Source organism: Urtica dioica, chromosome 4 (assembly GCF_054948205.1).
Source record: "Urtica dioica subsp. dioica isolate 48M chromosome 4, U.dioica_male_clone48M_v1_H2, whole genome shotgun sequence".
Classification (NCBI taxonomy): Eukaryota; Viridiplantae; Streptophyta; class Magnoliopsida; order Rosales; family Urticaceae; genus Urtica; species Urtica dioica.
In genome coordinates, this window is record NC_142759.1 from 44,311,064 (window position 1) to 44,383,152 (window position 72,089).

A 72,089-nucleotide genomic window follows, 5' to 3' on the forward strand; every position below is an offset into this window, starting at 1 on the left:
TGATCATGGACTTCTAGGTTATATTACTGGGTTCTTTGACTCATTCGTTAATGGCTACTATCATGCCAAAATACTTATGTCTTGGGAATTTAGGATATGATATGAGCGGAAAGTGGTTCACAGATATGGAATCTAGCCTTCCTGAAAGAAGGTCAATGTTCACTCACTTAATGGTTGATTCCAGAACCGATTGATTGTGCACACTTTCGTATTATACGTACGAAAGAATCTTTCTCTGGGGAAGCAACGGTGCTTATGGCTCATATGTGTCAACAAGGGTATAACTAAATAATTGGCCTTTCTCGATACCAATTGAACCTAGAGGATTGAGATCATGTAGTGACTATATCAGTGGACGCTCTTAATATGAGTAACATATAATTCTAATAATAAGAAGAGTGCAGACTTGGATTATTTCGTGGAGTATCCCCAAGATTGATGAAACGATTAAATTAGAGGAAAGACTTTCGTTTATTTAATCAGATTTGTATGAGCTTCTGTTACTAGGTCCATAATCCCCGATTCGGTTCTGAAAAAGATGGATAAGAACTCTCTAGAAATAATGAATATTTATTATTACTACGATATCACAACTGTAAAAGGTATTAGCAGCATTCATTCATAAATTAGTCTTTTTGCTGAATTAAACTATTTATTGTGGAGTTAATTATTTATTGTTGGATCAAGAAAATAATTGAATTTTAAGTTGGGCCTTGTGCACACTGTAAAATTCGAAATTTCTATGCCCAGTACCAGTACATGTGGGTGCCTACTATGGATAGAAATTACCCAATATTTTCTCTTTAATTAATTAAATAAGAGAGAGAATATTATTTAAAAGGAAATAAGATATTGTCTTTTATTCTATCTCATATTTAAATTTCTATTATATAAGAGAGAATATTTAGAGATATTCTCTCCATTAAATAATGAAATAAGATATTGTCCTCATTATTCTCAAGTATATAGATTCCTTTAAATATAGGAGTAAAATAAGGAAATATAATATCCTAGATTTTGATATGATGGATGAGAGAAAAATTAGGATTTGTAGTCAAGATCCAATGGTTCATGCTTAACTACAAAATAGAAAAGAATATAGGAGAATAAGGAACCCTAATGACTGTCTAGAACATCTCCATTCTACCACTATAAATAGGGGTCAAGGAGAACACAAAAAATACATAAAAGGAGTCCGAAAATTCGCCCAACATCACTAGGCGTGGCCGAATTTTTCTTCTCTCTACATCTCCCTCAGAATTCATGATTCCATTCTCACAAACGCGACACGACATGAATCTCTAAATCAGAGTTGTTGTGAGATAGCGAGTGTGCCCATACTTTCTTCTTATTCCATCCAGAGATTATGTTTCGGAAGATAACGTATCTTCGTAGTGATCCAAAACGACAAAGAGTCCTATCGTCATTGTTGAAGTTTCAGAATCATTCCTGGAGTAAAGATCGGAGATAAAGCTAGAAGATCGAGTAACGGGAACTAATAAATCGGATCTAGAAGACTCGATTGGAGCTTTATGTAGCTGAGCCAAAAACCGTAATTTTTTTTTTTGAAAAACTCGTCTTTTAATCGGTTGTTTGAATTGCTCTCTCAAATCTTTTTCTATTCAATACACAAATCTAGATCTAGTTTATGTAATAGTATAAATAATTATATTATTAGCGTAATTATTTATTTTCGCACGGTTATAGACATGTGTTGTCGGCCCGTTCCGGGTCGACAGCGCCCGCGGGCGCCCGCGGCGTCCCGTGGCCGAGAGGCCAAAGACCGGTCCACCAGGGCTCGACCTCCACTCGACCTCGCGAGCTCGACCTCCACTCGGCCTCATGAGCTCGACCCCCATGAGCTCGGCCTCGCAAGCTCGACCTCCACTCGGCCTCGCGAGCTCGACCTCCACTCGGCCTCGCGAGCTCGACCTCCACTCGGCCTCGCGAGCTCGACCTCCACTCGACCTCTACTCGGCCTCATGAGCTCGACCTCCACTCGGCCTCATGAGCTCGACCTCCACTCGGCCTCGCGAGCTCGACCTCCACTCGGCCTCATGAGCTCGACCTCCACTCGGCCTCATGAGCTCGACCTCCACTCGGCCTCATGAGCTCGATCTCCACTCGACCTCCACTCGGCCTCGCGAGCTCATTATCCACTCGGCCTCATCAGCTCGGCCTCCAGCTCCATGGACGACCCAGAGCCGGCCTCCGGCTCCATGGACGACCCAGAGCCGGTCTCCGGCTCCATGGCCGACCCAGGGCCGGCCTCCGGCTCCACGGCCGACCTAGGGCCGGCCTCCGGCTCCACGGCCGACCCAGGGCCGGCCTCCGGCTCCACGGCCAACCCAGGGCCGGCCTCCGGCTCCATGGACGACCCAGAGCCGGCCTCCGGCTCCACGGCCGACCCAAGGCCGGCCTCCGGCTCCATGGACGACCCAGAGCCGGCCTCCAGGCTCCAGGGCCGACCCAGGGCCGGCCTCCGGCTCCACGGTCGACCCAGGGCCGGCCTCCGGCTCCATGGACGACCCAGAGCCGGCCTCCGGCTCCACGGCCGACCCAGGGCCGGCCTCCGGTTCCATGGACGACCCAGAGCCGGCCTCCAGCTCCACGGCCGACCCAGGGCTGGCCTTCGACCAAGGGGATGCCCTAAATGCCCCTCGGTCGCCTATAAGTGCCGGGGTCCCTCCCCCGGTCCAGGTAATCCGAAATTTGAGTACTGAAATGCTGCCGAACTCATACCTCGCTCGTTTCTCTCAAGTATCAACCTCTAAACACTTAAACCCTCTACAATCTACCTCAACCCTACTAATGTTGAGCGTCAGAGAGGTAAACAGGGGCAACCCCCCTGTTTTCCCTTTGTAGTTCACACCTTCCTGCTTGCTTTTCAGGTACCTAGACGAAATAGACATCACCAACAGCTAAGGGACGACTTGAGATATCAAGTCTGACACGCTCGAGTCAAGACGAGACCACTTGGTCCAGCCTTGTGTCTAACCGCCTTTGACTCCTAAATCGTTGTCCGAAAAACTGCGTCAACATTTTGGCGCTAGAAGGAGGGGATCTCTCGACCTTGGCGACACATTCCCTCTACCACTTTCACTCCCACTACTCTCACGACTCTCGAACGATGAGTCGCGTTCCCACTACCTCCGCGGGTACTCGAGCGACGAGCTCGAGGTACGGTCTCCGACGCCTCGCACACCGTCTTGAAGGGCAACCTCGCGATAGCGAGAGCCAGCCCCAAGACCCAGTGAGTGACCCAGAGGCCGAGCTCCTAGAGGACACGGCCCGGCGGCTTGCGGAGCTCCTTGACCGTCCCGGCGTCGACGGCTCGCTCATCGCCAATCTCCTCGGCTATTACGTCGAGGATCGATCCGCCCGAGACGACTCCGACCCCGACTACGTGGGGGAGTCAAGGACCGATGAGGCGACTCATAGCCTCGCCCAAACACGGCCCAAGAGGTCCAATGGTGCATTGGCCGATTCTCCGCACCCGGTGCGACGACAAGCACGGTCACATTCCCGGGGGCTCGCCCCCTCGGTTTCAAGAGGCGGCCGGACACGGCCCCTCGCCGAGGAGAGAGCGACTCTGGTGGATGATGGGGCCGATAGCCGAAGCGCTCGCCGGACGATCCGACCAAGGGCGACCTCGCCTCGCCACGCACCGAGCGTGGACCTTAGAGAGCGCTTAACGGCGCAGAGAAACTCCCGAGGGGAGGATCTCCGCCAAAGGCTCAACTCTCGAAGGGACGCGCTTCCCGCCGCAACTCTTGGCCGGCCTCAGGCCAATGTCGTGGACCAAGCGTCCAATGATAGCCAACCGGCGACTCCCGTGGCCCCGGCGGTCAGCCCTACTAACGGGCTCGACATGGTCATGATGATTCAAAGCCTCCATAATCAAATCATCGAGATGAGGGAGTCAGGGAGGCAACGACCGTATGGAGGGATTGAGGAGTTATACTCTCCCTTCGCCGCTCAAATCCTCGCGCAACCTTGCGTGGGGAACTTCAAATTTCCATCCATCCCTCCCTATGACGGACGGACGGACCCAAACTTCCACATCCAACACTACGAGACGTGGATGACAATGCAAGGGCAGCCGGGCGCGACCCTGTGCCAAGCCTTCAGCCTGACCCTCACGGGGTCGGGCTTTGAGTGGTTTCGGAGTTTGAGACCTGGGAGCATCCCGTCCTTCCGGGCCTTGCGAGAGGCTTTCCTTGCCCGCTTCGCCACGCTCGTGGCACAAAAGAAGTCGAAGACCCACCTCATCTCCATTCGGCAAGGGAGAGACGAGACGTTGAGACAGTACCTCGCTCGCTTCACCGAGGAGTCTCACAAAGTCGAGGGTTTCGACGACATGGACGCCATCACGGCGATCACCGAGGGAGTTCGCACGAGCGACTTCCTCAAGTCCATTGTTGGGAAAGTCCCGCGGGACATGGCGGAACTGATGACGAGAGCCCGCACGTATATGGGAATCGAGGATTATCTCGATGGCCGAGATGGCCGAAAGTCAGGGGGACAAAGTGGTCGACGCCGCGACGACCAAGATGGAGATCGTCTCGACTCTCGGAAGAGGAGGAACAAGGGAGGCCAGGCCCCTAACGGTCGCTCCCTCCCCGGGCCGAGACCATCACACGTCAATAGCTTCCGAAAGTTCTCGACGTTCACCCCCCTGAACACTCCGCCGGAGCGGATCCTGGCTTTGCACCGTGACAAACTGGGAAGTCCAACTCCTCTCACGAAGGATCCCGCCAAGAGGGATCGAAACAAGTTCTGTGAATACCACCAAGATCACGGGCATCTGACGTCCGAGTGTTACCAGCTCAAGCGCCAGATCGAGGCCCTCATTCAGGATGGGAAGTTGAAGGAGTACGTCCTTCGAACAATCGGGACGGCCGCGACGCACGAAGGCCGCCCACGGCAAGAAAAGAAAGGTCTGGCGACGGTGACCGTTGCGGACCTAGCAACGATTGAAGAACCGGGGAACTCACAACTGCACATCGTGGGCTCGATCATGGGCGGCCCGGAGTTCGGAGACTCGAGCACACAAAGGAAGAAATACGTGCGCGAAGTTTCCCAAGGGAAAATAGCGCACTACATCAACCACACGTACGAGGCTCCTCATCCGGCCCCGTTCGAGTCCATGTTCTTCACCGGCCAAGAGGCGGCGCGTGTGCTCCACCCGCACAATGATGCGATAGTCGTCTCAACCCCACTCTTCGGCTTCTCCGGGGAGAGGGTCATGACGGAGGGAACCATCGACCTCCCGGTCACCTTCGGAACGCCGGGGGGGCTCGAGGTCACTAGCATCGTGTCCTTCCTAGTTGTGGACCAGCCCTAGGCGTACAACATCATCATCGGCCGCCCGACTCTCAACCGGTTGAAGGCCATAACGTCCACCTATCACCTGATGATGAAGTTCCCGACTGAGAAGCGGATTGCCATCATGTTGGGAGACCAGTCGATGGCGAGGATGTGCTACATCCAAGGCGTGGACGGGAAAGGGAAGGAAAAGATGGTGAGCACCATCCTCTAGCTCGGTCAAGCTGCGGAAGCTGGTACTACAGTAGAAGCCCGCTCCCGTTCTCATTATGTCATTTTATTTCCGATTTTAAGACAATTTCAAATTTCAATAAGGCCAATGGCCTGGGAATGTAATTTTTGACTATTTGGACATGGTAATTAGATTACATTTCGCCTCGAAGCCTTTATCTTGTTGCATTATAATTTCTAGTCTCTTCTACGAGTACACAAGAAACTCGGGGGCTAATGGGAAACAATGCTCAACGAAACTAAAACTCATTCACTCAACAAAAAAAAACAACAAACAAAAACAAAAGTGTAGCGAAGTCTCAAGGGGCCGATGGTCAGGCCGGAGGTCCCAAAGAGAAACACACCCTATACATATCTCCTCGAGTTGAGTTCACTCCTTGAGTCGAGTTTCGAGTCCGCGAGTCGATTGATATTCCTCGCGCCGACTCTACGTATCTCCTCGAGTTGAGTCCACTCCTCGAGTCGAGTTCCGAGTCCGCGAGTCGACTGATACTCCTCGCACCGACTCTACGTATCTCCTCGAGTTGAGTCCATTCCTCGAGTCGAGTTCCAAGTCCGCGAGTCGACTGATACTCCTCGCGCCGACTCTACGTATCTCCTCGAGTTGAGTCCACTCCTCGAGTCGAGTTCCGAGTCCGCGAGTCGACTGATACTCCTCGTGCCGACTCTACACACGGCCCCGCGAGTCGGGTTCACTCCTAGAGTCACGTCATGAACCCACGAGTCGACTTACGAATCCTCGTGTCAAACATACACGACTTCTTGACTCATCGATCGACGGTAGACTCACAAGTCTCGATGACAAATCTACATGCTCTCCTACAAGCAACAGGAAAAAATCGTCCCTAACAACGTGCTTAAGTCGCCCCTAACGGCGCACCAAAATTCTCTCTACGACGCTCTCATGAGAGAAAGAATGGGCCAATTGAGTCCCCAAATGTGACACGCGCGCCATAGCGCCACGCTCACGAGGGCACAAGACTCGACCCGAGAGACTCAACCCGAAAACGCGACCAGTGCACTAAGGTGCCACACTCGCCGGGGGATCAAGTCTACACCTAACCCCGCCTATCACACGACACGCGCACCCAAGGGTGCCACGCTCGTGAGGTGGAACGGCCACACAAAAGTGGCATCGCGCTCGCCGCCCAGCTCGTGAGCCGAAAGGCAGCGAGTCACAAATGGGTTTCAAAGGCTTGCGTCCGCCGGACGTACCTGGTCTAGCCAGCGTCCACGGGAAACCTGGCCACACAAATGTGGCACCGCGCTCGCCGCCCAGCTCGTGAGCCGAAAGGCAGCGAGTCACAAATGGTTTTCAAAGGCTTGCATCCGCCGGACGTACCTGGTCTAGCCAGCGTCCACAGGAAACTTGGCCATACAAATGTGGCACCGCGCTCGCCGCCCAGCTCGTGAGCCGAAAGGCAGCGAGTCACAAATGGGTTTCAAAGGCTTGCGTCCGCCGGACATATCTGGTCTAGCCAGCGTCCGCGGGAAACCCGGTCACACGAACGTGACACCGAGGTCCGAGTCGCGCAAATCGATTACGCCTTCACTGGTAAGTCGAGGAAAAAGACGCGCACCGACAAAACCGTGCGAATCGACTACGATAGTATGTCGAGAACATAAGACACGCATAAAGCCGTCCCTCGCGACGCAATAAAGCCATCTCTCGCGACGCACAAAGGCCGTCCCTCGTGACGCACAAAAGCCGTCCCTCGCGACGCACAAAGGCCGTCCCTCGTGACGCACAAAAGCTGTCCCTCGTGACACGCAAAAGCCGTCCCTCGCGACGCACAAAGGCCGTCCCTCGGGACGCACAGAGGCTTTCCCTCGCGATGCGTTGAAAGCCCTTTTGCGGCACGCTCGCAAACCCGAGAGCGTTCGTCCCGCGTCCGCACGCCGGCGTAAGCATTGAGTTTCCACTCGACCTACGCTCGACCGCAAACTCGGGGGGCTAATGTTGTCGGCCCGTTCCGGGTCGACAGTGCCCGCGGGCGCCCGCGGGGTCCCATCGCCGAAAGGCCAAAGACCGGTCCACCAGGGCTCACCCTCCACTCGGCCTCGCGAGCTCAACCTCCACTCGGCCTCATGAGCTCGACCTGCACTCGGCCCCATGAGCTCGACCTCCACTCGGCCTCATGAGCTCGACCTCCACTCGGCCTCGCGGGCACGACCTCCACTCGGCCTCATGAGCTCGACCTCCACTCGGCCTCATGAGCTCGACCTCCACTCGGCCTCGTGAGCTCGACCTCCACTCGGCCTCATGAGCTCGACCTCCACTCGGCCTCATGAGCTCGACCTCCACTCGGCCTCATGAGCTCGACCTCCACTCGGCCTCATGAGCTCGACCTCCACTCGACCTCCACTCGGCCTCGCGAGCTCAACATCCACTCGGCCTCATGAGCTCGGCCTCCAGCTCCATGGACGACCCAGAGCCAGCCTCCGGCTCCATGGACGACCCAGAGCCGGCCTCCAGCTCCATGGCCGACCCAGGGCCGGCCTTAGGCTCCATGGCCGACCCAGGGCCGGTCTCCGGCTCCACGGCCGACCCAGGGCCGGCCTCCGGCTCCACGGCCGACCCAGGGCCGGCCTCCGGCTCCATGGACGACCCAGAGCCGGCCTCCGGCTCCATGGCCGACCCTGAGCCGGCCTCCGGCTCCATGGCCGACCCGGGGCCGGCCTCCGGCTCCATGGCCGACCCAGGGCCAGCCTCCGGCTCCATGGCCGACCCAGAGCCGGCCTCCGGCTCCACGGCTGACCCAGGGCCGACCTCCGGCTCCATCGACGACCCACAGCCGGCCTCTAGCTCCACGGCCGACCCAGGGCCGGCCTCCGGCTCCAAGGATGACCCAAAGCTGGCCTCCAGCTCCATGGCCGACCCAGGGCCGGCCTTCAGCTCCATGGCCGACCCAAGGCCGGCCTCCGGCTCCACGGCCGACCCAGGGCCGGCTTCCGGCTCCATGGACGACCCAGAGCCGGCCTCCAGCTCCATGGCCGACCCAGGGCCGGCCTTCTGCTCCATGGCCTACCCAAGGCCGGCCTCCAGCTCCACGGCCGACCCAGGGCCGGCCTCCGGCTCCATGGACGACCCAGAGCCGGCCTCCAGCTCCACGGCTGACCCAGGGCCGGCCTCCGGCTCCATGGACGACCCAGAGCCGGCCTCCAGCTCCATGGATGACCCAGAGCTGGCCTCCAGCTCCACGGCCAACCCAGGGCCGGCCTTCGACCAATGGGATGCCCAAAATGCCCCTCGGTCGCCTATAAGTGCCGGGGTCCCTCCCCCGGTCCAGGTAATCCAAAATTTGAGTACTGAAACGCTGCCGAACTCATACCTCGCTCGTTTCTCTCAAGTATCAACCTCTAAACACTCAAACCCTCTACAATCTACCTCAACCCTACTAATGTTGAGCGTCGGAGAGGTAAACAGGGGAAACCCCCCTGTTTTCCCTTTGTAGTTCACACATTCCTGCTTGCTTTTCAGGTGCCTGGACGAAATAGACATCACCAACAGCTAAGGGACGACTTGAGATATCAAGTCCGACACGCTCGAGTCAAGACGAGACCACTTGGTCCGGCCTTGGGTCTAACCGCCTTTGACTCCTAAATCGTTGTCCGAAAAACTGCGACAACAAGATGCGAAATTCCCAACAGTTAGTAACATTAGGAGTTGGCCGCAAGGGAAGACATTAGGAGTCTTTGGCAAGTTGGCATGACACAAATATGGTGCGAGGCATGACCAAGATGCCACAAGAATTGGCGCGATGTTTCACATGTCGTGACGTTGGCGCGAGGCTGAGACGTTTACGAGGATAGGGTGCGATCGAGGAGCAAGGAATTGCCATGAGGCTGGCATGGGCCAGGCATGGAGGCGTGTCACGAGGTTACATCATCGTGCGTGTTTGAGGCGTGCATGCATGGCCGAAATTTAGCATGCGGAGTGTGTGAGGCGTGGAGTATGCATCCGGCAAGGCGCGAGGACTGGGACATGGCACAACGGTTGGCGTGGGAGTGGGAGACATGGTGCGACACAGACAGGCTAAGAACGTAAGCGATGATGCGACCCAAGACAGTGAAGTTAGATCCTAGTCGATGACTCAGCATGGCGCGCCAGCATGGGCGTGAGGCAGGTCGGGGACTTGGCATGGTACGTGGCATTGGCTAGGAACTCTCAACCAGTGACTCGGCGCTATGAGCTTGGCGTGGCATGAGGCATTGGCCGGGGACTCTCGGCCGGTGACTCAGCGCCATGAGTTCCATGTAGCGCGGACATTGTTTGAGGGCTCTCGGCCGAGCTCGGTGTGGCGCGAGGCATTGGTCGAGGACTCTCAGCTAGTGACTCAGTGCCAGGAGCTCGGTGTGGTGTGGGGCATTTGTTGAAGACTCTATGCCGCTAACTTGGCGCCAATAGCTCGTCTCATTTCTTTTGCTGTTTTTAACTTGATTTAAGGATTCTTTTTTCTTTGATGTGGCTTGAAGACTCATTTTGAAGGTTTGACTATAAGGCTTGACTTGAAAACTTGGTTCGATGACCGCGGTTTTATTGGATGATTCGATTTGAGGACTCGATTTAGGATTCGTCTTGAGGATTTTGTTCGAACGTTTGTTTTGAGGATCCAACTCAAGGACTTTACATGGAGACTTGTCCCGACTTTAGACTTTTGTTCGTTCCTCATAGTTTGGATCTACGGTCTACACGTTGTCTAATCTTTTTCCTTATGAATCGGACTTGCATTGTTTGTTTGTGGGACCGAGTCTTCTAATAATGAGATTAGATATTGTACTTAGGTATGTATTTGTCATTTTTTTCAATTAGGAGTGTTGTTTTGTTGAAAAAATGATGTTATAACACAAATTATTTTGAATAATTTAAAAGAGAATAAATAACTGTGAGCAGTTGAAAAATAACAATAAATATGAAAGTTTGAACTTAAAAAGTATACAAAAATATTTAATTTGACGTTAAAAAATAATTCGATTATAAATTATTTATATTTATTCTAAAATAGTAAATAGTATAAAAATTATATTTTCGTTGCATAGAGCTACTCCAAAATAGATTTTGGAGTTCGAAGTCTCCAAAGTTGGTTTATTACAGTATATAATTTTGTATAAATATAGTGGACCCCAAATTCCTCATTCTCAGAACCTTCTCTAATAAGCAAACTGAGAGAGAGAGAGAGAGAGAGAGAGAAAATGAAGCCCGCCATGGAAACAGTTACAAGTCACACCTCAAGAGCTTGATTGTCTTGTCACCGGTGTGTCGTATGTTCATATATTTTTATGATTACTCTTGGTTATTGTTTAGTCTTTAATTTTGCAACACGAAAGCACTTTACCTTTTAAGACTCGCAAGTCGCGACCTGATCGCTTCTCTTAATTTACATAATTACCAAGGATTAAAAAAAAAAAAATCGTAATTTTGGTTCAGAGAAAATCTAGGAAGAGTGTGTAGAGCGAGACCAGCACCGAGTCAGAGTTTGTTTGAGGTTTTCGTTGTATATAAGGTCAACACAGTATTAATTTTTCCTGTCAGTCTGTTTGTTAGTTGGGCAGTTTGTTTGTTCGAATTTTACGAGATAAAATCTTAATCTAATTCTCCATTTCTTTCTTATTTTCATACAATAGAGAGCGGAGAATGAAGATATTGCTAATTTGGGTCATACGCGCAGGACTTTGATTTTCTGTTTGTTTATCCGAATTGAACAGGGCGAGAGAGTCAAGATCAGGCCTTGTGTATCTGAATCTTGAAAATCAAAGCAGAAGACAGACTCTTAGAAGTAGAACTAAGAAACCCAGTGTTCTGAAGAGCCGAGTTTCATGGTGGTGAGAGTTTTGAGGTGAAAAGGTAATTTCCGGCTCTGAGGTCGTTTCCTAGACATTCATGGCCGTGGTGAGTCCGGTGGTAGCGCAACACGCCGGTCGGATTAGGTATCCCAACATCTCGAGTCACATGGCTAGCGCTGAGATCGCGGAGGAGCCCGCAGTCGAAGACACTATATTTGTCGCTGTCGGAAAAGATGTGAAGGAGAGCAAGTCGGCTCTTATATGGGCTATTCAGAATTCAGGAGGGAAGAAGATTTGCTTGCTTCATGTTCACGTGCCTGCCCAAATGATACCCATGAGTGAGTTCGCAAACTTTTTGATCTGCGTGGTTTGTCTTTGTTTGTTGATATGTTTGTGTCTAAAAATCTGTGTATGTTCTCTCTCTCTCTCTCTCTCTCTCTCTCTCTCTGTGTTAGTTAGACTGAAACAGAACTTATCAATGAATCTGCTTGTGGTAACGTGGACAGTCATTATTGAGACAGGTCTACAAAGTCATGATGACGAATTGATTCAGGAGTATATTTTGGTTAGCTTAGTTTTGAACTCAGGGCACAGTGATTTTGTTGAGATAATCGATTTCTGATAATCCTTTTATATATTGCTGGTGACTGTAGTCATCGTATTTTCATTCAATTAATAAAAAGGATTCCCCGACTCGTCTTTGTTCACAGTGGGAACAAAGTTTCATGCGAGCTCCATGAAAGATCAGGAGGTCAGAGCATACCGGGAAATTGAACGGCAAAGCATGCACAAGATTCTAAACGAGTACCTCTTTCTTTGTCGCCAGACGGGGGTAACGTTCTATTTCTTTTCTTTTTTTCCGATAAAGAAATAATTCTAAGTTGAATTATAATTTTTTATGGCATTAGATACAAGTGGAGAAAGTACATATTGAGACGGACCCTATTGAAAAGGGAATTGTTGAACTCATATCCAAGCTCAAGATCAGGAGGCTTGTCATGGGTGCTGGCGCAGACAAGAATTACTCAAGGTACAAATCTGGAAGAGATCTTCACTATTAATGTTATATATATATATATATATATATATATATATATATATATATATATATATATGTATAGGGAATGGGCCATAGTTGATAGAGCATGCTTATCTGTTCCGGCCTTGAGTTTTTCCTTTACTATCTCAAAGTCCATAAAGTAATTGATTAAATGGCATATAATTTTCCTACAAAAGTGAAGTGGTCTATCTTTCCTATTCTTGAAAGAAGACTATGTGAAGTCTCTTGCTATTTGTGTTCTCTAAGATTTTTCTTTTTATAGAGGAGGTACTACTCCACCATTTATTTTCTTCATAAGATTTAAATCGATATCTAGTACAGTGTCTATCAGTCTATGTCCTTGAGTTAATAGTGAGGTTGCTTACTAATACCTCAACGTTGTAGGAAAATGCTGGATCTTAGGTCGAAGAAAGCCATTTATGTACGCCAGCAAGCACCTGGTTTTTGTCATATACATTTTACTTGCAAGGGACACCTTATCCATACCAGGTTTGATTATAACTCATTTGTTGAATATTTAACATAGTCAATTAAGCCCATAAATATTTAGCTAGTTATCGGTCCGTATCAGGGAATGTTATGAAACATGACAATTGTGTATACAATAATCAATCAGGGTGCGTGATTCAAACGGAGCAGATGTTGAGGCCAGACCTTTATTGGTGCATCAAAACCCAAGAACCGAGACAGGACAAACTAACCAACTGAGATCACTATCTGTAAATCTGGGGACGAACAGCCAGACAACAGATACTAGGCCAGCTCAAGATTTACTCCGACGGGCTAGGTCTGCGAATATTGATAAGTTTGGTTGTGGTGTAACAGATGAAGGGCTTTTACCTTCTCCACGGAACATGTTGGATGACGGAGCTGATTATGATGTATGGGTAGCGTTACGAAGAGGGACCCGGAGCTCATCCATTGGTTCGGGTTTTTCAACATGCTCTTCCACTCCTACGGCTGATGTAGCTTTGGTTCCGTATATGAGTAATATAAGACGTGAAACTAGCTCGGAGATAATTTCTCTTCCACATTCCAAAGATGACTTTACGCATTCATCTCCTCCTAGTGTTTTGGTATGTTCCCATAAATATGGATTTGGATACAAGGGTTTGAAAGATTAATGCTACATGTCCTTTTAAACCCACCACAGTATATAAGCCATTTTCTATATTTTTATTTTTCTTAACTAAGTACACGATTGCTTTAACATTTTATCAGGATGGCAGCGTAGATGACTCTCTCTATGATCATGTTGAACATGCATTTGCTGAGGCTGAAAGTGCTAAGAGAGAAGCGTTTGACGAGGCCGTCAGACGAGGGAAAGCTGAAAAAGACGCTATCGATGCTATACGTTGGGTAAGCCTCTTCTATACTTGAAAGACCTCTTAATCATATTGATTGTTCAGTTATATATGAAGTAGGCCCATTCGTGAGTGTCACTCGACATTTTCAGGCTAAGGCATCAGAATTCCTATACAGAGAAGAGTTGAAACACAGAAAAGAGATCGAGGAAGCTCTGGCCGTGGAAACAGACGAGCTCAATAGGATGAAGAGGCAGCAAGATGAAGTGATGGAGGAGCTCCGCGCGGCCCAAACTCAGGCATCGATGTTGGAGAGGCAAATTACAGAGGCCGACGAGAATCTGAAGGATTTGGAGCAGAAGTTCTTCTCTGCCGTCGAGCTCCTGCAGAACTACAAGAAGGAACGAGAGGAGTTGCAGGTCGAGCGCGATAACGCACTGAGAGAAGCCGAGGAGCTGCGGAAAGAGCACGGAGAGGGTTCAAGCTCGAACGTGCCTCGATTCTTCTCTGAGTTCTCATTCTCGGAGATCGAAGAAGCAACGAGTCGCTTCGACCCTTCGTTGAAGGTTGGAGAAGGAGGGTACGGAAGCATCTATAAAGGTCTCTTGCGTCACACACAGGTCGCTATAAAGATGCTAAATGCTCATAGCATGCAGGGTCCCGCAGAATTTCAGCAGGAGGTATTTTCGTTAATATTTCTTCTCTGGTAGGACCTGGGATGATAAACAATCTTGTTACTGTAACTGAATTGATGTTTTGCACCATATCGGCCTTCAAGTCTCAATCTCCAAAATAAGTCTACAGACACTAAAATATAAAGCCAACCGTAATAATAAATAATAATTACCAAAAGGACCAAAAAAATATCATAATAATCATTAGTCCATATTTATATCTCCTGCCTAATTAGGAGATAACTAACTGGGTGCTTTTAGAAATGCTGAGCCCAAGACCTCATGTTCATAAACCAAGAACGTGAAATACTACTAATCCCGGTCTAGCATGTACCTAATACAGTAAAGATTGTGCATAGAAAAATTTGTAAAACCTAATAAAGTTTTAGAAGTAATTATGACATGATAGCTGATAAGTGCAAGAACTGTTTTTTATTTTCTTTCCTTTTCAGGTGGATGTTCTGAGTAAGTTGAGACACCCAAATCTGGTGACACTCATCGGAGCTTGTCCAGAAGCGTGGGCTCTCGTGTACGAGTACCTACCAAACGGGAGTCTGGAGGACCGACTGAGTTGCAGGGACAATACTTCCCCGTTATCGTGGCAGACTCGCATCCGCATCGCTTCGGAGCTCTGTTCCGTCCTCATCTTCCTTCACTCAAGCAAGCCGCACAGCATCGTGCACGGAGACCTGAAGCCGGGCAACGTCCTCCTCGACGGCAACTTCGTAAGCAAGCTGAGCGATTTCGGGATCTGCCGGCTGTTATCGAGCGAGGACGGCAGGACGCTGTGTTGCAGGACGAACCCGAAAGGCACATTCGCGTACATGGACCCGGAGTTCCTGTCGACGGGGGAGCTGACGTCGAAATCGGACGTGTATTCCTTCGGGATCATAGTGCTTCGGCTGCTGACGGGGAAGCCGGCTGTCGGGATAACCAAGGAGGTGCAATGCGCGTTGGAGCAGGGAAGGCTGATGAAGATATTGGACCCGGTGGCCGGAGACTGGCCGTTTGTTCAGGCAGAGCAGTTGGCCCGCCTGGCTCTCAGGTGCTGCGAGATGAGCCGAAGGGACCGCGCTGATCTCGGCTCCGACGTCTGGCGGGTGCTCGAGCCCATGAGGGCTTCCTCCGGCGGCTCCTCCTCCTTCCGCCTTGCTTCCGGACCCCACTTTCAACCCCCTCCCTATTTCATCTGCCCCATCTTCCAGGTTTCCCATTTCTCACTACCCATTTCTGTATCATTCCCATCCTCTCTTCTATTCCACTTTGACTTTCAATTGGTGTTTCTGCAGGAGGTGATGCAGGACCCGCACGTGGCGGCGGACGGTTTCACGTACGAAGCGGAGGCAGTCAGAGGGTGGCTCGACAGCGGCCACGAGACATCTCCGATGACGAGTCTGAAGCTCGACCACCGAGATCTCGTCCCCAACCACGCTCTCCGCTCCGCCATTCAAGAGTGGCTTCAACAGCGCTGATCCATTCCTCTACTCTTTCTTGCCTTTCTTTGTATTTTTCTATATCTCAAATGCATTTTTGTACATACTACAGTGGACTTTATGGTATTAAACAAAGAAGTGGACTATATGTAATGGACTCTTTACCTTGAACAAAGAAGTGAGGATTTCGTTTGTGCCATCAATATGGTTATTTTCTTTAGTTTGAAAGGAGACTTTCGTAAAATAATCCTTCTAAATAGTGTTAGTTCATGAATACATCTTCTAGTTGAATTTTATCATATTTAGAGCGCTCAAAGACGCCTTGTGAAACTTTTGTCCAAAGAATAAATAAAAGCCTATTTTGCATAATGGGTATTCATGAATTACAGATCAAAATATTTCTCCTTTGAAAAGAAGGAAAAAAGCGTGGTAACGACTTCAAATTTTGTTAATTACGTGGGCAAATAACGATTCAGCTAAATACAGATTGGATGTATAACAAAAAGATTCGTTACTAAAAAAACCACATATTTTTTTTAGTATTTGCTTAATCGAAGACAGGTTTTCAATTAAAAAATGGCGGTGAACACAAAAAAGTGATCTCCTTTAACAAAACGCGCTTATAAATTCGTTGTAGATTTTATATCTTCTTCTTGACTGATAGTCTGTTCTCTTTATACTACTAAAACTAAACCCTGTAATTTTTATTTATATATTCTGAGATCGATCTTTATAATAATAGGATATTGGTCATAAAATAAACCTTAATTGATGTTGTTATGTCCTCACATTGCCGAAGAGTAAACAACATCCTTTCAACAAAAAAAATCATAAATCATGCCTCAAAGAAACAAACATGGCTCAGACCCCACAAAGAAATTTTCGGCCTCATCAAGAGATTCTCGGTCCACTCAAAAGATTCTTGATCCTCCAAAAAAATTCTTAACCCTCAAAGAGATTCTCGATCCCTCAAACAAGCATCTCGACTTCACCAAGAGATTTTTTTCGACCAACTCCAACAAACAACCTCAATGAGTCTTGAGGCCCAAGAAACAATGTACAAAACTCCTATAAATTATTCACTTAGTGAAGGAGAACTCAATCTAGAGATACAAAAGGCTACCAAATTAATTCTTTATTTCCTTTTCCCTCAAAGCAGCACAAAACACATACTCCCGTACTCAAAATAGAGCTAATGTTGAGCGTCGGAGAGCGCGACGGAAAAAAAACTATACGCGCCCCTTTAGCTCATCTTCACTACTTTGTTTAGGTGAAAGACGAAGACATAGTGGAGACAAGTCCGACGAGGACGGCTAAGAAGACAAAGAGAAGACAAGGAGGAGACAAGCTCGTCGAGGACGACAAAAAGGCAAAGAGAAGAGTACGACGAGACCAACACAACAAAGAAGACGTAAAGAAAATATCACCAATCGAACGGACTCTCAAGAGAAAGCAAGCATTCGCAACTCCCTCGAGACCAGCGGAAGCGTGACCCCGACAATCCAAGAACGAAACACATCGCAAGCTCGCCCCCCGATACTTATTCAATAAATCGCTTTTTATAATAGATATTATATTTTTCTTTCTTTTTTCTTTTATAAAATTGATTAAATGGTATACTGATGGATTAATATTTTAAATTGTATCGTACCCATTGGCAATATTACAAAATCTTCTTTTATGCACGCACGCACGCTAGCTAGCTAGCTAGCTAGCTAGCTAGTTGTCATATAATTATTGTTGTCAACTCAATTCTAAGATGATCATATTATTTTGTGTAATAGAACTATAAACATAAAAGAAAGTCAAAGTCAAACAAGTTCAAAATATAAATATATATTACAAAGAATTCATACAGAATTAATTATATCACAATTTCTGACAAAAAGCAAATAGATGCATGGTTTTGTTTTCGGTTTTGGAGGACAAATATTTCACAAGGGCGGTTGTAGAATCCCATGAAATCAAAACAAGAAACTGAAAAATAAATAAGAACACGAGAGCTTAAAAATGTTCGAGCCAAAAATACATAAACCATCCTTAATCCTCATCAAGCATAGAAAATAATTGCATCTGTCACAGACAAAAAGAACTTCAAACAAATAACTGGAAAATACCCCTTACAAAAAGACCAGAAGACAAGTATAGACAACATTACCATACATATACACTTCTATAATGCATGGGTTATAATTAATTATGCAATACATGGGTTAGAGAAAAACAGCATTCTTACTAAGTCTTTGAAGCATCAACAATCGTCACACTATCAGTGCATTCTAGACCATCAAGACGTTTTACTTTCGTGGCGCATTCATAAAATGAAGCTTAAAATGAGAAAACAGTTCTAATATGAAATGGAAATAATATTATTAGACGTTCCAAAATGTCACACACTGTTCTGCACATCTAGATATTTAATCAATATTCGGCATTAGTGATTTTTTAGCATTATATAGTCAGTGGTAGATTTTTTTTATTAGCGTGACAACTTATTATTTTCAGAAAAAGAAAGGCATCAGTTCTTAAATGCATGTGTGTATGTATGCAAATCAAAACAATCTCCCAACGAAAGCAATCAATTCTTCACCTAGAATTTATGAAAGAGCACCAAGAAACAGAATAGGAAACAATTCTCCAAATCGCAAACCTGGAAATTGAATCGTGTGTAAAACAATCGAATTCTAACAAGAGAATAGACGAAATCCCTAATGAGCAACATGAAAATAAAATATCGAGCCGATTGTTCTGCTGAGAATATCTAGCTATGCTTCAAGAGCGCTATGACATTAATCAATCAACAACAATAAAGATTCAGAGTTGGAGAATGTCATCATTAATTAGAGACTATAAACGACAATGATAAAAAAAATCAAGAGTTCTGAGCACCAATGATTCAAACATGTAGATGGACTCACAGAGCATCGTGAACTTGGTGAACTATGGCTCCTCTCAGCGACCCAAATTCCTCAACGGCAATGCGAACCAAACAATGTAATCATCCCCTGCACCAATTAATATTAAGCATTAAATTAATTACTAAAGAAATTGCAGAGCATATACTCACAGAGATGATTGAAATGAAAAAAGGAGTTCCAAGTTCTCAGAAATTGCTAATTTAAAACTAAGATTTGTTGCGTATCTCAACAATTCAACGCTTCTCATATCTTTCAAAATTTATAATGATACAACATCATATTATCATTCTAAAATCTCCAGAACTCGGCAATCAACACCACAAAATTTGTTTAAAATCCTCCACAATTAAGCAACAAACAACATTAAAACAATTTAAACAAGTCTCATCATCGGTTTGAAATGCATGAACTCACTGTGTCTCAACTCAAGCACACACGCTGAGAGACATGGATTAAGTGCCCATTACATAAGAGTAGAGAATCTGGCTGTACAGCTTCTTCAGTGCCTTATTGGAGTGACTTAGTCACTTCTCATCAAAACGACACTCACTCTTCTTTTAATACACAATGTCGTTTTCATTATGCGTCTTCTGTATTTCTTGTTTTCCCTCTTTCGCTCAGCTGAGTATATAAATTCAGTTGCACATATTTTCAATTCATTCAATGAAACAGTAATTCATTCAGTTGAGCCAAACACTATTTTGTTAATATGGTATCAGAGCTCTCTTCCTTCTAGCTCCGATCGGAGATCTTCGTCTTCTCCGATCCACTTCTCTTTTTCTCCAAATCGCTGATCTTCGTCTTCTTCGATCACCATGGACAATCAAGCTGCTCAACAATTCATTTCATTTTCTCATCCGATTTCGTCTAAGCTTGACGCGAACAATTACATCATCTGGAGAAAGCAAGTTCAAGCAACCTTGCATGATCACAACTTGCAGAAATTTCTCTCATCGGAGGTTGTTCCTCCATCGGAATTCACGACGGAAAGGAATCGCAAAGCCAGAATTGTCAATCCAGCGTTTGTAAGCTGGGATCGGCAAGATCAACTCATCATTTCGTGGCTAATGGCCTCAATTAGCGACGGCGTGCTCTCACGACTGGTTGCGTGTGATACATTTGCTCATATCTGGAGCACCTTGCAAATCTACTTCGCGTCTCAGATCCGAGCGAAGATATCTCAATTCAAGACTAAATTGAGTGGAATCAAGAAATGATCTATGTCAATCAATGACTATCTCCTCAAGATACGTAACTTGATCGATCTACTCTCCATGGTAGGTGAAACTATGAAAGCCAAAGAACACATCGAATGCATCTACAGTGGCTTGCCTAATATGAGAACTTCATCATGAACATGGATACACGATCTGAGCCTCTCTCGGTAGCTGAGATTGAATCTCTTCTGCTAACTCAAGAATGCAGAATTGAGAAAAAGCATCAATCTCAATCTGAAACACCAACGGCTAACCTCTCTCAGTACTCAAACTTCGGCTGGAACAGAGGTCGAGGATCTAGTTATGGTCGCGGCTCAAGCTACTCTCAACCTTCTCGTCGAAATTTTTCATCGTGAAGCTTTAATCCACAATTCGCTGGTCGAGGTAACTTCAACACTACGCCACACACGTATCAGAACTCTCACTATAATTCTGGCCGAGGTTATGCATTACAACTGAGCCGTGGACGTGGCTCCACTGGGCGTGGTCGAGTTCAATGTCAGCTGTGTGGTAAGACTGGCCATGTCGTGATGCAATGTTACTATCTCTATGATGAGTCATTCTACCTCCACAGCTACCTCATCAGCCTCAAGAAATTCAAGGTCACTTGGCTGAATTTGGAGATGATCAGATGAGTGATGTCCCATACAATTGTGGCTCCGATTCAGCCTATGACTTTCCTCTACAATAATGGTCACCAGCTGCAATGTTGGCAACACCGGAGACTGTTGTAGACTCCAATTGGTATCCAGACTCCGGTGCCACACATCACATCGGGTCTTCAGAAGAAAACTTGGCTCATGGAACTGAATTCACTGGCTCAGAGAAAGTACTCCTCGGAAACGGTATGGGCCTTAAAATCTCTAGAATTGGTCATTCTCAAGTTCTGTCACAAACACACCATAAGCCTCTATTCTTAGATAAACTCTTACATGTGCCACAAATTTCCAAAAATCTTCTTAGTGTGTCTAAGTTTACAGCAGATAATAATGTTTATTTTGAATTTTTCCCAACTGTCTGTTTTGTCAAGGATCAGGTCTCTAGGGCTATTCTGCTGCAAGGAAAACTTCATAATGGTCTCTATGTCTTCGAGAACTCTCAACTCAAGCTAAATACCAAGTCCTTGTCGTCTTCAAATCTCCCCTACTCCTCTCAGTCGATGTCTTCATTTACTGCACATTTGTCTAGTGTCAATTCGCTTACTATGAACTCCACTACTTCGAGTACTCATCAAAATCATGTAGTTCCATTTTTCACTTTGTGGCACAATAGGCTAGCTCATGCATCTGAACCAGTTGTAAAGGCTGTACTTCAATCGTGTAACCTCCAAAACTGCAATAAAAAGTCTTTTTCTGTGTGTCACGCTTGCTGTCTTGGCAAGATCCACAAATTGTCGTTTCAATCGTCCCAGACTGTCTATACCAAACCTCTTGAGCTCGTGCATACTGACCTATGGGGTCCATCAACCTGCCCCTCTGCTAGTGGCTACAGATATTATATTCACTTCATTGATGCTTACTCTCGCTACACGTGATTTATCTCTTAAGAAAAAAGTCAGAATCTCTTGACACGTTCAAGCTGTTCCAAAGACATGCTGAGCTGCAATTAGGGGCCAAAATCCTGGCTGTCCGATCGGACTGGGGTGGTGAGTATCGACCATTCACAGGATTTCTTACGACTGAAGGCATTGTCCACAGGAATTCCTATCCACACAGCCATCAACAGAATGGTGTGGCTGAACGCAAACACAAGCATATTTTTGGAACTGGACCGTTCAACGCTCACAAACTAGATTTCTGTTCCAAACCTTGCCTATTTCTAGGCTACAGTTTGAACCACAAGGGATACAAATGCCTGGACTCAACTGGAAGGGTGTTCATCTCCCGTGATGTGATATTCAATGAACATGTGTTTCCCTATACGCACATGTTTCCTGATCCTTCTCCATCCTCTTCAACACCTGCTCCACAGAATCTCATTCCCACACCTATCTTCCACGGCCCTGGTCTAATTCCTCCACCATCTCCTCCTATATCTCACTCATTACCATCCCAGTCTCTCTCAGAAACCACTTCCAGCTCGACTTCCCCACAGCCAATTCCCTCATCTCTTCCTATTCAGAATGATCATCCAATGCTCACTCGTGGGAAAGCAGGTGTGGTCAAGCCGCGTGTCTACATGGCCAGCAAAGAACCTGCAAGTGTCTCTGATGCTCTACTTTCTGAACCATGGAAACAGGCCATGCAAGCCGAAATCCTTGCACTTATGAGAAACAAGACCTGGAGTCTCGTGCCTCTACCACCTGATCGGAAGGCTATTGGGTCAAAATGGGTCTTCAAACTCAAAGAAAACTCAGATGACACCTTGAACAAACAGAAGGCTAGGTTTGTTGCTAAAGGCTTCAAGCAAGTGGCCGGCTTTGACTTCCGAAACTTTTAGCCCGGTTGTTAAGCAGACAACTATCCGAGTCGTTCTCAGCTTAGCCATGTCCAAGGGGTGGTTGGTTCGTCAATTGGATGTTAGCAATGCTTTCCTGAATGGGGACCTCAAGGAAGACATTTACCTCCAGCAGCCAGAGGGATTTACCGATGTGTCTAAGCCAAACCTGGTGTGTAAACTTCACAAATCCTTATATGGACTCAAACAGGCTCCGAGGCTTGGTTTGAAAAGCTACAACGTGTTCTTGTGTTGTCTGGTTTCACATGTACCAAGTCGGACCGGTCTCTCTTTGTCAAGATTTCCCCATGTCTGACTTAGTATGTTCTGGTGTATGTGGATGACATCCTAATCATCAGCAGCTGCTCTACTAGCCTTGATTCCCTGGTCCGTCATCTTCATGCTCAATTCGCTTTGAAGGACCTGGGTCAGTTTGACTACTTTCTGGGCATACATGTGCATCATGTGGAGACTGCCCTTTTCCTCTCTCAAAAGAAATATGCTGTTGATCTCCTGGCTCGTGTCAACATGCAATATGCAAAGGCCATTGCTTCTCCGATGACATCTGGCGAGAAAGTTACTGCGCACAGCAATGATCTTATGACTGATCCTCACCTCCACAGAAGTGTTGTTGGTGCCTTGCAATACCTGACGATCACTCGTCCTGAGCTCTCTTTTGCAGTGAACAAATTCTGTCAGTTTATGCAGACTCCATGGGAGGCTCATTGGAAGGCTGTGAAGCGTATCCTACGCTACATTGCTGGGACAATTGAGTTTGGTCTCCACATTCACTGCCAACAACCGTCGTCCATCTCTCTCGCTGGGTTTAGTGATGCGGATTGGGCGTCTGATCATGACGATCGAAAGTCTACGACGGGGTTTTGTGTGTACTTGGGGTCTAATCTGGTTGCTTGTGTTGTCAATGGTGCCCACAAGAAGAGTTGTAGTCTTTATTTTGTACATTTGATGTAATAAAGTCTCATGAAGACTCTTGCTTATTCATTAATAAAAAGTTGAAATGTTCATTCATTCCTCCTTGTCTGTTTGAAGCTTTATGATAAAACATTAGTCTTTAGTCCATAAACAAACTAAACAAGTTACGAAGATACAAATGTAGATTTGCATGAACAAACTCTTCGTAGTTTGCTTAAAACGATTCATTCGCAATCTAAGGGTCAAAGGACTATTGACCTCAGTATGATTGTTAGGAGAATCTATGATGTCTGGTTATGGGGCATTGAGAGTTGGAGACTCTATAGTTCTTTTAGGTATCTTCCGAAGGTACTGAATTGACCAGTGCACTTCTAGAGACAAGATAAGAACAAACCATTTAACCTCTTATGTCTCGAAGTCACTACGTATGAATTGCGTCGTGCTTACCTTAATCCTGAAATGAGACATGCCATTTCACACCTTACGTATTCTCATTTGAGAAAGTCAGAGTTCGGACTCACTATGTGATTCCAAACAAGGCCTATTGGTGAAGTACTAAGTTGTGAGAATGTCATGAGTAACTTTGTGAAGTTCTCATAGATATGGAATTCATGTACAAGATTGCTGAAATGCAATGTATATCACCTCATGCTTTGTTCCTTGGAATGTGAATAAATGAACTAGCCAGTGTCCAAATTGAGTCTTGACTCTTTTGGATGAAACAATGTGACTTGTTAGCTCCTCGTCAATACATTGTTTCTAAGTTATTCACAAGCGACAAAGGAGTTGAGGAAATAACAGCTAGAAGGGTAAAATGGTAATTTCATAAATCCCGACTAGCTGATGATATTCATGAAGGGTAAACATAGATAATATTCAGTGGATCCGCTCATCATAATTTGGTTGAATTCTTGAGTAGAAAATAAATTCATTTGAACCGAGAGATTTTCAGTGTCAGCTCTTTAGTGGAGTCAGTTGACATTAAGCTAAACTTGGAAAGGGTTTGTGAACTTTTGAGTCCAAGTGTTTAGCTCAAGCTTTGTTCATTTGGATCCATGAGGTCACTGTCACGAATCACATCGAGTAGGAATAGTTAAACTAGAAGCTAAGTCAAAACAAAAACTAGACAAGTTTTATGAAAATTGTCAAAAGGGTATTTTTGTCTTTTGAGACATAGGATGCAATGAATGTCAATAAATTTTTTTGACATGGTCATTTGATGACATACATCACTCGGCCAATATTAGTTTTATTAGGCCTTGTGGATTAATCTCATTTCATAAGAATTTTATTGAAAATTCTTAATGGGCTTTTTTCATATTGTCATGAACAAATGGAAAAGCTTCTAGAAGGCCTTTCTAGAATGATGTTGGGCGCCTATTATCCAAGAGAAATAGAGAATATTTTGTGCATAAATGTATTTAGATACTTGCCAAAAGAAAAAGAGGAAACAAATTTCCTATACAAGGCATAGGGAATTTCGGCCAAGTAGAGTCAAAGGGAAGCTAAATAAAAGAGGAAACAAATACAAGGATATCTTGGATCCTCTTTGGCCGTGTGAAATAGGGAGAAGAAAAGGAAATTGGCTCATGAATATGTGATATTCTATAGAAGAGGAAACTACCTTATTGAAGGTGGGACCTCTCCTATAAATAGGAGCCTTATTCTTCACATTTCATTCATCCAAGTTTTAGAGATTTGAGAGACTCTCTCTCTAGAACCTTGGCCGCCCCTCTCCTCTCTCTCTATTCAATTTCGGTTTTTGGTTTTGGCACCTAGGTTCTCATTTGACCTAGTGTTTAGCTCTTCGACTTCAAGACTCGTTCTTAAGTCGTAGTGTTTAAAAGTGCCCACACACTAACTCCTTTTATCTTGAGTGATTTAGTGATAGAAACTTTCGTGGTTGCTCGAGTTAACGAGGAAAGGAAGAGAGACGTGTTGCAGGGAGACGAACGTTGCAACATTTTCCAAAAGCTTCTCAACGTTCAAGCTTCTAAGAAGGTTAGTAATCTTTAAAGCTCGTATTAGTTTTTATTTACATGTGCTTGCTCTTTGTCTAGGTTAGTAAAAACGTTTTACTTGAAAAAGAAAATTTTTAAAATTCCACCGCTTACCGAAGCGTTAAACTTTTTCTTAAACCCTAGATCGATTCCAACAGCTTGGTCCTCACGCAAGCAACACACGATCTCTCGCTCATGTGCTGAGGCGGAGCTTCGTGCTCTCGCTAGTCTTGTCTCTGAAGTTACTTGGCTTCAATCTCTGCTTGGTGAGCTGGGTCATCAGTCCCTTCCTCGTCCTGTTCTCTGGTGTGACAATCTTAGCACGGTTCAGCTCGCTGCTAACCCGGTGCTTCACGCGCGCACGAAACACGTCGAGATTGATCTCTACTTTGTTCGTGTCAAGGTCCTCCGATGTCAGGTTGAGGTCCGCCATGTTCCTTCCCTCGACCAAGCTGCCGATGTTCTCACTAAAGCTATCTCTAGTCTTTGTTTCCCTGACTTGCGCTCCAAACTTTGAGTTGAAGAGCTTTCCACTCTGCGTTTGCGGGGGGCTATTGGAGTGAATTAGTCGTTTCTCATTAAAATGACACTCACTCTTCTTTTAATACACAATGTCGTTTTCATTATGCGTCCTCTGTATTTCTTGTTTTCCCTTTTTCACTCAGCTGAGTATATAAACTCAGTTGCTTGTATTTTTAATTCATTCAATGAAACAGTAAGTCATTCAGTTGAGCCAAATGCTATTTTGTTAATATGCCTAAACCCAAACAATTATTATATTCAACACAAACCTATCCTCTCTAAGTTAAGTTTCAATCTTGAGAAGTGTATCGAGGGATGTACTATTGAATTTATGGTCAAAGCCTCAGAGATGACAAGCGAGATAATGTCATGAAGGTGTCAAGTCTTCACCATCGAGTCCACCTCGTTCTCGCTGTCCGCTATGGTTTTCAGACAGTGCATATCATTCCGGAAAAGCTATACCCACTGCTAAGCTAACTTATTTGGTTACTAGGACTTAGGGCCTAAAAACTACTTGCATGAAATAGAGCTGCGTAAGTCCCACGGATTTCGTGGTCACAAGGCATCGTTTGGCATAGCTTTGTTTTTTAAAAAAATGTGCTTTTATTTTTTTTTTTCTTAAACTGGCAGGTGTTTGGTAAATTGTTTATAAAACAGTTGTTGCTGGTAACAAAAGCTGATTTAGCGTTTGGTAAAAGAAATATATTATAGTAAAAAGACTAAAATAAACATGTTCTTAAGGAAAAAAAAACTATCTTCTGTCTCCTGTACGAGGATATTACAATAATTTATATAACAAACTTTAAAACACTTTTTCCAAAACCTAGAAATCCTAGGTTTTCCAACTCATGTACAAAATCTAAAATCGCTTTTGAAGATTTTCGTAAAAACAGTTTTGTCAAACACCAAATAAACAGTTTAGTTTATTCTAAAAACAAAAACATGACTTTTTAATCTCAACCAAAAGCAGCCTCGATGATTACTTTCAGGATTTTTCTCTCCAGGCTGGCGTCACGATGTTTACGTAATTTAATAAAAAAAAATAGCTTTTAACTTGTATCACATAAACGTATTGCAAGATTAGTAAGCGAAAATTGTCAAAATAACCCTTTTTTCTGAGATCGGTCATTGTCGCACAAAGTCTGTCAAAAAGTTGAAATGGATTAGCAAACCCCCTAATTAATCCGAAGAAAATACAAGGGAAAAGTCGAGAAATCAACCCAATCTAGAAGAAATATTATGAATCATCATTGAATTCCAAGTAAACTATCACCAAATTAAAAAAATTAATGAAGAAAAAACCTAGAAACCCTAACCCCAATTTTTACTTCGAAAATACGGACAAATAGAGGAGGTGAGAATCATCATCGAAATTGTAATCCACAACATTCAATTTCAAAACCAGATTTCAACTTCAAACCCTTGAAATCAAAACCCTCGTATTTGATTTCAGATATTCGTACACAAAAAAAGGAACATAATCCAGGTCGTACCTGATAAATAGTCGCACATGCGAATTTTATTGCATTCTCGGTACTGAGACGAGGAGAAGAGAATTTGGAAGAGAAGAATTGAAGAGAAGCGAGAGTTCGTCAAATCAACGAAGCTCTGTAAATTCAGAATCTTATTCACCAAAAAACGGACTAATGAACAAGTTAAGCAACGCATTTATGCGTGATATGCCACGTGGGCAGACTAGAACTTAGGCGGTGTATTACAAACAAAACGACGTAGTCGTTTTACACTCAACCGGCCTCAAAATAAAAAGCTAACCAATACACCATAATCTTAATACGCCCCCTCAAGATGGAACACAGATATTCTTGAGTGACATCTTGGACATGAGGGAGTGCAGAGCTGGTGAGTGAACATGTCAACCAACTGCAAAGCTGATCTGATCGGAAGCAGCTTGAAAACGCAAACTCGGAGATGGTCCCGGACAAAATGACAATCAACCTCCAAGTGCTTTGTGCGCTCGTGAAACACCGGGTTGTTCGCAATATGTATCGCTGCTTGGTTGTCGCAGAAGAGAGCAGCTGGTTGTGTTGAAACAACAGCAAAATCAGCCAACAACTGTTGCAACCATATAATTTATGTTGCAGTCACTCCCAATGCACGATATTCGGACTCAGCTGACGATCGAGAGACGGTGGTTTGCTTCTTGGCTTTCCAAGAGATCATTGAGTCTCCAATGAAAACACAATACCCTGTGACTGAGCGCCTGGTGTCACCACAAGTTGCCCAATCCGCATCCAAAAAGGCACGTAGTTGCAGATTTGAGCTGGCAGGATAGAATAATCCCAATCCTGGTTGAGCTTTGAGATATCGAAGTAGATGATGTGTCGCTGTGAGATGTCCTGAGCAAGGTGCCGATACAAATTGACTCAACTGATGTACAGCGAACATAACATCTGGTCTTGTGATTGTCAGGTATAGCAGCCTTCCCACTAAACTCTTGTAGACAGATGGGTCAGGTAGAGTATCACCATCTTCAACATTCAAGGAGATTCGTGGATCCATGGGCGTTTTTGCTGGCTTGCAATCCAGAAAGCCATAGTCAGTCAGCATATTTAGCGTGTATTGTCTCTGAGACAGATGGATCCTAGACTTGCTCCTTGCTATTTCCAATCACAAAAAGAATTTGAGTGCTCCGGGGTCTTTCAGCTTGAACCTCGAATGTAGTTGTGCCTTGACTTCTTCTATCACCTTCATGGACGGCCCTGCCACCACAATGTCTGTTGGAATCGATCTAGGGTTTAAGAAAAAGTTTAACGCTTCGTTAAGCGGCGGAATTTTAAAAAAATTCTTTTTAAGTAAAACTAGTTTTTACTAACCTAGACAAGAGCATGTACATGTAAATAAAAACTAATATGAGCTATTAAAGTTACTAACCTTTCTTGAAGCTTGAACCTTGTAGAAGCTTTTGGAAAGTTGCAACGCTCGTCTCCCCTCGCAGCACGTCTCTCTTCCTTTCCTCGGCACCTCGAGCAACCACGAAAGTTTCTATCACTAAATCACTCGAAAAGAAGGAATCAGTGAGTGGGCACTTTTAAACACTACGACTTAAGAACAAGTCTCGAAGTCGCAGAGCTAAACGCTAGGTCGAGTGAGGACCTAGGTGCCAAGACAAGAAAAATCGAAAATATAAACTAGAGAGAGAGAGGAAGGGGCGGCCAAGTCTAGAGAGAGAAGCTCTCAATCTCTAAAACTTTGGATGAATGAATTGTGAGGAAATGAGGCTCCTATTTATAGGAGAGGTCTCACCTTCAATAAGGTAGTTTCCTCTTCTATAGAATATCACATATTCATGAGAAAATATTGCCTTATTTCCTCATGAGTCACTCGGCCAAGGCAGCCTTCTAGAAGGCTTGGATTTGTTTCCTTTTTTTTTGTTCCTTGCCTTGCCTTTGACTCACTTGGCCGAATTCCCTTAAGCATCCTCATGCAAATTTGTTTCCTCTTTTTCTTTTGGCAAGTATCTTGATACATTTATGCACAAAATATTCTCTCTTTCTTGGGTATTATGGGCGCCCAACATTTCTAGAAAAGACTTCTAGAATTTTCTTCACTTGTTCATGACAACATAAGAAAAGGCCCATTTAGAATTTTCAAATAAAATTCTTATGAAATGAAATTAATCCACAAGGCCCAATTAATCATATTATGGCCGAGTGACATTAAGTCATCAAATGAACTTGTCAAAATTTATTGACATCCATTTCATCTTTATGTCTCAAAAGACAAAAATACCCTTTCGACAATTTTCGTTCTTGTTTTGACTTAGCTTCCAGTTTAACTATTCCTATCGATGTGATTCGTGACAGTGACCTCATGGACCCAAATGAACAAAGCTTTAGCTAAACACTTGGACTCAAAAGTTCACAAACCTTTTCCAAGTTTAGCTTAATGCCAACTGACTCCACTAAAGAGCTGACACTGAAAATCTCTCGGTTCAAATGAATTTATTTTCTACTCAAGAATTCGACCTAATTATGATGAGCGGATCCACTGAATATTATCTATGTTTACCCTTTATGAATGTCATCAGCTAGTCGGGATTTACTAAATTACCATTTTACCCTTCTAGCTGTTATTTCCTCAACTCCTTTGTCGCTTGTGAATAAGTTAGAAACAATGTATTGACGAGGAGCTAACAAGTCACATTGTTTCATCCAAAAGAGTCAAGACTCAATTTGGACACTGGCCAGTTCATTTATTCACACTCCAAGGAACAAAGCATGAGGTGACATACATTGCATTTCAGCAATCTTGTACATGAATTCCATATCTATGAGAACTTCACAAAGTTACTCATGACAGACTCACAACTTAGTACTTCACCAATAGGCCTTGTTCGGAATCACATAGTGAGTCCGAAGTTTGACTTTCTCAAATGAGAATACTAAGGTGTGAAATGGCATGTCTCATTTCAGGATTAAGGTAAGCATGATGCAATTCATACATAGTGACTTCGAGACATAAGAGGTTAAATGGTTTGTTCTTATATTGTCTCTAGAAGTGCACTGGTCAATTCAGTACCTTCGGAAGATACCTAGAAGAACTATAGAGTCTCCAACTCTCAATGCCTCATAACCAGACATCATAGATTCTTCTAACAATCATACTGAGGTCAATAGTCCTTTGACCCTAAGATTGCGAATATATCGTTTTAAGCAAACTACGAAGAGTTCGTTCATGCAAATCTACATTTGTCTCTTCGTAAGTTGTTTAGTTTGTTTATGGACTAAAAGACTATGGTTTTATCATAAAGCTTCAGACAAGGAAGATTGAATGAACGTTTCAAGTTTTTATTAATGAATAAGCAATTACAAGCAAGAGTCTTCGTAAGACTATATGCCATCAAATGTACATAAATAGACACTACTACTCTTCTTGTGGGCACCATTGACAACAAACTCCCACTTGACTCAAAGAAGATGTGAGTAGTCCTACATGCCTAATCCCTCTCGAAGTTGGTCGAAGACCATGTTCGCTAGGGCCTTGGTGAATAGATCTACCAGAGATCTACTTCACCTCCACGTCTCCGCGTTGCGCGATCTCTCGAATCAAATGGTATTTCCTCTCAATATACTTAGAGCGCTTATGGCTTCTAGGTTCCTTTGAGTTAGCGACAGCCCCACTATTATCACAATAAAGGGTCATGGGCTCATCGACGTTTGGAACAACTTCCAAATACTTAAGGAATTTTCTAAGCCATACAGCCTCTTTGGATGCTTCACAAGCAGCCACATATTCTGCTTCCATTGTGGAGTCAGCAATGCAAGATTGCTTAATACTTCTCCACACAACAGCTCCACCATTAAGGATGAACACAGATCCCGAAGTGGATTTCCTGGAATCCTTATCCGCTTGAAAATCGGAGTCGGTATATCCCGTCATAGTCAGGTCAGTACCTGAGTATGTAAGCATCAAGTTCCTAGTTCTTCGAAGATACTTAAGAACATGCTTAATAGCAATCCAGTGCTCGGGACCAGGGTTGGATTGGAAACGGCTAACTACGCCAATGGCGAAACAGATGTCAGGTCTAGTGCAAAGCATAGCATACATAAGGCTTCCTACGGCAGAGGCGTAAGGAATTTTCCTCATGTCTTCAATCTCTTGTGCAGTCTTGGGAGACCGGTCCTTAGAGAGTGAAACTCCATGCCTAAAGGGTGTTTGACCCCTCTTGCAGTCTTGCATCGAGAAGCGATCCATCACCTTATCAATATAAGATGCTTGAGAGAGCGACAGGGTCCGGTTTTTCCTATCTCGAAAGATTTGGATCCCCAGAATGTACGCGGCTTCTCCTAGATCCTTCATATCGAATTGCTTTGCTAGCCAGACCTTAACCTCAGATAACTTACCCACGTCATTACCAATGAGTAGTATATCATCGACATATAGTACCAGAAACACAACTTTGCCTTCGTGTATTAACTTGTAAACACAAGGCTCATCTATTGACTGTTCAAAGCCGAAGCTCTTTACAGTTTCATCGAATCTAATATTCCATGACCTAGATGCTTGCTTTAGTCCATAAATGGATTTAAGCAACTCACAAACCTTGGTCTCTTGACCTTTATCCACGAAACCGTCTGGTTGAGCCATGTAAATGCGCTCGTCAAGATTGCCATTCAGAAAGGCTGTCTTGACATCCATTTGCCAGATCTCATAGTCGAGAGCTGCAGCTATGGATAGGAGTATGCGGATGGATTTAAGCATCGCGATTGGCGAGAAGGTTTCTTCATAGTCAATCCCTTCTTGTTGGGTATAACCCTTTGCCACAAGTCGTGCTTTGAACGTCTCGACGTTCCCATCAGGACCCCTTTTCTTCTTGTATATCCACTTACACCCTACGGGTTTAATCCCTTCAGGAAGGTCTACAAGTTTCCAGACTTTGTTGACATACATCGAGTGCATTTCAACTTTCATGGCGTCAAGCCAAAGGTTTGATTCAGAACAAGCCATCGCTTGGCTATAGGAAACAGGGTCATCCATGTCGGAGACGGCTACAAGAGAGTCTCCATAAGACATGTACCTGTCAGGCTTTTGAGTAGCCCTCCCACTACGTCGAAGTACTACTTGACGAGATTCTGATGAGTTAGGTTGTGTTTCAGTTGGGGTAAGAACAGTTCTTACAGACGAGGTAGAAGCTTCCTCACCCAACTTTTCTTCAAGCACAATTTTGCTTCTAGGTTTCGCATCCTTCATAAAGTCCTCCTCAAGGAAACGAGCATTCGTGCTAACGAAAGTCTTATCGTCCTCGGGACTATAGAAAGTAAAACCTTTGGTTTCCTTCGGATATCCTACAAACAGGCACAATTCTGACCTACTAGCCAACTTGCTAGTCTTTTGCCTCAGCACGTGTGCAGGGCAACCCCAAATTCGGATGCGGCCAAGATTCACTTTACGGCCAGTCCATCGTTCATAAGGAGTACCAGGAACCGTCTTGGACGGAACTTGGTTCAGAATGTAGGCGGCTGTTTCGAGGGCATATCCCCAAAAGGAAAGCGGGAGTGATGAGTAACTCATCATTGATCTAACCATCTCCATAAGAGTTCGGTTTCTTCTCTCTAACACTCCGTTTTGTTGAGGTGTGCCATGTGCGGTAAGCTGAGAAGCGATACCTTCTTCTTTAAGAAAGTCATCGAACTCTCCAGACATATACTCACCACCTCGATCAGATCGAAGGGTTTTGATCACTTTGCCAGTTTGCTTTTCCACTAAAGCCCTAAAGACCTTAAATACGTTAAAGGTCTCGGATTTGTGTTTAAGCAAATAGACAAACCCATATCTTGAGTAGTCATCAGTGAAGGTAACGAAGTATTCGTATCCTCCACGTGCCTGTTGGTTGAGCGGACCACATACATCAGAATGTATTAGTTCCAGCAACTCAGTGGCTCTTCGACCCTTATCGGAGAAAGGTCGCTTAGTCATTTTTCCTTCTATACAGGATTCACAAGTAGGTAGTGAGCCTATTGCAGAGGCTTGGAGTGGACCATCCCTCACAAGTCTCTTAATCCTATCTAGACTGATATGACCAAGTCTTAAGTGCCAGAGGTATGTTGATTTTGTTAGATCGGAGGATTCAGAAAGTTTTATCCTCTTTGGCTCCCTAATTAGATCGTTATCTATTTCGGTGTCTAAAAGAGAAGGTTGAGTGGGATAGATGTAGAAAAGAGCATTCTTCATACATGCATCAGTGACAAAAGAATTGTCAGGAAACGAAATACGAATTCCATTCTTAATGAACTTTAAACAATAATCTTGCTCACGAAGACGAGCAACGGATATTAAGTTCTTCCCAAAGGTAGGAACAATATAAACATTATTCAAGTTTAAAGTGCGGTCTTCAAAAGACAGCATCACGGATCCCACAGCCTTTGCAGACACCAGGCTCCCATCACCCCATTTGAAACAGAACTCGCCTTCCTCTAAGCTTTTGGTTTTCTTGAAACCATTCAAGGAACAACAAATATGGTTAGTAGCAGCGGAGTCAAGAATCCACGTTGATACATTATCAGCTACTAAGCATGCTTCGGTAACTAGTACAATACTATGTTCCTTTGCTTTGAGATAGGCAGGACAGTTCTTTTTATCGGCTTTGTGAAGTCTCTTCTTAGTTCCAGAGGCGGAGGCTTTTTGCTCAGTAGCATGTGCCTCTCTTTGATTCCTCTTTCTCTTAGTGAGACCTACAGCAGTGTGAAGTTCCTTCATAAGCTTGGTAACAGTGTACTCTAGCTTGTTTATGAAGTAGTTCATCTTGGAGGTATCAAGAGATGCGGGGAGAGTTTCTAAGATCATATCTATGATATTCTTCCCATCAATCTCAGATCCTAGGATTTCTATTTTATTTAGAAAACTAATGATCAGTATCATAAAGTCTCTAACAGGAGTCCTAGCCTTCGTATGACAGTTCATAAACTGTCGGACTGCTTGTTGCCTTGCTTGACGCTTTTGCCCTTCAAACATCTCAAGGAGATTGTAGAGCATGTCAGCGGCAGTCTCGATGTCACGATGTTGCTCTTTCAGCACATTGTTCATAGATGCCAAGATATAGCACCTCACAATCTCATCGGATCGAAGCCAGGCCGCTAAGGCGTCATTGTCCTCTTGAGTTGAATCATCATTCGTCAGAGGAGGACACGGGGTGGTGAGTACCCATTTGTGCTTGTAAACGGTAGGTATTATGTCGAGGTTACGTTTCGAATCTACGTAGTTTTCGTTTTCGAGTTTGTTTGAGGAAAGAAAGATAGAGAGATGGTTGAGAGACATATTGCCTATATAAGTTGAAACAAGTTTATGATTAGTCTTTGGTTTAGGATTTAAGTTTCATTAAGACTTTTATAAAATCCAAAGGTGTTATAAACCAAACGATAATTTACTCCCTCAAGAGAAGGCCGCAAAAAAACTCCATTTATAAGTAAATGACACATCATTAATGCTAAGCCAAGATGTCAATACATCTATTTTGACTAGCCACCTTTTAAATTTGTTTGATCACTCACATCCTTTCGCAGAGCCTCAAGGGAGGATACTAGGGATTGAGCCTAAGTGTGCAACCAACCACTTAGTCCAAAAGATCAGCTTTGAAAAACAATCCCCCAAGGGGAGGCCTTGCCATCATTGCATCACTCTCGGACGTAGCTCATTGAGCAATGATCGAAGCAATAACGCCTTGGAGTACTCACATTTAAGTGAGGGTCGCAAGAGCGGCTCTTAGTCCCACGTTATTGCATCTTTCACTAGTGTTGGGGATCGCGGGTTACAAACAACGAATATAACCCTCCCACTTAGTTTTTGGAGTTGGTTCATCGACTCTTATAAGTTCGGAAACAAATTTCCTAGTTAGAGAGCGACAGAGCGGACAACTAGAAGAGAATCCTAGATCGACATGTTCAGAGCAGTATTAGTGCATAAAGGCACAAGGGACATACTCGATCTTTTCCTATTTTCTATTTCGGGAAAGTGCGTGAGGGAAGTGTGAACTTCAACTCACTCGAACACTTGAAAGTTTGAGATTACACATCTTTTTATTTTTCGGCTTGTCTACAAGGAGACCTCCCACTCAAAATTTCAAGAGCATATAGATTTTGAACATATGTGATATAGATATAGTTTTGAAAACATTTTGAAAACTTATTTGATTTGGATGACAAAATATTTTCAAGTTTGAAAGTGAAAACGGTTTTTCAAAATTCAAACTAATTTTGTAAAAATTCAATTTCAATTAATCTTTCAAAAATCAAAACTTTTAATCTTTACACATCATGTTTATAATCATATGAAAAACATTTTTTCTCAAGAAAATTTTCTCATTAGAGTTCTATAACTCATGGTAGTGGGGTTTGAAAATCCGGATTTCTAAAAAACTGGAGTTTCAGACAGCCGCGCACCTTGGAGTAAAATCGCCATATCTGGCGGCTCCGATGTCCTTTTCAGCCGAAACCGGTGGCATTGGACAGAGGACAGACAGAGCTTTAATTTGATTCAAGAATAATTAAATTTCGATTTCTGAGCAGAGAGTTATGCCGCTTTTAATGCGGGTTTACATTCCAGCTCGAAGAAAAAGAAATAAATTAAAGCTTCGTCCTTTTAGGTGCGAAAAAGAATCGAGTGTAACGGAACGTTTTAAGATGTTGTTTAAAGCTTTTATTTGTGTTTTATTAGCAGGGTAATAACATAGAATAAAAGAAATAACAACAAGCATAAAACGAATACGGTAAATAAAAGAAACTAGAAAGACAAAGTAACTAGTCACAAAATTTACCGAAATTTCTCAAACCTTTAAAACACGTTTTTCAATATAAAAAATTAAAAACTTTTAGAACTGATTCTAATGTGTTTTAAAAACATCCCAAACTCATAGAAAATCAACATGCTTTTTAATTTAGAGACAAGAGCAATAAATTAAAAAAAAATCTAAGATTACAATTCTAACTTGTCACAAAATTAGTAAACTTTCGAAAACGATTTTCAAGCTCATAATTTAAAAAACATGTACATGCATCTCTTTGACCATAGCTCTGATACCATTTGTTGGAATCGATCTAGGGTTTAAGAAAAAGTTTAACGCTTCGTTAAGCGGCGGAATTTTAAAAATTTTCTTTTTAAGTAAAACTAGTTTTTACTAACCTAGACAAGAGCATGTACATGTAAATAAAAACTAATATGAGCTATTAAAGTTACTAACCTTTCTTGAAGCTTGAACCTTGTAGAAGCTTTTGGAAAGTTGCAACGCTCGTCTCCCCTCGCAGCACGTCTCTCTTCCTTTCCTCGGCACCTCGAGCAACCACGAAAGTTTCTATCACTAAATCACTCGAAAAGAAGGAATCAGTGAGTGGGCACTTTTAAACACTACGACTTAAGAACGAGTCTCGAAGTCGCAGAGCTAAACGCTAGGTCGAGTGAGGACCTAGGTGCCAAGACAAGAAAAATCGAAAATATAAACTAGAGAGAGAGAGAGGAAGGGCCGGCCAAGTCTAGAGAGAGAAGCTCTCAATCTCTAAAACTTTGGATGAATGAATTGTGAGGAAATGAGGCTCCTATTTATAGGAGAGGTCTCACCTTCAATAAGGTAGTTTCCTCTTCTATAGAATATCACATATTCATGAGAAAATATTGCCTTATTTCCTCATGAGTCACTCGGCCAAGGCAGCCTTCTAGAAGGCTTGGATTTGTTTCCTTTTTTTTTGTTCCTTGCCTTGCCTTTGACTCACTTGGCCGAATTCCCTTAAGCATCCTCATGCAAATTTGTTTCCTCTTTTTCTTTTGGCAAGTATCTTGATACATTTATGCACAAAATATTCTCTCTTTCTTGGGTATTATGGGCGCCCAACATTTCTAGAAAAGACTTCTAGAATTTTCTTCACTTGTTCATGACAACATAAGAAAAGGCCCATTTAGAATTTTCAAATAAAATTCTTATGAAATGAAATTAATCCACAAGGCCCAATTAATCATATTATGGCCGAGTGACATTAAGTCATCAAATGAACTTGTCAAAATTTATTGACATCCATTTCATCTTTATGTCTCAAAAGACAAAAATACCCTTTCGACAATTTTCGTTCTTGTTTTGACTTAGCTTCCAGTTTAACTATTCCTATCGATGTGATTCGTGACAGTGACCTCATGGACCCAAATGAACAAAGCTTTAGCTAAACACTTGGACTCAAAAGTTCACAAACCTTTTCCAAGTTTAGCTTAATGCCAACTGACTCCACTAAAGAGCTGACACTGAAAATCTCTCGGTTCAAATGAATTTATTTTCTACTCAAGAATTCGACCTAATTATGATGAGCGGATCCACTGAATATTATCTATGTTTACCCTTTATGAATGTCATCAGCTAGTCGGGATTTACTAAATTACCATTTTACCATTCTAGCTGTTATTTCCTCAACTCCTTTGTCGCTTGTGAATAAGTTAGAAACAATGTATTGACGAGGAGCTAACAAGTCACATTGTTTCATCCAAAAGAGTCAAGACTCAATTTGGACACTGGCCAGTTCATTTATTCACACTCCAAGGAACAAAGCATGAGGTGACATACATTGCATTTCAGCAATCTTGTACATGAATTCCATATCTATGAGAACTTCACAAAGTTACTCATGACAGACTCACAACTTAGTACTTCACCAATAGGCCTTGTTCGGAATCACATAGTGAGTCCGAACTTTGACTTTCTCAAATGAGAATACTAAGGTGTGAAATGGCATGTCTCATTTCAGGATTAAGGTAAGCATGATGCAATTCATACATAGTGACTTCGAGACATAAGAGGTTAAATGGTTTGTTCTTATATTGTCTCTAGAAGTGCACTGGTCAATTCAGTACCTTCGGAAGATACCTAGAAGAACTATAGAGTCTCCAACTCTCAATGCCTCATAACCAGACATCATAGATTCTTCTAACAATCATACTGAGGTCAATAGTCCTTTGACCCTAAGATTGCGAATATATCGTTTTAAGCAAACTACGAAGAGTTCGTTCATGCAAATCTACATTTGTCTCTTCGTAAATTGTTTAGTTTGTTTATGGACTAAAAGACTATGGTTTTATCATAAAGCTTCAGACAAGGAAGATTGAATGAACGTTTCAACTTTTTATTAATGAATAAGCAATTACAAGCAAGAGTCTTCGTAAGACTATATGACATCAAATGTACATAAATAGACACTACTACTCTTCTTGTGGGCACCATTGACAACAATGTCATCTACATATAACAGGACAGCCACAAACGTATCAGATTTCCCTTTAGTGAACAAAGAGTTATCAGATTTGGATTGCTTGAAACCAAAACTTAACAAGACATCGGTGAACTTTATGTTCCACTGTCGCGAGGCTTGTTTAAGTCCATATATGGACTTATGAAGCTTGCACACCATCTTGGGCTGAGAACCATCCACCTGTTTTACACAACCGAGAGGAATATCCATATATACTTCCTCATATAAGTCTCCATTAAGGAAAGCATTGTTAATATCAAGTTGAGACAAATGCCACTTTTGTGAAGAGGCAAGTGCTAGGAGTAACTTGACAGTAACAAGCTTCGCTAATGGTGAAAAAGTATCAAGATAGTCCAGCCCTTCTTTTTGGTTGTAACCTTTTGCTACCAACCTGGCTTTTCTTCTAACCAATGCACCATCAGAATTGTATTTGTTTTTGAAAAGCCATCTACAACCAATTGCCTTTTTATCAGGTGGCAATGGCACAATAGACCAAGTGTGATTTGCCTTCATGGCATCAAGCTCCTCAGCCATGGCTTTTTGCCAATGAACATATTTCACAGCTTGATGATAATATGTAGGCTCATAATCAGATGCCACACTTAAAACAAAAGCTCGGTGTGATGTTGACAGAGATTCATATCTAACTACTTTGGATATATGATGTGGTGAAGTGTAGACGGCGTCAGTGGCGGATTTGGCCAGGTCACAGTGGTAATTTTGTAGGTAACTAGGTGGTTTGATAGGTCTAGAAGATCTTCTAACATCAGTGTGTGGTCTGTTTGGAGTTTCAGTAACATCATCAGATGAGGTCGTGTGAGAATCAGGGCTATGAATAATCTGGCTCTCTGGTTCAGAAATTTGAGGAATATCTATGTTGTTTTGGAGTTGAGGATCAGGATCAGGGTTAATAACAGGATCAGGGTCAGGGATAATGATGACATTGTCATCAATAGGTGCGTTGTTGTGTGTATGACGCTCAGCATGAGTCAGAATGGGTAAAACAATATCAGGAAAAAGCTCACGCTCACTGTGTTGATTTGTCAGACCTGAAAAAGGAAAAAAAACTGGTGGAAAATAACATCCCTGGAGATAAACACTTCTTCAGATTGTAAATCATATAGCATATATCCTTTTACTCCCTGTGGATACCCAATAAAAACACACTTCCGGGCACGCGGTTGAAATTTGTCCCTGTTGGCCTTGAGGGTTGAAGCGAAAGCCAGGCATCCAAACGTCCTTAGTTGATCATAAACAACAGTTTTGTTGTGTAGGATCTCATAGGGAGTTTTGTTTTTGAGCACTTCAGTTGGCATTCTATTGATCAAAAACACTGCTGTAACAACACAATAACTCCAAAAACTAATCGGTACATGGGACTGAAAAAACAAAGCTCTGGCAACATTTAAAATATGTTGATGTTTCCTTTCCACCACCGAGTTCTGCTGTGGTGTATCAACGCAGGAAAACTGATGAACAATGCCTTTTTGACCAAAAAAAACTCAGAAAAAACAAGTTCTTTGGCATTGTCAGACCAAAAAATTTTTTTTTTGTTGTAGACAACTGATTTTCAACCATTTTACAAAACTTAGGAATGATAAAATGTACATCGGATTTTTGTTTCAAAAGAAAAACCCAAGTATAGCGACTATGATCATCAACAAGAGTAGAAAAAAAAATTTGTTATTGCAATGCGAGACAGTATGAAAAGGCCCCCAGATGTCACAGTGAGTTAAATCCAACACAAAATCAAACATGTTGTTTGAAAGAGGAAAAGCAAGTCTACGCTGCTTGGCTAAAGGACATATGCAACAAGGACTACTATTATTAACGGAGTGAAAATGTAAAACTTCTCTGAGAATGTTGAGCTTGGCATTTGATGGGTGGCCTAATCTGTTGTGCCAGACGCGAGCTGTGACTTGATTGACATAATTCTGGTGTGGAACTGCAGCTTCTTTGTCCAGCACATATAGCCCCTTGGTGCAGTACGGCCGATCTTTCTTTTGTGTCTTCTTGGTCATCAGATCTTCTTTTGCAATCATTGCCATTGTGCCAATTCCTTCAGCTCGATTGGTATCGATTCCCATGGCTCGGTGTTGTTCTTCTTGTGAGATTAGTGAGAGCACCTTGGTGATTGGCGGAATTGGTTCCATAAGCAGTACTTGACCTCTTATGTTGGCGTAGGAATCGTTTAATCCCATCTAGAAGATCATGACGTAGACACTGTCATTGAATTCCTTCGTTCGTTTTGTTGCTCCACATGTGCAATCTCCATAGGTACAAGAAGACTTGAAATTCTGAAATTCGTCCCAAAGCGCTTTCACTCTTGTGTAGTGGTTCGCAATCGATCTCTGATCTTGCGAAAGGTTGACAAGATCGCGCAAAGTCTGGAAGATCCTTGGTCCATTTCGTTGTTGATAACGCTCTGCAAGTTCTTTCCAAACTGTATGCGCAAAATCTCCGAATTGGATGCTCGTCGCGATTTCCTTCGAGATGGCGTTGATGATCCATCCTACGACCACGGTGTTGCTTCTTGTCCAAGCGCTCAAGGTCGTGATTTCTGTCATCGATGGCTTGGAGATCGTTCCGTCGATGAAGCCGAGCTTGTTCTTGATGGACAGAGCCATGAGCATAGATCTGCTCCACGACGCGTAGTTGTCTCCGGTGAGAAGCTGAGAGACGAGTACAGCACCTGGATTATCAATGTGGTGGATAAAGAAAGGACTCGTTGGATCGTCGAGGTGGTTCTTCGAAGTCATATTCGCGATCGAAATTTGCTCTGATTCCTCGAACTTCGAATCCATGAAATTGATGAGGCGATAGGATGAATTAGAGCAAGATTTGAGAGGAGATGATCAAGCTTCAGCGGAATTGAGCTCTGATACCATATTGCATTCTCGGTACTGAGACGAGGAGAAGAGAATTTGGAAGAGAAGAATTGAAGAGAAGCGAGAGTTCGTCAAATCAACGAAGCTCTGTAAATTCAGAATCTTATTCACCAAAAAACTGACTAATTAACAAGTTAAGCAAGGCATTTATGCGTGATATGCCACGTGGGCAGACTGGAACTTAGGCGGTGTATTACAAACAAAACGATTTAGTCGTTTTACACTCAACCGGCCTCAACATAAAAAGCTAACCAATACACCATAATCTTAATAAATTTCCTTCTCTTCGATTTCCATCTTCTTCGGTTCTTCCTTGTCAATTCCGACGCTGAAGTCATTAAATGAAATCTGGAAACTTCACTTCGTTCTCTCTCTCGGAGATACGACAGATTAGTGTAGGGAAGAGCTCGAATTTAGAAGGAAAGTGAAATGATAAATCAGAAAAAAGAAGAAAAAAAAGTGGAGTGGAAAGTTGGCGGTTCCTCGACTCTTGAACTTCTTTATTAGAAACTCAACTCATGCTAGAAATAGATGCCACGTTTTAGCCACATATTTTAAACAGATGCCATGTTTTAGCTACATAGTAAACTCAGATTGGCTGCTCTTATGAACAGTAAATAATAGTTGATGAAAACAAGGGAAAATATCATGAGTATCATCGTGTTTAATTGAAATGCGAGATTTATCCCCTCTATTTCTAGAAATATCAGACATATCCCTTCAGTTTAATATAAATGACATATAAATCCCTTAAAAAATGCTATATTAAAAATAACACCCTTTTTCGTTTATCTTTTACAAAAAAATAATTTGAACCCCCAAAAATACCCTTAATGAAATAATTTTTATTTTTTATTCTATATAGAAAAAAAAATTAAAAAATTTCTTTATAGAAAGTTAAGGATTTTTTTTTGTAAAGAGAGATTTTGGGGAGTTCAAATTATTTTTTTTATAAAAAATAAACGAAAATGGTGATATTTGTAATATAGTATTTTTTTAGGAGAGATATATCATTTATATTAAACTGAAGGGATATGTCTGATGGGATAAATCTCGCAATTCGATTAAACACGAGGGATACTCTTGATATTTTCCCTAAAAACAATGAACAGTAACTAATAATACATTCAATACATTATATATTCTATATATACTAAAATAAGGTAAAGAAAATAGGACAGTGTAGCAAAATAGCAAAAATGAAACTATGAAATTTGTTTTTAGCCTATGTTTCACAATTTTTAGAAAAATAGCCAACAGATTTATGTGACAATAATTAAGGTCTGATTTGCCCTTATTTATTAACAAATTCGTTATTTTCTCTCTCCTACTTTTTTTCCTACACTTTTTTTACATAAAAATTTCAAAAAACCATATCTATCTCATATGAACTCGAAATTGAGTGATTCCAAATCCTACGGATTTGTGACGCCGAGATCTTCAAAAATAGATCCATTGTGTTTGATGAAAAATCATGTTTAATACTATAGATGTAGAAAAATTATGTTACTACCTTAAGTATGGAAATAACTGAAATTTTTTGAAATTATCGACATAAATATAATTTTTCATCAAACACAATGGGTCTATTTTTGTAGATCTCGACACCACGAATTTGTAGGATCTGAAATCACTCAATTTCGAGTTCGTATGAGAAAGATACGAATTTTTGAAGTTTTGATGCAAAAAAATTATTTGAAAAAAAATAGGAGAGATAAAGTGACAAATTTGTTAATAAATAAGGGCAAATCAGACCTTAATTATTGCCACATAAGCCATTTGACTATATCCCTTAAAATTGTCAAACAAAAACTAGATCCAAAATAATATGTTTAAAGTGGTCTAGTTAGTTACAAATCTCAAGAAAAAATTGTAGTTTCTACAGTATTATCTCCTCAACTCATAGAGTGCTATGTGTTAATTTTCTTATTTAATGTTTAAATTTTAAAAAATATTTTATGGATGAGTAACAGCTCACACTTTTTTGAAGTTCAAGTAACCGACTACACTAAAAAAAATGGAAAAAATTGTGGGCTCCACTTTATAAATGACTAACCAGCCACGACCAAAAAATAAAAATAAAAGAGAAACAATTCTTCCGCGACAAGCGAAAAGAAAAAAAAAATCTAAACACCCTTTCAAATTTGATTTATGAGAAATTTTGACCTGCGGGATATTTCCCCCACTTGTACCTTGCTTTAGAAGAAAAAAAAAATGGAGGCGGTGTGATGGTTACGATAGTTTTCATTGATATTGTGGTATTAACAATATTATAACTATAAGACCACAATTAATTTGCATACACATGTCAGGTTGTCAACGTTCTTTTTACTGCCGAGATTGAAAATTAAGGAAAATACTATTATTTGAAAAAATTATAAGAAACGAGACAATGAAGAAGATTTTACTTAAATAAAAGAATAAAAAAATTAAGGCCTTCCTTTATGTTTTTCCCCTTCATTAATTTATAGATTAACATTACTAAGAAAAAAAGTAATGATCTTTTTATCAAGGGAAAATATCAAAAGTATCTCAAAAAAAAAAAAATATCAAGAGTATCCCTCGTGTTTAATCGAAATGCGAGATTTATCCCATCTATTTATAGAAATATCAGACATATCTCTTCCGTTTAATATAAATGACATAAAAATCCCCTAAAAAAATGTTATATTACAAATATCACAATTTTCGTTTATTTTTTACAAAAAAATTAATTTGAACTCCCCAAAATACCCATAATGGAATAATTTTTTATTTTCTATTCTATATACAAAAAAATTAAATTAAAAAATTTCTTTATAAAATGTTAAGGATTTTTTTTATAAAGAGATATTTTGATTTTTTTAATAATATAGTAAATAAATATTTCTTTTAAGGGTATTTTTGGGAGTTCAAATTATTTTTTTGTAAAAAATAAACGAAAAAGGTGATATTTGTAATATAACATTTTTTTAAGTGAGGTATAGATCTTTTATATTAAACTGAAGGGATATGTCAGATATTTCTATAAATAGAGGGGATAAATTTCGCATTTCGATTATACACGAGGGATACTCTTGATATTTTCTCATCTTTTATCAATAATATTGGCCCCGTTTGGCATAGCTTTGTTTTAAAAAAAAAAAAAAGTGCTTTTAGATTCAGTTTATGAAAAAAAAAAAAAATTGTTTTTTTTTCAAAAACTGACAGGTGTTTGGTAAAATATTTATAAAACAGTTGTTGCTGATAACAAAGTTTGATTTAACGTTTGGTAAAATAAATATATTATAGTAAAATGACTAAAATAGACATGTTCTTAAAAATTAAATAATAAGATAAACTACTATTGGACTCTAACGGCCAACGACATTCCAATAAAATGCACAAATCATTTTTTAACAAGTTTCACTCTTAGATAGAAAAAGAAGATGAGGCAAAGAGAAAAGTTATGTATTATGGTACAAAAATTCTCACAATTTACGAAGGGATATAGAATTTAAAATATCATACAGATGACTTGAAACATTTTGTACGAATATATTACGGTAATTTGTAAAGCAAACTTAAAAACACTTTTTTCAAAAGCTAAGAATCCTAGCTTTTTCATCGCATGTACAAAATCTAAAATCGCTTTTGAAGTTTCACTAGTACAAAATATAGCATCAGGTGCGACTTTTTTCGCACCTGAAAGTACAAAACTCGCACCTGATGACACTTTCAGGTGCAACTTTAGATGCGACTAGTCGCATCTGATTCTTTCGCCCCAAAGGTTTCCAATGCGACTAGTCGCATCTGATTGTATTGTATCCCGCCAAACAAATTCTTTAACTTAATTTTAACCTAAAGTTAATTTTATACTAAACATGTCACAAACTATCAACACATGTCACAAAACACAATTTAAACTTAATTTTAACCTAAACTAATCAAATTATTAAACATGTGAAATTATCAATTACAATTACTAATCAATTTCAAAGTAGCATATTACAATTACAATTTTAATTTCATTAACTAATTTTAAACTAAACAACCTATTCATGTAATTATTCGACTAATTACAATTCCTAATTGATAAATTACAATAAATCAAAACTAATTAAAACAAAACAAATTTAAACTAAACACTAACCTAAACACATTACTAAACATTAACATGGTATCAAATTAATTACAATTTAATTACAATTACAATTAACATAAAGTAATCAAAATTAACTAACATATCTATTACTAACTATCTAATTAACATTTATAATTATTAACTACAATTATATTAACTAACATTTACATTTACATACTAACACATAACATTCTAAACAATTAATTACTAACATATCTATTTAATTAACTAACATTTACATACTAATTAACTATTAAACATTTGATATCAACTAGCCTAATTAACTAAACTAACTAAACTAACAGCCAGCTTATATAACAAACAATAAATTTTTTTTTAAAAAAAAGCTAGCTAGACTTACTTGGAATAGAGGCTCGGTGCAGCGGAAGAGCGGCTCGGTGAAACGGCGGAGGAGGGATCGAGGCAGGGATGGTTCGGTGCAGCGGGGAGAGAGACTCGTCGAGGACAGGGACTCGTCGAAACAGCGAGGACGAGGCAGCTCGGGACAGCAACTTGATGAGGTTCAAAACAGCAGGGACGAGGCTCGGGACAGCAGCTTGACGAGGCTCAAAACAGCAGGGATGAGGCTCGGGACAACAACTTGACGAGGCTCAAAACAACAGGGACGAGGCAGCTCGGGACACCAGCTTGACGAGGCTCAAAAAAGCAGGGACAAGGCTCGGGACAACAACAGCCCTGCTCTCGGTTCTCGGTTCAGTCAAAGGGAAAATAAGAGAGAGAGAGAGAGAGATATATATATATATATATATATAGAGAGAGAGAGAGAGAGAGAGAGAGAGATAGCTTACCGGGATTACAGCGATGCCGAGGCTGAGCATGTGTCGAGGCAGCGGGGCTGTCGGGGCAGAGACGTCGAGGCTGAGGACGTTTGAGTGAATGAGACAGTGTGAGGGAGTGAGAGAGATAGAGAGTGAGGCAAAGATCAGTGATGAGGAGAGTGAGATCGGAGAACTCCGCCGCGGCGGTCGGAAGCTCGGCCGGAAGAGCCGAGGCGGTGCTGGTGAAAGCGTTGAGGACGAGAGGGCTAACGATGACCTGACAGAGAGAGTGAGAGTGAGGCAGAGAGAGAGCCGGAGAGTGAGAGGTCGGAGAGAGTGAGGCCGGAGAGAGTGTGTGGCAGAGATTTTGAGGTAGCTGTGGAGGAGTTGGTGGTTGTGGAGGTTCGTGGAGGTGGTTGTGGTGGTTTCTGATGGTGGAGAGGTCGGAGTAGAGTAAAAATGAGCGGGAGAAGTTTTTTTTTTTTTGGAGAAAATCGGCGATTGTTATGAAGAAGACGAAGTGCAAAAGATTTGGTTTTATAGAAAAACCTAGAAAACAGATGCTGTTGTCAATGGTGCCCACAAGAAGAGTTGTAGTCTTTATTTTGTACATTTGATGTAATAAAGTCTCATGAAGACTCTTGCTTGTAATTGCCTATCTATTCATTAATAAAGTTGAAACGTTCATTCATTCTTTCTTTGTTTGAAGCTTTATGATAAAACCTTAGTCTTTTAGTCCATAAACAAACTTAACAACTTACGAAGAGACAAATGTAGATTTGCATGAACAAACTCTTCGTAGTTTGCTTAAAACGATATATTCGCAATCTTAGGGTCAAAGGACTATTGACCTCAGTATGATTGTTAGAAGAATCTATGATGTCTGGTTATGAGGCATTGAGAGTTGGAGACTCTATAGTTCTTCTAGGTATCTTCCGAAGGTACTGAATTGACCAGTGCACTTCTAGAGACAATATAAGAAGAAACCATTTAACCTCTTATGTCTCGAAGTCACTATGTATGAATTGCATCATGCTTACCTTAATCCTGAAATGAGACATGCCATTTCACACCTTAGTATTCTCATTTGAGAAAGTCAAAGTTCGGACTCACTATGTGATTCCGAACAAGGCCTATTGGTGAAGTACTAAGTTGTGAGTCTGTCATGAAGTAACTTTGTGAAGTTCTCATAGATATGGAATTCATGTACAAGATTGCTGAAATGCAATGTATGTCACCTCATGCTTTGTTCCTTGGAGTGTGAATAAATGAACTGGCCAGTGTCCAAATTGAGTCCTGACTCTTTTGGATGAAACAATGTGACTTGTTAGCTCCTCGTCAATACATTGTTTCTAACTTATTCACAAGCGACAAAGGAGTTGAGGAAATAACAGCTAGAAGGGTAAAATGGTAATTTAGTAAATCCCGACTAGCTGATGACATTCATGAAGGGTAAACATAGATAATATTCAGTGGATCCGCTCATCATAATTAGGTCGAATTCTTGAGTAGAAAATAAATTCATTTGAACCGAGAGATTTTCAGTGTCAGCTCTTTAGTGGAGTCAGTTGGCATTAAGCTAAACTTGGAAAAGGTTTGTGAACTTTTGAGTCCAAGTGTTTAGCTCAAGCTTTGTTCATTTGGGTCCATGAGGTCACTGTCACGAATCACATCGATAGGAATAGTTAAACTGGAAGCTAAGTCAAAATAAGAACGAAAATTGTCGAAAGGGTATTTTTGTCTTTTGAGACATAAGGATGAAATGGATGTCAATAAATTTTGACAAGTTCATTTGATGACTTAATGTCACTCGGCCATAATATGATTAACTGGGCCTTGTGAATTAATTTCATTTCATAAGAATTTTATTGAAAATTCTTAATGGGCCTTTCTCATGTTGTCATGAACAAATGAAGAAGCTTCTAGAAGCTCCTTCTAGAGAGATTTGGGCGCCTACCCTAATAGAGAAATAGGAGAGTTTATTTTGTGCATAAATGTATTTAGATACTTGCCAAAAGAAAAAGAGGAAACAAATTTCCTCCAAGAGGAAAGTGGGAATCGGCCAAGTGAGAGACAAGGCAAGGCCTTGAACAAAATTGGAAACAAATCAAGGCTTCTAGAAGCCTTGAGTTGGCCGAGTGTCTCAAAGGGAAAAAAAAGGAAATTGCTCATGAATATGTGATATTCTATAGAAGAGGAAACTACCTTATTGAAGGTGAGACCTCTCCTATAAATAGGAGCCTCATTTCCTCACATTTCATTCATCCAAGTTTAAGAGATTTGAGAGACTCTCTCTCTAGAACTTTGGCCGAAAATCCTCTCTCTCTCTCTCTAGTTTATTTTCGATTTTTTCTTGTCTTGGCACCTAGGTCCTCACTCGACCTAGTGTTTAGCTCTGCGACTTCGAGACTTGTTCTTAAGTCGTAGCGTTTAAAAGTGCCCACTCACTAATTCCTTTATTTCGAGTGATTTAGTGATAGAAACTTTCGTGGTTGCTCGAGGTGCCGAGGAAAGGAAGAGAGACGTGCTGCGAGGGGAGACGAGCGTTGCAAACTTTCCAAAAGCTTCTTCAAATTTCAAGCTTCAAGAAAGGTTTGTAAACTCTTAGCTCATATTGGTTTTTAATTACATGTACTTGCTTCTTTGTCTAGGTTAGTAAAAACTGTTTTTACTTGAAAAGAAATTTTTTAAAATTCCGCCGCTTCCCGAAGCGTTTAATCTTTTTCTTAAACCCTAGATCAATTCCAACAAATGGTATCAGAGCTATGGTCAAAGATTAGCATGTACATGTTTTTAAAATTATGAGCTTGAAAATCGTTTTCGAAAGTTTACTAATTTTGTGACAAGTTAGAATTGTTATCTTAGATTTTTTTTTAATTTATTGCTCTTGTCTTTAAATTAAAAAGCATGTTGATTTTCTATGAGTTTGGGATGTTTTTAAAACACATTAGAATCAGTTCTAAAAGTTTTTAATTTTTTATATTGAAAAACGTGTTTTAAAGGTTTGAGAAATTTCGGTAAATTTTGTGACTAGTTACTTTGTCTTTCTAGTTTCTTTTATTTACCGTATTCGTTTTATGCTTGTTGTTTTTTCTTTTATTCTATGTTATTACCCTGCTAATAAAACACAAATAAAAGCTTTAAACAACATCTTAAAACGTTCCGTTACACTTGATTCTTTTTCGCACCTAAGTAGGACCAAGCTTTAATTTATTTCTTTTTCTTCGAGCTGGAGTAAACCCGCATTAAAAGTGGCATAACTCTCTGCTCAGAAATCTAAATTTAATGATTCTTGAATCAAATTAAAGCTCTGTCTGTCCTCTGTCCAATGCCACCGGTTTCGGCTGAAAAGGACATCGGAGCCGCCAGATATGGCGATTTTACTCCGAGGTGCGCGGCTGTCTGAAACTCCAGTTTTTTTTTTGGAATCCGGATTTTCAAACCCCACTACCATGAGTTATAGAACTCTAATGAGAAAATTTTCTTGAGCAAAAATGTTTTTCATATGATTATAAATATGATGTGTAAGATTAAAATGTTTTTATTTTTGAAAGTTTAATTGAAATTGAATTTTTACAAAACTAGTTTGAATTTTGAAAAACCGTTTTCACTTTCAAACTTGAAAATATTTTGTCATCCAAATCAAATAAATTTTCAAAATGTTTTCAAAACTATATCTATATCACATATGTTCAAAATCTATATGCTCTTGAAAATTTGAGTGGGAGGTCTCCTTGTAGACAAGCCGAAAAATTAAAAGATGTGTAATCTCAAACTTTCAAGTGTTCGAGTGAGTTGAAGTTCACACTTCCCTCACGCACTTTCCCGAAATAGAAAATAGGAAAAGATCGAGTATGTACCTTGTGCCTTTATGCATTAATACTGCTCTGAACATGTCGATCTAGGATTCTCTTCTAGTTGTCCGCTCTGTCGCTCTCTAACTAGGAAATCTGTTTCCGAAATTATAAGAGTCGATGAACCAACTCCAAAAACTAAGTGGGAGGGTTATATTCGTTGTTTGTATCCCGCGATCCCCAACACTAGTGAAAGATGCAATAACGTGGGACTAAGAGCCGCTCTTGCGACCCTCACTTAAATGTGAGTACTCCAAGGCGTTATTGCTTCGATCATTGCTCAATGAGCTACGTCCGAGAGTGATGCAATGATGACAAGGCCTCCCCTTGGGGGATTGTTTTTCAAAGCTGATCTTTTGGACTAAGTGGTTGGTTACACACTTAGGCTCAATCCCTAGTAATCCTCCCTTGAGGCTCTGCGAAAGGATGTGAGTGATCAAACCAATTTAAAAGGTGGCTAGTCAAAATAGATGTATTGACATCTTGGCTTAGCATTAATGATGTGTCATTTACTTATAAAAGGAGATTTTTTGCGGCCTTCTTTTGAGGGAGTAAATTATCGTTTGGTTTATAACACCTTTGGATTTTATAAAAGTCTTAATAAAACTTAAATCCTAAACCAAAGACTAATCATAAACTTGTTTCAACTTATATAGGCAATATGTCTCTCAACCATCTCTCTATCTTTCTTTCCTCGATCAAACTCGAAAACAAAAACTACGTAGATTCGAAACGTAACCTCGACATAATACCTACCGTTAACAAGCACAAATTGGTACTCACCACCCCGTGTCCTCCTCTGACGAATGATGATTCAATTCAAGAGGACAATGACGCCTTAGCGGCCTAGCTTCGATCCGATGAGATTGTGAGGTGCTATCTCTTGGCATCTATGAACAATATGCTGAAAGAGCAACATCGTGACATCGAGACTGCCGCTGACATGCTCTACAATCTCCTTGAGATGTTTGGAGGGCAAAGGCGTCAAACAAGGCTACAAGCAGTCCGACAGTTTATGAACTGTCGCATGAAGGCTAGGACTCCTGTTAGGGACCATATGATGCTGATCATTAGTTACCTAAATGAAATGGAAATCCTAGGATATGAGATTGATGGGAAGAATATCATAGATATGATCTTAGAAACTCTCCCCACATCTCTTGATACCTCCAAGCTGAACTACTCCATTACAAAGCTAAAGTACACTGTTACCGAGCTTATGAAGGAGCTTCACACTGCTGTAGGTCTCAATAAGAGAAAGAGGAATCAAGGAGAGGCACATGCTACTGAGCAAAGAGCCTCCGCCTCTAGAACTAAGAAGAGACCTCACAAGGCCGATAAAACGAACTGTCCTGCCTATCTCAAAGCAAGGGAACATAGTATTGTACTAGTTACCGAAGCATGCTTAGTAGCTGATAATGTATCAACGTGGATTCTTGACTCCGCTGCTACTAACCATATTTGTTGTTCCTTGAATGGTTTCAAGAAAACCAAAAGCTTAGAGGAAGGCGAGTTCTGTTTCAAATGGGGTGATGGGAGCCTGGTGTCCGCGAAGGCTGTGGGATCCGTGACGCTGTCTTTTGAAGACCGCACTTTAAACTTGAATAATGTTTATTTTGTTCCTACCTTTGGGAAGAACTTAATATCCGTTGCTCGTCTTCGTGAGCAAGATTATTGTTTAAAGTTCATTAAGAATGGAATTCGTATTTCGTTTCCTGATAATTCTTTTGTCACTGATGCATGTATGAAGAATGCTCTTTTCTACATCTATCCCACTCAACCTTCCCTTTTAGACACCGAAATAGATAATGATCTAATTAGGGAGCCAAAGAGGATCAAACTTTCTGAATCCTCCGATCTAACAAAATCAACATACCTCTGGCACTTGAGACTTGGTCATATCAGTCTAGATAGGATTAAGAGACTTGTGAGGGACGGTCCACTCCAAGCCTCTGCAATAGGTTCACTACCTACTTGTGAATCCTGCATAGAAGGAAAAATGACTAAGCGACCTTTCTTCGATAAGGGTCGAAGAGCCACTGAGTTGCTGGAACTGATATATTCTGATGTATGTGGTCCGCTCAGCCAACAGGCACGTGGAGGATACGAATACTTCGTTACCTTCACCGATGATTACTCACGATATGGATTTGTCTATTTGCTCAAACACAAATCCGAGACCTTTAACGTATTTAAGGTCTTTAGGGCTTTAGTGGAAAAGCAAACTGGCAAAGTAATTAAAACCCTTCGATCTGATCGAGGTGGTGAGTATATGTCTGGAGAGTTCGATGACTTTCTTAAAGAAGAAGGTATCGCTTCTCAGCTTACCACACCTGGCACACCTCAACAAAACGGAGTGTCAGAGAGAAGAAACCGAACTCTTATGGAGATGGTTAGATCAATGATGAGTTACTCATCACTCCCGCTTTCCTTTTGGGGATATGCCCTCGAAACAGCCGCCTACATTCTGAACCAAGTTCCGTCCAAAACGGTTCCTGGTACTCCTTATGAACGATGGACTGGCCGTAAAGTGAATCTTGGCCGCATCCGAATTTGGGGTTGCCCTGCACACGTGCTGAGGCAAAAGACTAGCAAGTTGGCTAGTAGGTCAGAATTGTGCCTGTTTGTAGGATATCCGAAGGAAACCAAAGGTTTTACTTTCTATAGTCCCGAGGACGATAAGACTTTCGTTAGCACGAATGCTCGTTTCCTCGAGGAGGACTTTATGAAAGATGCAAAACCTAGAAGCAAAATTGTGCTTGAAGAAAAGTTGGGTGAGGAAGCTTCTACCTCATCTGTAAGAACTGTTCTTACCCCAACTGAAACACAACCTAACTCATCAGAATCTCGTCAAGTAGTACTTAGACGTAGTGGGAGGGCTACTCAAAAGCCTGACAGGTACATGTCTTATGGAGACTCTCTTGTAGCCGTCTCTGACATGGATGATCCTGTTTCCTATAGCCAAGCAATGGCTTGTTCTGAATCAAACCTTTGGCTTGACGCCATGAAATTTGAAATGCACTCGATGTATGTCAACAAAGTCTGGAAACTTGTAGACCTTCCTGAAGGGATTAAACCCGTAGGGTGTAAGTGGATATACAAGAAGAAAAGGGGTCCTGATGGGAACGTCGAGACGTTCAAAGCACGACTTGTGGCAAAGGGTTATACCCAACAAGAAGGGATTGACTATGAAGAAACCTTCTCGCCAGCCGCAATGCTTAAATCCATCCGCATACTCCTATCCATAGCTGCAGCTCTCGACTATGAGATCTGGCAAATGGATGTCAAGACAGCGTTTCTGAATGGCAATCTTGACGAGCGCATTTACATGGCTCAACCAGACGGTTTCGTGGATAAAGGTCAAGAGACCAAGGTTTGTGAGTTGCTTAAATCCATTTATGGACTAAAGCAAGCATCTAGGTCATGGAATATTAGATTCGATGAAACTGTAAAGAGCTTCGGCTTTGAACAGTCAATAGATGAGCCTTGTGTTTACAAGTTATTACACGAAGGCAAAGTTGTGTTTCTGGTACTATATGTCGATGATATACTACTCATTGGTAATGACGTGGGTAAGTTATCTGAGGTTAAGGTCTGGCTAGCAAAGCAATTCGATATGAAGGATCTAGGAGAAGCCGCGTACATTCTGGGAATCCAAATCTTTCGAGATAGGAAAAACCGGACCATGTCGCTCTCTCAAGCATCTTATATTGATAAGGTGATGGATCGCTTCTCGATGCAAGACTGCAAGAGGGGTCAAACACCCTTTAGGCATGGAGTTTCACTCTCTAAGGACCAGTCTCCCAAGACTGCACAAGAGATTGAAGACATGAGGAAGATTCCTTACGCCTCTGCCGTAGGAAGCCTCATGTATGCTATACTTTGCACTAGACCTGATATATGTTTCGCCGTTGGCGTAGTTAGCCGTTTCCAATCCAACCCTGGACCCGAGCACTGGATTGCTGTTAAGCATGTTCTTAAGTATCTTCGAAGAACTAGGAACTTGATGCTTACATACTCAGGTACTGACCTGACTATGACGGGATATACCGACTCCGATTTTCAAGCGGATAAGGATTCCAAGAAATCCACTTCGGGATCTGTGTTCATCCTTAATGGTGGAGCTGTTGTGTGGAGAAGTATTAAGCAATCTTGCATTGCTGACTCCACAATGGAAGCAGAATATGTGGCTGCTTGTGAAGCATCCAAAGAGGCTGTATGGCTTAGAAAGTTTCTTAAGTATTTGGAAGTTGTTCCAAACGTCGACGAGCCCATGACCCTTTATTGTGATAATAGTGGGGCTGTCGCTAACTCAAAGGAACCTAGAAGCCATAAGCGCTCTAAGCATATTGAGAGGAAATACCATTTGATTCGAGAGATCGTGCAGCGCGGAGACGTGGAAGTGAAGAAGATCTCAACGGCGGACAACCTCGCAGATCCATTCACCAAGGCCCTAGCGAACAAGGTCTTCGACCAACATCGTGAGGGATTAGGCATGAAGGACTACACACACCTTCTTTGAGTCAAGTGGGAGTTTGTTGTCAATGGTGCCCACAAGAAGAGTTGTAGTCTTTATTTTGTACATTTGATGTAATAAAGTCTCATGAAGACTCTTGCTTGTAATTGCCTATCTATTCATTAATAAAGTTGAAACGTTCATTCATTCTTTCTTTGTTTGAAGCTTTATGATAAAACCTTAGTCTTTTAGTCCATAAACAAACTTAACAACTTACGAAGAGACAAATGTAGATTTGCATGAACAAACTCTTCGTAGTTTGCTTAAAGCGATATATTCGCAATCTTAGGGTCAAAGGACTATTGACCTCAGTATGATTGTTAGAAGAATCTATGATGTCTGGTTATGAGGCATTGAGAGTTGGAGACTCTATAGTTCTTCTAGGTATCTTCCGAAGGTACTGAATTGACCAGTGCACTTCTAGAGACAATATAAGAAGAAACCATTTAACCTCTTATGTCTCGAAGTCACTATGTATGAATTGCATCATGCTTACCTTAATCCTGAAATGAGACATGCCATTTCACACCTTAGTATTCTCATTTGAGAAAGTCAAAGTTCGGACTCACTATGTGATTCCGAACAAGGCCTATTGGTGAAGTACTAAGTTGTGAGTCTGTCATGAAGTAACTTTGTGAAGTTCTCATAGATATGGAATTCATGTACAAGATTGCTGAAATGCAATGTATGTCACCTCATGCTTTGTTCCTTGGAGTGTGAATAAATGAACTGGCCAGTGTCCAAATTGAGTCCTGACTCTTTTGGATGAAACAATGTGACTTGTTAGCTCCTCGTCAATACATTGTTTCTAACTTATTCACAAGCGACAAAGGAGTTGAGGAAATAACAGCTAGAAGGGTAAAATGGTAATTTAGTAAATCCCGACTAGCTGATGACATTCATGAAGGGTAAACATAGATAATATTCAGTGGATCCGCTCATCATAATTAGGTCGAATTCTTGAGTAGAAAATAAATTCATTTGAACCGAGAGATTTTCAGTGTCAGCTCTTTAGTGGAGTCAGTTGGCATTAAGCTAAACTTGGAAAAGGTTTGTGAACTTTTGAGTCCAAGTGTTTAGCTCAAGCTTTGTTCATTTGGGTCCATGAGGTCACTGTCACGAATCACATCGATAGGAATAGTTAAACTGGAAGCTAAGTCAAAACAAGAACGAAAATTGTCGAAAGGGTATTTTTGTCTTTTGAGACATAAGGATGAAATGGATGTCAATAAATTTTGACAAGTTCATTTGATGACTTAATGTCACTCGGCCATAATATGATTAACTGGGCCTTGTGAATTAATTTCATTTCATAAGAATTTTATTGAAAATTCTTAATGGGCCTTTCTCATGTTGTCATGAACAAATGAAGAAGCTTCTAGAAGCTCCTTCTAGAGAGATTTGGGCGCCTACCCTAATAGAGAAATAGGAGAGTTTATTTTGTGCATAAATGTATTTAGATACTTGCCAAAAGAAAAAGAGGAAACAAATTTCCTCCAAGAGGAAAGTGGGAATCGGCCAAGTGAGAGACAAGGCAAGGCCTTGAACAAAATTGGAAACAAATCAAGGCTTCTAGAAGCCTTGAGTTGGCCGAGTGTCTCAAAGGGAAAAAAAAGGAAATTGCTCATGAATATGTGATATTCTATAGAAGAGGAAACTACCTTATTGAAGGTGAGACCTCTCCTATAAATAGGAGCCTCATTTCCTCACATTTCATTCATCCAAGTTTAAGAGATTTGAGAGACTCTCTCTCTAGAACTTTGGCCGAAAATCCTCTCTCTCTCTCTCTAGTTTATTTTCGATTTTTTCTTGTCTTGGCACCTAGGTCCTCACTCGACCTAGTGTTTAGCTCTGCGACTTCGAGACTTGTTCTTAAGTCGTAGCGTTTAAAAGTGCCCACTCACTAATTCCTTTATTTCGAGTGATTTAGTGATAGAAACTTTCGTGGTTGCTCGAGGTGCCGAGGAAAGGAAGAGAGACGTGCTGCGAGGGGAGACGAGCGTTGCAAACTTTCCAAAAGCTTCTTCAAAGTTCAAGCTTCAAGAAAGGTTAGTAAACTCTTAGCTCATATTGGTTTTTAATTACATGTACTTGCTTCTTTGTCTAGGTTAGTAAAAACTGTTTTTACTTGAAAAGAAATTTTTTAAAATTCCGCCGCTTCCCGAAGCGTTTAATCTTTTTCTTAAACCCTAGATCAATTCCAACAGATGCGACAAAGTCGCACCTGATAACTCTTTGCGATGCGAGAAGTCGCACCCAATAACTCATTGGGTACAACTACTCGCACCTGATAATATTGAAAAAAATTATATCAGAATGCCATGTCCTATAACTGGACGAAAAAATGAGGGGGAGATTTGAACTTCTAAAAAAAGTGAACTATCCGGTGTGACAAGTCGCACCGGATAGTCAAAATCAAACTCAATTTCAGCGAAATTTTTTTGTTTCTCGGCTGACAACCAGGTGCGACTAGTCGCATCTGAAAGTCATTTAGATGCGACTTTTGGATGTGACTTGTCGCACCTGATAGTCATGCGCATCAGAAAACCAAATTTATAGTAGTGTTTTTTGTAAAAACAGTTTTGTCAAACACCAAATAATCAGTTTAGTTTTTTCTAAAAACAAAAACAGGGTATTTTAATCTCAACCAAACGCAACTATCATTGACATGTTTAATATGAGGATATTTAAATCAAATATAATTATCATTGACTATTTTCCTAAAATTTGCAAACATTGGCAACATCCACATTTTATAATTTATTTTTTGCTACAAATCTACAACATCCTAAATTAAATTATTTATGCAGGAGAATCAAATATAGCAAATATATCTTCTTCAATGTAACTTTACAAGCAAGGTGAATACAATTTTTTTTAACAAAGTTTTATATAATATTTATTTTTTGGATAAATGAATACAGGCAACATTTGCTTTCAATAAAATATAGCTTACTCAAATAATAAATATATCTGATTCTTCTTTCATTTGCAAATTTGTCAACCAAAACGAAAAAAGATTGAAGTCCTGCCACCATCAAAATGAGCCGGAGGTCCCTTTTCTCAGTTTTATATGTTGTTGCCAACGACCAATATAGAACTTGACAATAGATTGCGTCATATGTTAATTTTCAAGATATATATATTTGTAAGTCAGTGTTCTCAATTTATTAACAATTAATTATTTGAAATATATATATATATATATATATATATATATATATAATATTGAGATTTGTAACTAATTAAGTCACTTTAAACATGTGTTTTTGGATCTACGCTATGTTTGACAATTTTTAGGGATATAGCCAAATGGGTTATGTGGCAATAATTAATATCTGATTTGCCCTTATTTATAAATAAATTCGTCACTTTCTGTCTTCTATTTTTTTTCAAATAATTTTTTTTGCATCAAAACTTAAAAAATTCGTATATTTCTCATACGAACTCGAAATTAAGTGATTTCAAATCCTACAAAATTCGTGGCGTCGAGATCTTCAAAAATAGATCCAATATGTTTGATGAAAAATTATGTTTAATGCATCATATTTATATTTCCATTTTTTTTATAATTTCAAAAAATTTCCGTTATTTCCATATTTAAGGTAGATTTTTCTACATCTATGGTATTAAACATTATTTTTCATCAAACACAATGGATCTATTTTTGAAGATCTCGGCGTCACGAATCCGTAGGATTTGGAATCACTCAATTTCGAGTTCATATGAGATAGATATGATTTTTTGAAGTTTTTATGTAAAAAAAAATGTGGGAAAAAAATAAGAGAGAGAAAATAACGAATTTATTAATAAATAAGGGTAAATAAGGTCTTAATTATTGTCACATAATCATATTGGTTATTTTCCTAAAAGTTGTGAAACATAGACTAAAAACAAATTTCATAATTTCATTTTGGCTATTTTTTGTTAACCCGCGGCGCGGGTAAATAAACTTGTACATACTAAAGTTTAGTAGGTTATCCATGTAGCAAATTTAATATCCAATCAAATTATTTGGAAAAATTACGTTATCACTAATTTTTTTTTTCTTTTACCTAAGTGTGTCAATTATATATTCATCCACGTTGGTATGACAGTCAATTGTATCGCTGTGTATCAATATTTAACAAAGTGAAATCTTTCCCAATCTTTTCTCTATTTGCCCACATTGCCCATTTTGCCAAGTTTTATGATATATATATATATATATATATATACACACACAACTTACCCTAAAAACTAAACCTACCATACTATATTTTGCCAATAAAACTTATAACAACTTTCTCACGCACCACATTAATTACAAATAATAATAATAAATGAATACACTAAGATTACTAACTAAAACAACTTAATTACACACAATCAAAGACAAATTATGCTAAACTGTTAGATTCTACTCTATATTTATATCCATATGATCTATATATAAAAATTAAACATTACAATCAAAGTGTAAAAAATAAGTTACAAATACAAATTTTAGTCATTGTTAAAATACGCTTAAATATAAAAAATTAATTTACGGCTTAGAGTTTATTTATTTTATGGTTCTGATTAAAGTATTTGGCCAAAAATTCAACATAAAATTTGAATAAAAAAATTAACACAAAAAATTTAATGCAACCACACATATATATTATAATAAATCTGCACAGTATAATTGAGACAATTGTTTTTTCAAATTTATATATAGTATAATTTTAAATTATAAAAAATTATGAAGAGTAATTTTTTAATTCCACTAAATAAATATAAATCACTTATTACTATTCATATATAAATAAATAAATAAATAAATAAGAATATCATATTTATAAAATAAAAATACCGTATAATATAAAAAAAATGAGGAGATGCAAATATAGAATTCGTCAACTTTTCTCTAAATGCTCTAAGTTTAATATATATTTCTTTTTCATAAACACGATACATGTTCTTTTTATTTCCTAACATATTCAAATATATATTATATTAGATTACAAATAATAATGTGAGAATATCATAGAAAGAAACTAATATATAAAATAACCGTTATGAATTTTTAAATATTTTAAAAAACGATTATCCACCCGCGACAACGAGCGGGTGAAACAAACTCGTACTTATCCATAACATAGTTAATAAGTAGGAAACACATTCAACTTTTGTTAATAAGCCGACATGTGGCTTTCTAAATAATTGACAAGTGGCATATTACATATTTTTTTTACATCTCACTGCTTCACGCGCCTCTCTCTCTCTGAATGCACTATTGTTCTCTCTCTCTCTCTCTGAATGCACTACTGTATGACCCACATCATTGTTCTCTTCCATATTTATTTTTCCTTTTTCATATCTATAATCTTCAAATAAAAAAAATACTAATTAATGTCTTTCAGAGAAAAAAATTACCAATTAATGCATGAACTATACTAATGTAATATATATATATATATATATATATATATATATATATATATATATATATATAACATAATAATATTTACTATAAATATATTTTTCTATATCAGGTACACATCTGTACATTTATGTTATTCCCTAAAAACATTATCTTGTACATTTAAAACAATATATATTATGTTATATCAGTATTTATATATGTTTTGTATATAGATCATAATAATTATTACTAAGATATATTTTACTCTACCATCGCGTATATGTAGAATTACATATACGATTTTAATCAATATTAGTATATGTTATTATATATAAAAATTCTTGGAAAAGGTATGTGATATTATACATAGAGTTAAATGTCACTGTTTAATATATAATATTTTTTTCCTGTAATTTAAATATATAACAGCAGTACAATTTTCTTATGTTATTAATATAAATATAAAGAAAATTTTATTTTAATATTCTATTTTTCTCTAGCTTTTTTATTTTTTATTAAAATTTAACTTCAATTTTTATACTTGACAAAAATTTGGTCCATAATATTTATAAGAAATCTAATATGATAAGACATTTAATAGATTTTAAAATCACTGAATCATCAAGATAATATAAAAAAATTATTTTTATTTTTGTAATTTTGTTACTCGTTAAAAAAATTTTACAACAATTTTACTAACCCTAATTTTATGAAATTGAAAACTCTTCAATACACTCTCTTTGCCCTTAATTTATTTTATATTTTTTATTTAAAAATAATAATAATTTTATCGACTCGTGCATAGCACGTTGTTGAAACTAGTTATATTAAGGGTGATATATATGTATATTGTATAATGTCATTATGTATCAAGATTATTGGCATATTTTCAAATGTTTCATTATCGCAATCTGAAAGCTCAAAAATAAGTCTTTTTATTTTTTAACCCTCTTTTTATAAAAGTTATATATATATATTTATAAAAGAAAGATACAATCTTAATTTATATTTTTGACATATTGGTTGTGTTTGCTTAATTATTTTATTTTGAATTTAATTTAGACTATCTACGAGAAATTTATTTACAAGAATAAATAAGGGAATCAGATACCTCGTTTTTGTAGTCATTGTTGATTAATTTAAAGGATAATTTTAATTTTTTTACATGTGAATTTTTATAGTATTTTTTAATACAAAATCAAGTCATTTTATGTTTTGATTTAAAGTGAGAGATACATTTTGAAATTGAATGAACAATGATTTAAAATTTCGGGCGGTTCGACCCAAAGCCGAACCAAGTGACCGCTAGGAATAGCAACGGTTCCGGGTAAAGCCGGGTACACCTATTCCATTACCCGTTCCCGCTATAATTTTTTATCCGTTACCCGGACCCGTTTACCCAGTTATAAAAAAGGGTAGCGGGTCGGGTAGACCCGCTTACCCGTTTACAAAATAAAAATCTATCAACAATAAAAAGTTTAAAAATAATAAAATTTAGGTGAAAAATATCAAAGTGCTACTACAATATAAAGAACATTAAAACTCAAAATAAATAATAATAGAATACAAAAAAAAGTCTTCATTGCAAATTGGGTCATCTTCATTGCAAATTGGGTCATCTAATTAGGTAAACATATAATGATTTATTATATTTTTAAATATTTAAAAGTTAACGGGTCAGGTCCCAGGTACGGGATGACTATTTTGTTACCCGTACCTGGACCCGTTAAAATCTTAACGGGTATTACCCGTTTATTCGGTTACCCAAAAAGAACGGATATTACCCGACCCGATAAATCGGGTAACAGGCTGGAACGCGGGTAACAGGTCAAATTGTCATCCGTAGTGGCCGCACCCGAGACAAGTGTGTGAACTCGAAAGTCTCGAGTTAAGGTTCCTCCAGTCGGAGATGTGCTCGACAGAGGAGACAGAGCGCGGATGAGTCGTCGGCGACGTCTCAGGACTCTAGAATCGAGTGACCATAGAAAGAATGTGTGTTTTCTCTTTGGAGATGAGGCATATTCTCAGTAGGGAATCTCGGGCGCAGTTGTGCGTGGGAGATTAAGCGCTCGATCAGAGGAAATCAAGTGTCCGGCAGCGTTTCAAAACTCTAAGAGTTAGTAATTTTGAGGAGGAATGAATGTGTCATTTTCCCTCACAGAGAGGGAGTATTTATAGTGGATGTGGAGGCCTAGGAGGGCTTTTGGACGCACATCGGGGAGCGAGCCGTGGATTTTGGGCGTACGAGGTGATTCTGGAGTGCGCACGGAGCACGCGGGTGCGCGGCACGCCATGTCTTCCGCGCACTTTTTTTTTATGAGTGCGTGTTGTTGGAATTGATCTAGGGTTAAGAAAAAGTTTAACGCTTCGAGTAAGCGATGGAATTTAAAAATTTTCTTTAAAACAAGTAAAACGATTTTACTAACCTAGACAAAGAGCAAGTACATATAAATTAAAATTATAAATGAGCATTATAAGTTTACTAACCTTTGAGAAGCTTGAAAGTTGAGAAGCCTTTGAACGGTTGAAACGTTCGTCTCCCCTCGCATCACGTCTCTTTTCTTTCCTCGGGAACTCGAGCAACCACGAAAGTTTCTATCGCAATAATCAATCGAGAAAGAAAGGAATTAGTGTGTGGGCACTTTTAAACACGACGACTCGAGAACAAGTCTCAAAGTCAAAGAGCTAAAACACTAGGTCAATAGTGGACCTAGGTGCCAAAACAAAAACGAAAGAAAACTAGAGAGAGAAGGAGAGAGGGGCGGCCAAGTCTAGAGAGAGAAGCTCTCAATCTCTAAAACTTTGGAATGAATGAAATGTGAAGAATGATGGCTCTATTTATAGGAGAGGTTTTACCTTCAATAAGGTAGTTTCCTCTTCTATATAATATCGCATATTCATGAGCAAAATTTGCTCTCCCTCCCTTTATTCCACACGGCCAAGAGAGCTTCTAGAAGCCCTTGGATTTGTTTCCTCTTGCGTTCCCTCATGCTTGCTGGCCGAAATTCTCCTTCCTCCTAGAGGAAATTTGTTTCCTCTTTTTTCTTTTGGCAAGTATCTTCATACATTAATGCAAAAAATAATCTCCCTTTTCTTTCTTCGGGTTGGGCGGCCAAGACTCTCTAAAAGGAGCTTCTAGAAGCTTCTTCATTTGTTCACGACAACATAAGAAATGCCCATTAAGAATTTTCAAGTAAAATTCTATGAAATGAAATTAATCCACAAGGCCCAATGAACTCATCATGGCCGAGTGATTTAAGTCATCATATGACCATGTCAAAAAATTTATTGACATTCATTTCATCCTATGTCCAAAAAGACAAAAATACCCTTTTGACAATTTTCGTAAAACTTGTCTCATTCTTGTTTTGACTTAGCGTAATACTTGGACTCAAAGTACACAAACCTTTTTCCAAGTTTAGCTTAATGTCAACTGACTCCACTAAAGAGTTGACACTGAGAATCTCTCGGTTCAAATGAATTTAGTTTCTACTCAAGAATTCAACTAATTGTGATGAGTGGATCCACTGAATATTATCAATGTTTACCCTTCATGAATATCATCAGCTAGTCGGGATTTACAAAATTACCATTTTACCCTTCTAACTGTTATTTCCTCAACTCCTTTGTCGCTTGTAAATAAGTTAGAAACATTGTATTAACGAGGAGATAACAAGTCACATTGTTTCATCCAAAAGAGTCAAGACTCAATTTGGACACTGGCCAGTTCATTTATTCACATTCCAAGGAACAAAGCATGAGGTGATATACATTGCATTTCAGCAATCTTGTACATGAATTCCATATCTATGAGAACTTCACAAAGTTACTCATGACATCTTCATAACTTAGTACTTCACCAATATGTCTTGTTCAGAATCACATAGTGAATCCGAACTCTGACTTTCTCAGATGAGAATACGTAAGCTATGAAATGGCATGTCTCATTTCAGGATTGAGTTAAGTATGATGCAATTCATACGTAGTGACCTCGAGACATAAGAGGTTATATGGTTTGTTCTTATTTTGTCTCTAGAAGTGCACTGGTCAATTCAGTATCTTCAGAAGATACCTAGAAGAAATATAGAGTCTCCAACTCTCAATGTCCCATAACCAAACATCATAGATTCTCCTAACAATCGTACTGAGGTCAATAGTCCTTTGATCCTTAGATTGCGAATATATTGTTTTAAGCAAACCATGAAGAGTTTGTTAGCGGTCTTTTCCGGCAAACCGGAAATTTGAAAACATTTTCAAGCCGGCCGGGCCTCGCCGGCCGGACCACCCAATGGGCCCCGGCCCACTGGGCCCGTGCGCCTTAGCACACCCACGGCTCGGCAAGCCTGCACGCGCGCCAGCTCGCCTGCGACCCGGCCCGCGCGCGCACTTGCGCCCCGGCCCGATGGGCTCGCGCGCGCTCCCGTGCCCCCGGCCGCCTCGGCTGGCGCGCGCTCCCGCGCCCCCGGCCGCCTCGGCTGGCGCGCATTCCTGCGCCCCCGGCCGCCTCGGCTGGCGCGCATTCCTGCGCCCCCGGCCGGCGCCCGCTCCCCCACCCCCGGGCGTCTCGGCCCGCGTGCGCGATGTGCTCCCCTCGGCCGAGCGCCCTACTGCCTCGGCCGAGAACTCCTGCTGCCTCGGCCGAGCGCCTCTGCTGCCTCGGCCGAGCGTCCCTGCAGCCCCGGCCGAGCGCCCCTGCTGCCTCGGCCGGGCACCCCTTCTGCCCTGGCCGAGCGTCCCTGCTGCCTCGGCCGGGCGTCCCTGCTGCCCCGGCTGAGCGTCACTGCTGCCTCGGCCTGGCGCTCCTGCTGCCCCGACCGAGTGTTCCTGCTGCCCTAGCCGAGCGCTCCTGCTGCCTGGGCCGGGTGCCCCTGCTGCCCTGGCCGAGAGCTCCTGCTGCCTCGGCCGGGCGCGCCTGCTGCCTCGGCCGTGCACCCCGCATCCGTCCAAGCGTCTCGCCCTGCACGCCCCGCGCCTGTCCAGGCAGCACGTTCCATGCGCCCTGCGCCCGTCCGGGTGTTGTGTCTCGCGCGCCCCGCTCCCGGCCACCCGGTGGGCCTTGAGGGGGCCGGCCCAAGGCCTTCTCCAAAGCTATAAATACTCCCCCCCCTTGGGGAGGAAAAAGGCATCCCAAAATCATTCCAACACAATCCAACACAACTCTCTCTCTCTCTCTCGAGAACTCTCTCTTCTCTCGTGGTCTTGTGACATTCCAAGAGCGCGCACTCCTCCTCTCTCGGCTCAGAATTTTAAGGACCTTTCCTCCACGAGAGGGAGCGCGCTCCTCTTCTGCGACCCGAGTCTATGCAGTGCATACACTGTTCTCCCGCTTCTTGGCCCTTGAGCTAGAACTCCGAGCTACGAGGCAAGTGACCCCTCTAAAGTCTTCACTAGAAGCTACGAGCCGGGTCCTACTCTAAAGCCTTGGATTCTCAAGCCTTCGAGCCCAAGATAGCCCCCAACATCCAAATTGAACAACGTTCTAACCTGATCCCGACTAAAGGGTATGTAGGCAGCCAACCTTTGGCACGGTCACACCCTCCAAAACACACCTCAGGGTCTGGAGGGTGCAACTCAGTCCACGAGTTCACATTTTTGGCCCAGGTGCGATCACTTGGTCCGGCCTTGGATCAAACCGCCCGAGGTAATTAATCGTTGTTCATTTTCGTGCGACAACATTTTGGCGCTAGAAGGAGGGGACTTCCCGTCTTGCACAGCCCGAAATCCCTTCTACAGCTCGACCCCTTCTTCCTCGACTTGAGAAAGACATGAGTGGTCAACCACCCATTCGTTCTGAGGGCGTGAATAACTCCGAGAACGCAACCGGAGTGAAGAAATACTTCATGCGCTCTCGAGCGCAAGGCGACGAGGAGTCTCTCAACGACGAGAGCCACATTCCCTCGCCCCCTCCACCTCAGGACAGTCGGGGCAACCGTATCCTTGAGATGGAGGAGAAAATCCTCCAACTAAAGATAGCCAATGCAAGGTACCACCGTCAACTGGCGGGCAAGGCACCAATGCAAGGCATTCTTCACAGGGACTCCGAGGACCTCGTGGACGAGGGACATGACTATGACCCCGACTATGAAGGCTTGGAGATTTCAGCGGACGACGAGACTTCTCTCACTAAAGACGGGGAACTCCCCGCCAAGATCAAAGCCGGTCCGTCAAACCCGCCGCCAAAAACAAAGGCAATACCAATCTCCTCTCAAGAAGAGACCTCCTGACGTTCAGCCCATGACCGACTCGGTCAAAGAGGTAATGTCAGGGAAGGTCCAACGACTCGGCAAGTGAGGCATGTGGCTCGAAGCTCACGCCCCCATACCACCGGACCAGATCTTAGAGATCAGCTTACCGCCCAACGGAACGACCGTGGCGAGGACCTCCGAGAGAGGCTAAGTGCTCGCAAGGGTCACAACCCTGCGGCCTCAATCAATGGGGACCCTCACACGGCTCAAGGGTCGAATGAAAGGTGCCAGGTGACTCTTCTTGAACAAGGAGTGACCCCCAACACTGGCCTCGATGTCATCACCATGATTCACAACCTTCGTAACGAAGTACGTGATCTACGTGAAGGCGGCTTGGCCGGTGACACATACGGGGTCATAGAAGTACATTCCTCGCCCTTCACTGCCCAAATCCTTGCCGAGGTGTGCACGGGAAACTTCAAACTCCCGAATCTCCCTCCCTACAATGGGAAAACCGATCCCACGTATCACATCCAACATTACGAAACTTGGATGACGATGCAGGGCGTCTCACCTGGGGCTCTGTGCCAGGCTTTTAGTCTTACCCTCACTGGACTCGGTTTTGAGTGGTTTAAGAATTTAAGACCAGGGAGCGTCCAATCATTCAAAGACCTGAAGGACATGTTCCTAGCACGATTTGCTACATCGATGGTCCAAAAGAAGACCAAGATGTACTTATGGTCAATCAGGCAAGAGAATAACGAGTCCTTGAGACAGTATCTCACCCGGTTCACCGCGGAATCTAAAAAGGTCTACTGCTTTGACGATAGTGACGCAATTACAGCCATCATTGAAGGCTTGCGCACTACGATGGCCGAATTGATGAACCGAGCCAAAACCTTCATGGGGGTAGAGGATTACCTCGACGGCCGAAGGAGCAACAACCAAAGCTCTCGCCGTCGGGACGAGTCCGGCAACGAGCCGGGCAACCCCCGCAAAAGGGCGAATAAGGGAGGTCAAGCTTCCGAAATCGACCCCCTACGTCTCAAAAGCCGCGTCTTGCGAGCAATTTCAGAGACTACTCAAATTACACCCCTTTGAACGCCCCGGTAGAGCAAATCTACGCTGTGGCGCGTGACAAGTTCGCCGCTCCAACTCCAATGAAAGTTGACCCCGCATCTCGCGATCGGTCCCGTTATTGCGAGTTCCACTGGGATTGCGGTCATACGACCGCTCATTGCTTCCATCTTAGGAGGCAAATTGAGACATTAATCTAAAAAGGCGAACTCAAAGAGTTTGTCCTTCGCATGATAAGTGATGCGGTCCCCGCCAACAACTCAAGGTGGAGGGACCAACACTAACACTGACCACACCGCGGTCGCAGCTACGGCCGATGCGCAACTCCACGTCGTCACCACCATACTAGGTGGGTTGCAAGACGGGGATTCAGCCCGGAAAAGAAAAAAGCTTCTCAGGGTTGCCTCTCAAGAAGGCCTTGCCGGGCAGGTTAACCTCACCTATGAGGAACCTCCGTCCGTACCGCACGAGACGATACAATTCACCAATGAAGATGCCAAGAGAGTTGTGCACCTGCATAATAACGCTATAGTCCTTATGGCCTAGGTGACAAACAACATGGTAAAAAGAGTTCTTATTGATAACGGCAGCGCAGCCGATATAATCTTTAAGACCACCCTAGAGCGCATGAAGCTCGGGGGGCTCCGCCCTGTCCCGACCCAGACGCCTCTGTTTGGGTTCACGGGAGAAAAGGTCATGACTGAAGGAATCATCGATTTACCAGTCACCTTCGGAACTGTCGAAGGTATCGAAGTCGTTCACATGGTCCCCTTTCTTGTGGTCGACCAGGAGTCGCCCTACAATGTTATCATTGGGCGACCCACGTTGAACAGACTAAGGGCCATCACATCCACATATCACCTACTGGTGAAATTCCCCACCGAGGAGGGAATCTGCGTCATGGCTGGTGATCAAACCCAAGCGAGGATATGCTACGTCCAAGGCGTGGATGGCAAGCCCGCTGAAAAAAGGGTTAACACGATCTACCAGCTAAAAAATGACTACCCGTGTGATAAAAAAGACGCACGCCAATTCGGGGAACTAGACCCCCGTGACAAATTCGAGAGATTGAAAGTTGACACCCCCGATGATCTCACTCACGTTCTCGACGAAGCTAAACCTGACCAGGTGGTGAAGATCGGTGCACAACTCCCTCTCGCCATCAAAACTTAACTCGCGTCCTTCCTTCGGGAGTTTAAGGATGTCTTTGCGTGGACACATGCAGACATGCCTAGTATAGACCCTAGCACACCCACGGCCCGGCAAGCCTGCACGCCTGCACCCCGGCCCGCGCGCGCACTTGCGCCCCGGCCCGATGGGCCATTGCGTGCCTTAGCGCTCCCGCGCCCCCGGCCGCCCCGGCCTGCGCGCGCTCCCGCGTCCCCAGCCGCCCCGGCTGGCGCGCACTCTTGCGCCCCCGGCTGCCCCGGCCTGCGCACGCTCCCGTGCCCCGGGCCGCCCCGGCCGGCGCGCGCTCCCGCGCTCCCCGGCATCCCGGCCCACGCGCGCGCTGCGCTCCCCTCGACCGAGCGCCCTACTGCCTCGACAGAGAACTCCTGCTGCCTCGGCCGAGCATCCCTGCAGCCCCGGCCGAGCGCCCCTACTGCCTCGGCTGAGTGCCCCTATTGCCTCGGCCGGGCGCCCCTATTGCCCCGACCGAGCGTCTCTGCTGCCTCGGCCGGGCGTCCCTGCTGCCCCGGCCGAGCGCCACTACTGCCTCGGCCGGGCGCCCCTGCTGCCCCGACCGAGTGTTCCTGCTGCCCCGGCCGAGCGCTCCTGCTGCCTCGGCCGGGTGCCCCTGCTGCCCTGGCCGAGAGCTTCTGCTGCCTCGGCCGGGCAGCCTGCACGCCCCACGCCCGTCCAGGCAGCACGCTCCACGCACCATGTGCCCGTCCGGGCATTGTGTCTCGCGCGCCCCGCTCCTAGCCACCCAGTGGGCCTTGAGGGGGCCGGCCCAAGGCCTCCTCCAATGCTATAAATACCCCCCCCCCCCCCCCCCCCCCCCCCCCCCCCCCCTTGGGGGAGGAAAAAGGCATCCCAAAATCATTCCAACACATTCCAACATAACCCTCTCTCTCTCTCGAGAACTCTCTCTTCTCTCGTGGTCTTGTGACATTCCAAGAGCGCGCACTCCTCCTCCCCCGGCTCAGAATTTTAAGGACCTTTCCTCCACGAGAGGGAGCGCGCTCCTCTTCTGCGACCCGAGTCTCTGCAGTGCATACACTGTTCTCCCGCTTCTTGGCCCTTGAGATAGAACTCTGAGCTACGAGGCAAGCGACCCCTCTAAAGTCTTCACTAGAAGCTACGAGCCGGGTCCTACTCTAAAGCCTTGGATTCCCAAGCCTCCAAGCCCAAGATAGCCCCCAACATCCAAATTGAACTACGTTCTGACCTAATCCCGACTAAAGGGTACGTAGGCAGCCAACCTTTCGCACGGTCACACCCTCCAAAACACACCTCAGGGTATGGAGGGTGCAACTCAGTCCACGAGTTCACATTTTTGGCCCGGGTGCGATCACTTGGTCCGACCTTGGATCGAACCGCCTGAGGTAATTAATCGTTGTTCATTTTCGTGCGACAACAGAGTTTGTTCATGCAAATAAACATTTGTCTCTTCATGTGTTGTTAAGTTTGTTCATGGACTAAAAGGTTTTATCATAAAGCTTCTGTTGGAATTGATCTAGGGTTTAAGAAAAAGATTAAACGCTTCGGGAAGCGGCGGAATTTTAAAAATTTTCTTTTACAAGTAAAACAGTTTTTACTAACCTAGACAAGTGCAAGTACATGTAATTAAAAACCAATATGAGCTATGAAGTTTACTAACCTTTCTTGAAGCTTGAACCTTGTAGAAGCTTTTGGAAAGTTGCAACGCTCGTTTCCCCTCGCAGCACGTCTCTCTTCCTTTCCTCGGCACCTCGAGCAACCACGAAAGTTTCTATCACTAAATCACTCGAAAAGAAGGAATCAGTGAGTGGGCACTTTTAAACACTACGACTTAAGAACGAGTCTCGAAGTCACAGAGCTAAACACTAGGTCGAGTGAGGACCTAGGTGCCAAGACAAGAAATAATCAAAAATAAACTAGAGAGAGAGAGAGAGGATTTTCGGCCAAGTTCTAGAGAGAGAGTCTCTCAAATCTCATAAACTTGGATGAATGAAATGTGAGGAAATGAGGCTCCTATTTATAGGAGAGGTCTCACATTCAATAAGGTAGTTTCCTCTTCTATAGAATATCACATATTCATGAGCAATTTCCTCTTTTTTTCCTTTGAGACACTCGGCCAACTCAAGGCTTCTAGAAGCCTTGATTTGTTTCCAATTTTGTTCAAGGCCTTGCCTTGTCTCTCACTTGGCCGATTCCCACTTTCCTCTTGGAGGAAATTTGTTTCCTCTTTTTCTTTTGGCAAGTATCTAAATACATTTATGCACAAAATAAACTCTCCTATTTCTCTATTAGGGTAGGCGCCCAAGTCTCTCTAGAAGGAGCTTCTAGAAGCTTCTTCATTTGTTCATGACAACATGAGAAAGGCCCATTAAGAATTTTCAATAAAATTCTCATGAAATGAAATTAATTCACAAGGCCCAGTTAATCATATTATGGCCGAGTGACATTAAGTCATCAAATGAACTTGTCAAAATTTATTGACATCCATTTCATCCTTATGTCTCAAAAGACAAAAATACCCTTTCGACAATTTTCGTTCTTGTTTTGACTTAGCTTCTAGTTTAACTATTCCTATCGATGTGATTCGTGACAGTGACCTCATGGACCCAAATGAACAAAGCTTGAGCTAAACACTTGGACTCAAAAGTTCACAAACCTTTTCCAAGTTTAGCTTAATGTCAACTGACTCCACTAAAGAGCTGACACTGAAAATCTCTCGGTTCAAATGAATTTATTTTCTACTCAAGAATTCGACCTAATTATGATGAGCGGATCCACTGAATATTATATATGTTTACCCTTCATGAATGTCATCAGCTAGTCGGGATTTACTAAATTACCATTTTACCCTTCTAGCTGTTATTTCCTCAACTCCTTTGTCGCTTGTGAATAAGTTAGAAACAATGTATTGACGAGGAGCTAACAAGTCACAATGTTTCATCCAAAAGAGTCAGGACTCAATTTGGACACTGGCCAGTTCATTTATTCACACTCCAAGGAACAAAGCATGAGGTGACATACATTGCATTTCAGCAATCTTGTACATGAATTCCATATCTATAAGAACTTCACTAAGTTACTCATGACAAACTCACAACTTAGTACTTCACCAATAGGCCTTGTTCGGAATCACATAGTGAGTCCGAACTTTGACTTTCTCAAATGAGAATACTAAGGTGTGAAATGGCATGTCTCATTTCAGGATTAAGGTAAGCATGATGCAATTCATACATAGTGACTTCGAGACATAAGAGGTTAAATGGTTTGTTCTTATATTGTCTCTAGAAGTGCACTGGTCAATTCAGTACCTTCGGAAGATACCTAGAAGAACTATAGAGTCTCCAACTCTCAATGCCTCATAACCAGACATCATAGATTCTTCTAACAATCATACTGAGGTCAATAGTCCTTTGACCCTAAGATTGCGAATATATCGTTTTAAGCAAACTACGAAGAGTTTGTTCATGCAAATCTACATTTGTCTCTTCGTAAGTTGTTAAGTTTGTTTATGGACTAAAAGACTAAGGTTTTATCATAAAGCTTCAGACAATTACAAGCTAG

General features: G+C 41.9%; 3 protein-coding genes across 3 annotated transcripts; 1 reads left to right on the plus strand and 2 right to left on the minus strand.

Moving 5' to 3' along the window:
* Window positions 1-10,691: 10,691 nt before the first annotated feature.
* LOC149401580 (U-box domain-containing protein 33-like) lies at window positions 10,692-16,034 on the plus strand. Its single transcript, XM_089611677.1, has 10 exons — window positions 10,692-10,814; window positions 11,266-11,681; window positions 12,054-12,175; window positions 12,252-12,373; window positions 12,788-12,892; window positions 13,020-13,479; window positions 13,625-13,762; window positions 13,860-14,387; window positions 14,834-15,586; window positions 15,671-16,034. Exons 2-10 carry the CDS (start codon window positions 11,441-11,443, stop codon window positions 15,851-15,853), a joined length of 2,652 nt encoding a protein of 883 aa, XP_089467803.1. The 5' UTR covers window positions 10,692-10,814; window positions 11,266-11,440; the 3' UTR covers window positions 15,854-16,034.
* Window positions 16,035-27,628: 11,594 nt separating this feature from the next.
* LOC149401581 (uncharacterized) lies at window positions 27,629-40,778 on the minus strand. Its single transcript, XM_089610794.1, has 5 exons — window positions 40,304-40,778; window positions 39,743-39,913; window positions 38,734-39,626; window positions 28,238-28,375; window positions 27,629-27,913 (listed from the first exon to the last, which is right to left on the minus strand). The coding sequence occupies exons 1-5, from the start codon at window positions 40,776-40,778 to the stop codon at window positions 27,629-27,631; spliced, it is 1,962 nt and encodes a 653-aa protein (XP_089466920.1).
* LOC149401582 (uncharacterized) lies at window positions 40,779-41,336 on the minus strand. Its single transcript, XM_089610795.1, has one exon. It carries the CDS (start codon window positions 41,334-41,336, stop codon window positions 40,779-40,781), a length of 558 nt encoding a protein of 185 aa, XP_089466921.1.
* Between the last annotated feature and the right edge of the window lie 30,753 nt (window positions 41,337-72,089).

Coding starts and splice junctions, on each gene's coding strand:
- LOC149401580 (XM_089611677.1), top strand. CDS start 11,441: ATGGCCGTGGTGAGTCCGGTGGTAGCGCAACACGCCGGTCGGATTAGG. Junction 12,176..12,251: donor TTCTTTGTCGCCAGACGGGG/GTAACGTTCTAT, acceptor TTATGGCATTAG/ATACAAGTGGAGAAAGTACA. Junction 13,763..13,859: donor CTATCGATGCTATACGTTGG/GTAAGCCTCTTC, acceptor CGACATTTTCAG/GCTAAGGCATCAGAATTCCT.
- LOC149401581 (XM_089610794.1), bottom strand. CDS start 40,778: ATGGGATTAAACGATTCCTACGCCAACATAAGAGGTCAAGTACTGCTT. Junction 39,914..40,303: donor TGTGTTGGATTTAACTCACT/GTGACATCTGGG, acceptor GTGTTGTTACAG/CAGTGTTTTTGATCAATAGA. Junction 39,627..39,742: donor TCAACCGCGTGCCCGGAAGT/GTGTTTTTATTG, acceptor TTCCTTTTTCAG/GTCTGACAAATCAACACAGT.
- LOC149401582 (XM_089610795.1), bottom strand. CDS start 41,336: ATGACTTCGAAGAACCACCTCGACGATCCAACGAGTCCTTTCTTTATC.